A 72,089-nucleotide genomic window follows, 5' to 3' on the forward strand; every position below is an offset into this window, starting at 1 on the left:
GGAAATGTCACACAGGGAAAACAAGACCTAGCAGTGAGGTGATGTGTGTAAGAGTCTTTTATAGTCCTGGTAATGAGCTGCAGCTGGTTGTGGTGATTAGTGATTAGTGTGAAGTGTGTGCAGGTGAGTGGCAGAGAGGATGATGGGAGATGTAGTCCGGGAACTGACAGGAACAGACGGTGATCATGACATAACGCCCCCCTCCCGGAAGGCGCGTCCTCGCGGCGTAAAAGGAACAGCTAGGGAGGGAGGGTGGGTGCATTGGAGACCTGCATGCAGACAGGAACGGGGTCCCCAATGCAGGTCCAGGAGCCTCGGGCAGCCACGGCAGGTCAGGTGGCTCAGGCGGCCACGGCGGGTCAGGAGGCTCGGGCGGCCACGGCGGGTCAGGAGGCTCGGCGGCCACGGCGGGTCAGGTGGCTCGGGCGGCCACGGCGGGTCAGGTGGCTCGGGCGGCCACGGCGGGTCAGGAGCCAAGGGCGGCCACGGCGGGTCAGGAGCCAAGGGCGGCCACGGCGGGTCAGGAGCCAAAGATGTCCATGGTGGGTCAGAGTCCATTAGTGACCACAACAAGTTGCAAACCAAAGGTGGCCGGGCATGGTCCCCACCCACAAGCTCCCCACCCTTGGGTATACTGCCCCCCCCCAAAAAGTTCTTGGGGATTTCAGCAGGGTCCTTAGTAGGTTCGTGGACAGAAGGCCTGGGTGGCGCCAGCAGGGCAAAACGCTTGGGCGGCGGCAGCGGCAGGGCAGGCGGCGGCGGCAGGGCTGGCCAAGGGTGCTCAGTGGCCATATCAAGGAGAGCGGACAGCTCAGTGATGGCAGCAGGCTCAGGCTGGGGCTGCTCGGGCTGCTCTGAGATGACAGCGAGCTGCTCGGGCTGCTCTGGGACGACAGCGGGCTGCTCGGGCTGCTCTGGGACGACAGCGGGCTGCTCGGGCTGCTCTGGGACGACAGCGGGCTGCTCGGGCTGCTCTGGGACGACAGCGGGCTGCTCGGGCTGCTCTGGGACGACAGCGGGCTGCTCTGGGACGACAGCGGGCTGCTCTGGGACGACAGCGGGCTGCTCTGGGACGACAGCGGGCTGCTCGGGCTGGCAGACTGCTCCAAAGTCAATAGGGCTCGAGTTCCTCAATGCACGCATGACAGCCAAGGCATAAAAAGTGAGCACAGCCCTCTGGGTCAGGACAGGACAGACCAGGAGAGCAGGCTGCGCTGAAGCGGACTTACTGGCTGGATCGGGCTCTGGAGCGGGCTCACTGGCTAGAGCGGACTCACTGGCTGGAGCGGGTTCTGGAGCGGACTCAATGGCTGGGACGACCCCTTCTATTCCAGACACTGAAGGGGCGGCCATCTTGCCCGTGGGCACTGGCGAAACGGCCATCTCGTCCTTCGCATCCAGAGAGTTTGAGTGCGTAGCAACCGGTGGACTCGAACTTGAGTGCGTTGAAACAGACGAGCTTGAGTGCGTTGAAACAGACGAGCTTGAGTGCGTTGAAACAGACGAGCTTGAGTGGGCCGGCGGGCTCGAGAGCGACGCGGCCGGCTGACTTGAGAGCGAAGCGGCTGGTGTATGCTTGGGAATACCAGCCGCTCGTGCTGAAATCAGTGGAGGATCGTTCACACTGGACAACAATCCTCTCCGCTGTCGAACGGATCTAGAGACGTGACGGGACTCTGGGCGATCAGCGGAGACGTGACGTTGCTCTGGGCGATCAGTGGAGGCGTGACGTTGCTCTGGGCGATCAGCGAAGACGTGACTTGGCTCTGGGAGATCAGTGAAGACGTGATGTGAAGTCGTAGTGCCCGCCATTTTGTGAGTGTTCTCTGATGCTGATGCGGCGGCCATTACGTGGTTTACTACGGTGTCGCATTTCCCCGCGACACCCACAGTAAAACGTGAACCAACGGTAAGCAGGGCAAAGTCCAAGAATTCCATAAACGTCCCTCGGGGACCATTGGCGATTAAATAACCCTTAAGAGATTCATTTAGTCCATAAGCAAAAAAGTCAATGAGGGCACAGTCCGGTAAATCAGAAAAATGGGCAATGTCCAGGAATTTCTGGATATGAACCTCCAGGGTGCAGTTACCTTGACGAAGGCTGACCAGATGTGTTGCGGGATCCATGCTGGGACTAGGACGCCCAACAAAGCTGCTGGATCTTGATGTGGCTAGGTCTTCTGTAACGTAGGCGGGACTCAGAGTAAGATCCACATGCAAAGCTTTATTAAATGTTGAGCGTGGTCATACAGGCATGGTCAAACGGGGCGAACAGGAACATCAGAGACAGGCAGAATCATAGTCAGAGAACAGGCAGAGGTCAAAAGGCAGGCAGCTAACAATCACAGAACTGTAGAACCAGACAGGGATCAGCAACAGGAACCGGAACCGGAACCGGAACAGACAGGGAAACAGAATAACAACGCTTGGAAATGTCACACAGGGAAAACAAGACCTAGCAGTGAGGTGATGTGTGTAAGAGTCTTTTATAGTCCTGGTAATGAGCTGCAGCTGGTTGTGGTGATTAGTGATTAGTGTGAAGTGTGTGCAGGTGAGTGGCAGAGAGGATGATGGGAGATGTAGTCCGGGAACTGACAGGAACAGACGGTGATCATGACAATTCATTACACACAGACTGATATATTGATATATAGGCGAGATGCTTCTGTCTTCGTCTTTTGTTCAAGAGTGGCTTGACACAAGGAATGCGACAGCTGGAACCCATGTCTTGCATACGTCTGTGCGTAGTGGTTCTTGAAGCACTGACTCCAGCTGCAGTCCACTCTCTGTGAATCTCCCCCACATTTTTGAATGGGTTTTGTTTCACAATCCTCTCCAGGGTGCGGTTATCCCTATTGCTTGTACACTTTTTTCTACCACATCTTTTCCTTCCCTTCGCCTCTCTATTAATGTGCTTGGACACAGAGCTCTGTGAACAGCCAGGCTCTTTTGCAATGACCTTTTTTGTCTTGCCCTCCTTGTGCAAGGTGTCAATGGTCATCTTTTGGACAACTGTCAAGTCAGCAATCTTCCCCATGATTGTGTAGCCTACAGAACTAGACTGAGAGACCATTTAAAGGCCTTTGCAGGTGTTTTGAGTTAATTAGCTGATTAGAGTGTGGCACCAGGTGTCTTCAATATTGAACCTTTTCACAATATTCTTTTTTGGGATTTTCCTTAGTTGTCAGTTATAATCATCAAAATTAAAAGAAATAAACATTTGAAATATATCAGTCTGTGTGTAATGAATGAATATAATATACAAGTTTCACTTTTTGAATGGAATTAGTGAAATAAATGAATTTTTTGATGATATTCTAATTATATGACCAGCACCTGTATATTGGCCAGATCTAAAATACATTTTTACACGCAAAATCTACAATGGTTCATTACAAACCGGACATGACGAAAGCAATAAATTAATTTTCAGACTCTGAATCCTATTAATTCAGAGTTTGATTCACCAAATATTTGAGATTATATTATACCTGATAAATAATACAATGAAGTACTTACAGTTTAAAAACACAGCAGATTTACAGCAGTAGTTCGGTAGTCCCCTTTCAGTCGGTCACGTTCGACGTTCGTCAGTAGTGACCGACGAATTGGGATATCGCTAGAGAGCCCATATCAGCTTCGAGAGAACTAAAACAAGCCAATGAACATTGGCGTGCAATATTTGCATAATGCGCACCGCCCACATCTGGGGGACATAAATAGGAAACAGATGCAATCGCACTCTGTCTTTCGCTTCAGAGCCAACACTTTGGTGTCCTACGGCCTGACTGAACTTCAAACAAGTCTGAAGAACGAAAAGCAGCCTTACCGTGTTGGTGTTACGACTCTGCAGCGAGTCCGTGAGCTTCAGGAGCCAGGCAGAAACTACTGCTGTGAAACAGCGTTCCGCTGTAAATCCATAAAGTTAGTGTGCGATTTGGGCTGGTCTCCTGTGTGTGTGTGTACACACTCTCGTGACACTCCCTGTGTCTCGACACAGAAAGAGCTGTAATTTCCCCTTCTAAAATCAGACTTCACAGACAGACACTGCATCTTTTTCAAGACATCATTCAGTCTGTGCTTTTCTGGAGGCGGTCGTTTCCTATCCTCACTGATGGCCACAATCACTTTCTCTCATGTCTGCTTAGCGTGCTGAGACTGTGTGTAACAGAGTTCGTAGATTTTAGGAAGGAAGACGACAAGGATCGGCTATGACTGCTGGCTGCTTTATTTATAACTTCAACAAAAAGGTGTGCAAACAGGCACAAAACAATCTCCAACATAAACAGTGGAATTCACTCCGTTCGCTCCAGTCAGTCCTTGGGAGTGTGGCAGCCAGCAGTCCTTCTCTCTCTCACTCACTCCTGTTTCTCCTGCCGTTAAATCCTCTCTCCACGCCAATTACTGTAACAAGAGACAGGTGTTTGTTATTTGCGCTTAACCCGCTCATCCACCGCGCGTCTCCTGACGCTCTCCCCCGCTGCAGCGTTCGCTGAACCACGCCCCCCTTGCCACATACCCCCACCGCCCGACTCAGGCCGGGGAGCCATCGAACAGCCCGAACGGAAGTGTAACAAATTGGTGTAATCCAAACGGCGTTGTGAAAGCTGTTTTTTCTCAGGATAATGGAGACAAGGGGATCTGCCAATAACCCTTTGTCAAGTCCAGTGTCGAATAAAAACGAGCCGTACCAAGCCGGTCAAGCAATTCGTCAACCCGTGGCATTGTGTCACAGACACGTCAGGTTCCAACGTCACCCAATCACAGCGCGCACCTTCTCCAGAGTACTGATCACCGCCACCTGCACCTCATCACTCATCTCATCAACAGCACCATAAAACACACACGCACACAGCACTCCACGTCCGGTCTCGTTCGCATACCCTCAATGCTATGCTTACCTCAAGGACTCCTCTATACTCACCTGTCTCCAGCGTGTCCCTTCCTTCTGTGTGCCTCGTCTGCTGTGTGAGTGTGTCTCCGTCAGCTCCCAAGTTCTCCAGCGATCTCAAAGCTCCAGTGTGTATCTATCTGCAAAGAAAAGGACAGTAAATATACCTCACATTACCTGCTCAAGTCTATCTGCAACCAGTTCACTCACCAGTGTGATTCACCCCACTCTACTGTGGTCAAATAAACAAACTGTTACCCGTTACATCTGTGTCTGTCTCCAGTCTACTGTAACAGAAGACCGGACCAACACCGCAGACCCAGTATGAGCCAGCCCGACCCCTTTCAGGATTTGGTGGATGCGCTTCGGCGCACCTTATCCACCCATTCACCGCCATCATCTTCAGTTACTGTCCCCTCACCTGCACCAGCACCAGCGAACATCACCGCGGATGTCAACAGTATGTCAGGATGTCCTTCACTGCCGCCGTACGCCAGTCCCATGGCCAAACCGGCGCCCTACTCTGGATCGGCGGAGGATTGCAGCGGGTTTCTGCTGCAATGCACACTGGTCCTGGAGATGCAGCCGCACCTGTACCCGAGTGATACCTCAAAGATAGCATTCATCATCTCTCAGCTCAGCGGCAAAGCATTGAAGTGGGCCGATTCCATCTGGTCCCAGCGGGGCGCTGTAACCCAATCCTACTCGGCGTTTATTTCCCACTTCCGGGAAGTGTTCGGGAAACCGATCACGGATTCTTCAGCTGGTGAGAAACTTTACAATTTAAGACAAGGATCAATGTCCATTTATGATTATGCTTTGCAATTCAGAATGCTTGCAGCACTCAGCGGATGGAACGAACAAGCCCTGATAACCAACTATCGTCAAGGATTAGAACCTCGGGTGCGGCTGCAGCTCTCTGCATGCGAGGACTCCATCGGCCTAGAAAAGTTCATCCAGCTCTCCATCCGCTGCGCCACTCGCATGCAGGCGTGCCTCCAAGAGCACCAGGACCAGTCCCTCTCCAACGTGCCACTCTGCCGATCCGAACCCGTCAGCACTCCAGAACCAGCCCAGCAACCCATGGAAGTAGAAAACTCTCGTCTATCCCCTGAAGAACGCTGTCGCCGGCTGACCCTTCATCTCTGTCTCTACTGTGGTGAACCGGGGCATGCGATTGCTGCATGCCCCACACGACCGCCGCGACCCCTGGTGAGTGCCATTATTCCTGCTGCTCGCAAAATGAAACCACTCACTACTGTCGTCAATCTTACTGCCGCCAATGTCTCCCTTACAGTGGTCGCGCTCATCGACTCGGGGTCCGCCGGCAACTTCGTCTCAGGTGCCATCTGTCGCCAGCTACGTATCAAGACCACTCCGTCTCCGACCATCTACAAGATCTGCTCCATAACCGGCTGACCCCTGAGCCGTAAGCGTGTCCGCACCGTGGATGGACCTGTAACCCTCCAAGTTGGCCTGCTTCATCAAGAGGAAGCTCATCTGCTGGTTCTGGAGGACTCCACCGCTGACGTGGTTCTGGGGCGCCCCTGGTTGGAGCAGCACAACCCGACCATCTCCTGGAAGACGGGTGAAATCCTGAAGTGGGGCGACACTTGCTTCTCCAGCTGTCTGATGGACCTGCCAGTTCCACCATCTCCATCACCAGACCTCTCTCTCTGCGCCACGTCCATCGAAAGTCCTGTTGAACAACGCTCCGTCGAAATCCCTAAGTGTTACGCCCCCTTCAGCGATGTATTTTGCCCGCGACGGGCTTCCAAGCTGCCTCCACACCGGCCATGGGACTGTGCCATCAACCTGCTATATACCCTCATATAAAGATATACCCTCTTTCCATCCCGGAGGAGAAGGCCATGGAGGATTACATCAAGGAAGCCCTCGCCCAAGGTTACATCAGGCCATCTACTTCCCCTGCTGCTTCCAGTTTCTTCTTTGTGGCCAAAAAGGACGGAGGCTTGCGGCCCTGTATAGACTACCGTGCACTCAACAAGATCACAGTGAAATTCCGGTACCCCCTTCTTCTCGTCCCAGCGGCCCTGGAACATCTCCGTGGTGCCACTGTGTTCACGAAGCTGGACCTCCGCAGCGCATACAACCTCATCCGGATACGTGAGGGGGACGAGTGGAAGACCGCCTTCATTACTCCTACTGGCCACTACGAATACTTGGTCATGCCGTACGGACTAGTCAACGCCCCCTCCGTATTCCAGGACTTTATACATGAGGTGCTCCAGGAGTTTCTCCACCGCTTCTTCCTTGTCTACATCGATGACATACTCATATACTCCCGGAGCCAGGCCGAACATCGCCAGCACGTTGCGGAGGTCCTCACCCGTCTACGCCAATACCACCTGTTCCTCAAGGCCGAGAAATGTTCATTCCACCAACCATCCGTCTCATTCCTGGGTTACAACATCGACCACAGTGGCATCCGGATGGACGAGAGGAAGGTGGAATCTATCACCAACTGGCCAGAACCCACCTCCATAAAAGAGCTCCAGCGTTTCCTCGGTTTCTCCAATTTCTACAGACGATTCATCAAAGGTTACAGTTCCATCGCCCATCCACTCACCAGCCTGCTCCGCAATAAGCCCAAGTCTCTGTCCTGGACCCCGGCGGCCACCAACGCCTTCAACCAGCTCAAGGAAGCCTTCACCACCGCTCCCTTACTCGTACATCCAGACCCAGAAAAACAGTTCATCGTTGAAGTGGACGCGTCTACTACTGGAGCGGTGTTATCGCAGCAGCAGGGGACCCCAAGTAGACTCCATCCATGCGCCTTCTTCTCCCGCAAGCTCAGCCCGGCAGAAGTCAACTACTCCATCGGTGACAGGGAACTTCTTGCTATCAAGCTTGCCTTGGAAGGGTGGAGGCATTGGCTGGAGGGAGCTAAACACGCGTTCCTGGTACTGACGGATCACAAAAACCTGGAATACCTCCGTTCAGCAAAAAGATTAAATCCTCGACAAGCTTCAACTATACTATCTCCTTCTGCTCTGGTACAAAGAATGTAAAGGCAGACGCTCTTTCCCGCCTACACGCTCCGGAGGAAAAAACCGAGGAACCAGAACCCATCATACCCAGCTCACTCATCGTAAACCCCATCTCCTGGTCAGAAGAGACCATTCCCTCCTCCAATGCCTCCACGAACCCTCCGCCAGGCTGTCCACCTGGCTTGCTCTACCTTCCACGGACACGACGCACTCCCACCATTCACTCGGCTCACATGTCACTTGGCACTGGTCACCCGGGGGTCAATGAGACCCTCTTGTTGCTAAAAGAACGCTTCTGGTGGCCAGGGATGGCAGCAGATGTCAGAAGGTACGTGCAGGGCTGTAGGGAGTGTGCCATCTCCAAGTCTCCTCGTCATCTGCCAGCTGGGAAACTCCTTCCGCTGCCCGTTCCTGATCGCCCATGGTCACACCTAGGAGTGGACTTCATTACTGATCTCCCTGTCTCCGAAGGAAACACCACCATCCTAGTTGTTGTTGACCGCTTCTCAAAGTCATGCCGTTTAATTCCACTTCCTGGACTGCCCACTGCTATGGAGACCGCTGAACTACTCTTTAACCAAGTCTTCAGATACTTCGGAATTCCAGAGGATATTGTCTCCGACCGAGGGCCTCAGTTCATATCCAGAGTATGGAAGTCCTTCTACTCCCTCCTAGGTGTGGCCGTTAGCCTGACTTCCGGATACCACCCCCAGTCAAACGGGCAGACGGAGAGGAAGGTACAGGAGATTGGCCGCTTCCTCCGTACCTTCTGTCATGACCACCAGGACTCTTGGAACCAGTTCCTGGGTTGGGCCGAGTACGCCCAAAACTCTCTCCGCCAGTCTACTACAGGGCTCACACCGTTCCAGTGCGTACTCGGCTACCAACCCCCACTGTTCCCCTGGGATGGGGAACCCTCCAACGTTCCAGCAGTGGATTACTGGTTCCGAGAGAGCGAGAGGGTATGGGACTCAGCCCACCATCAGCTGCAACGAGCCCTGCGTAGACGCAGGATGGTAGCCGACCTCCGACGTTCTGACACCCCAGTCTTCCAGCCTGGTCAGATGGTCTGGCTATCCACTCGCGACATCAGACTGCGTCTGCCCTGCAGAAAGCTGAGTCCCAGGTTCATTGGCCCATTCCCCATCGTCAAGCAGGTCAACCCAGTCACCTACCAACTCCGTCTTCCACCTGGGTATCGTATACACCCCACTTTCCATGTGTCACTCCTCAAAGCTCACCATCCCTCTGTTCTTCCCACAGGACCTGACGTGGCTCCCGCCGAACCCCCCCTTCCACTCATCCTGGAGGACGGAGCTGCGTACGAGGTTCTGGAAATCTTGGACTCCCGACGTTTTGGTGGCCAACTTGAATATCTGGTGGATTGGGAAGGATACGGCCCCGTGGAACGCTCATGGGTCCCAAAGAACGACATCCTAGACCCCAGCTTACTCCAGAACTTCCACGACAGTCACCCTGAGAGACCGGCACCGCGGGGAAGAGGACAACCACCACGGCGTCGGGGTCCTCTGCCCTCTGGAGCGGGCCGTGGAGGGGGGGGTACTGTCACAGACACGTCAGGTTCCAACGTCACCCAATCACAGCGCGCACCTTCTCCAGAGTACTGATCACCGCCACCTGCACCTCATCACTCATCTCATCAACAGCACCATAAAACACACACGCACACAGCACTCCACGTCCGGTCTCGTTCGCATACCCTCAATGCTATGCTTACCTCAAGGACTCCTCTTCGTATACTCACCTGTCTCCAACGTGTCCCTTCCTTCTGTGTGCCTCGTCTGCTGTGTGAGTGTGTCTCCGTCAGCTCCCAAGTTCTCCAGCGATCTCAAAGCTGCAGCGTGTATCTACCTGCAAAGAAAAGGACAGTAAATATACCTCACATTACCTGCCCAAGTCTATCTGCAACCAGCTCACTCACCTGTGTGATTCTCCCTGCTCTACTGTGGTCAAATAAACAAACTGTTACCCGTTACATCTGTGTCTGTCTCCAGTCTACTGTAACAGTGGTCTGCTAGATTCAGTGGGTGTTGTTCTAGGTCATCTTCATCAGGACAGGGGGGATGCTTCTCTCCTCTTATTGTGGCAATGTTGTGAAGTTCCACACTATTTGGAGCAGAGCTCTGAACCGGTTCAAGGAACGAAAACGAAAACCAGAAACGAACGAAATTTTGACCGGAACGTAACCAGAAACGGAAACAAAATCAAATTTAATTGTTCTGAACAGAAACGCTAATTTGAAATGGCCATTAACCGGTTAATAACGTTATTTTTAATATATTTTGATTTGGTAGTCAACCAATCACGAGCCTATGCAAATGTGACGCTGACGCATCCAACGAGTGAAATGCCCGCGCTCACGCGCTCAGCTCAGCAGTCAAGTCATCATAGGTAAGTCACAATGGCAATGCACTGGCATTAGTTTTTCTGATGATATATGTCACTATTAGGCCTACATTTAAGTGAAAATGAATGTCAAGTAATATGCAGCTTGTTGTGCGTTTTGAAACCAGCGAAAATTGCAGGATAGTACAATTTTCAACGTCACATCATGCATCTGCAGCGCTTCTGTGAACGGAGAAAACTAGGCCTACCTACATAACACATATAATAAAAGTGAATATTTAGGCCTACAAGCTACGCGAAATATTTCACTTAAATAATTAGGTCTACAGATTAACAAAACGAAAGTGGTTATTTGTGGCGCACAAAGATCTAGAAAAGGAAACAGACATTCTGCTTGTTTTCGTTATTTGAGTGTCTTTTGTAAATGTATGAATGATGTCTTGCTTTTACCTGTATGACCATAAATTACGGAGACAGTTTACTGTCTTATAGAAGGAAAACAAATCCAGTGGTCGCGCCGGCGCCTCACGCACGCGCACACTAATTCTTGCATTGCTCACTTGATATCGCAGCCTGTTAAATATTAAAATAAAATACAATCAAACGTTACACTGCTCAGTTCAATTCTGTAATACAATGTGCTGTTTAGCACCCGTGACCACCGCCTCACTGTGCTGTTATATGTGAAGGATGTCGATAATGCGAGTGAAGTACAAACTCATAAAATAAATAATAGTTTAGCATACTTCGTCTCGAAAATGAAAACAGTAGGATTCGTGCCGCATGAGAAAGGTAGGCTACAGATTCACTTTAAATTAATTCGTTGTGCATCAATATAGTTTTATTTCCAATAAATAAATAAAAAAAACTGTTTCTCGCCTTGACTATAGCAATAGAAGCTGGAATGGTGTTAGAAAAGAGAGAATTTTTTTATTCGTTTTGTCTTGACGTTTATATAGTCTGAATAGTCCAACTGTTAACTTTAGAGGTTTTGTTGTGGAGTACATAAGTGGATAGGTAAAATAATATAGGTGTCACGGAGACGAACCCCGTGATCCCCTCCGCTGGCCAGCAGAGGGCTCCATCTCCAGAATACTGACATTCATGCATCCACTCACTCACTTACACTGACACGCACTACATTTCCCATCAGCCCCATACCTTGGACTCTGATCATCCGCCAGCTGCAGCTGGTTAGGACTACCATTTAAGCTGCTAGTTCACACAGACTGACGCGAAGTCTTGATCATTGCTCCGGCTGTCATTACTAAGCGTTATTTCCCAGTTTGCCTTCCTGTTGCCATTCTTGTCTGTTTACCGTTTACTGTCTCTCCGCTGCCTGCCTATTGACCCCCGCCTGTTTACCTGGACTGTGATACTTGCCTGTTGCCCTGACTTCCTGCCTGTCCCTGACCACGGTATTGTCTGTTCTCCGTTGCTCTTGTTCGCTGTTTCTGACCATCGCCTGTACGACCCTGTTTACTGCAATAAAGCTTGCAAATGGATCCTATGTCGCGTGATGACTCACAACAATAGGGCAGTTTTGTTCATAATTTATGTGTACATTATATGTATAACATTATAAACAAAGCTATGTAGGCTAGGCTACTTTTACATTTTACTTTATTTACCGATAACTTATTATCATTATTTCTGAATGTAATAAAATACAACGTATAGGCCTATGCGACTTAACTTTTTTCCTCTCAGGAATAGCGTCGGTATTTTTAACCATGCAGCAAACATTAAAATATCTTGAAAAAATACTTTAATTTATAAACCATTGTTTTTCCTTTCGTTTAATAGGTTTACATTTGGACAGAATCTTGTTATAAAAGATAGCCTAATTGTATGCCTTTTGACTAAGACAGCAAATAGGCTACACTCTCTTTGTTTTTTAATAAATAAAATGCTGTACGTATTATTATTATTATTAAGTAGGCAACATGCAAAAAATAAATAAATAAATAAAAATAACGTTATTAACCGTTATTTTTTCTAAAGAAACCGGTTTCGGAACGTTTATAATACCAAGGAACGCTGGAACAGAAACGTTAAAATACCGATTCTGCTCGGAGTGGAACGATTTAATTTTTTTTTCATTTTTAAGCCCTGATTTGGAGTGACCCTGAGCCCACGCAGACACAACATTAGTTGCCTCAACATTAGTGATGAGGTGGGTCGCATCACATATTACCTGTGGAGAACAATAAGTTTATTATTTGTAACACCAATATTAAGGAGCCAAAATATAGCTATTACCTGCACATTGATACTATACACAGACTTCCTATTAACATAGTCTCCCTCATTGATAGATGGAGCTTTAATAGGAATATGGGTGCCATCAATGCACCCAATCACGTTTGGGAACCCTGAAATTAAGATTAATTACAAGTTTAAGAAGTCTGCGTAGCTTTTAAGTGTGTGTGTGTGTGCAGTCAAAATAAACCTATTAAAGGTGCCATCGAATGTTTTTTTACAAGATGTAATATAAGTCGGTAGCACTTTATTTTACAGTACGTGTACTTTCCTGGTACATGTATAGTAATTATGTTGTACATACAGGTAAAAGAGTGGTAACACAAGGTACTTACCTGACATGTATGTACATGGAAACTAATAAGAAACACTGCTGTACTTTCCAATGGTACAAACATGGTAATTACTTTGTACCTATAGACAATTATTTGGTAATTACGAGCACTTACTTATAGTGTCCGTACATGATAACTAACAGACACACTACTGTACTTACCAATGGTATGCACATAGTAACTGTTTTGTACTTACGGACAAGTGTGGGTAATAACAGGCACTTATTTATGGTAACTAGTAAGACACTTTACTGTACTTACTAATGGTATTTACACAGTAAGTATTTAGTACTTACAGGCAAGTGTGGGTAATAACGGGCACTTATTTATGGTAACTAGTAAGACACATTACTGTACTTACTAGCGGTATTTACGTGGTAGCCTAACTATGTTGAACTCGCGGACAAGTGTGGACACAAATAACAGCCACTTACTTGCAGTGGGTATACATGTTACCTACTGTGAAACAAATGTGCTTACCAACTGCAGTAACTATACAGCACTTCATAGTGTTAATACTTATCAAGTTGTCCTTTTAAGCAAGGCTTTTGACACATGACCACTGAGTATACCAAGTACAGTTGTAGTGTTACTGATCTGGTTGTTTGTCATCAAAATACCCCTATTGGACCAATCGGTTAAGTGAATCATTGTCCTGTAAAGATTAGGCAAGTTGAACCGCAATAGTATATCACCCAGTACTCAAGAAGTATCTTGTACCATGCTTATACCCCCAACTAAATGGTATATTCACTAGTACGTTCATAGTAAGTCCATGGAAATAGGACTGTAAAATAAAGTGCACCCTTGTACATAAACATTACATAGGAATTACCAGCTCTTTAACCTTTTAAAAAATAAACTTAAGCATGTTAACTAGTAAGGGCTGTAAAATAAGATGCACTGTTGTGGAGAGCAATTTAGCATTAACAGTTCATAAAACACTAAAAGTGCATACATAGTGCAGCAAAACAATTACTTTATTTTTTGAGAACAGAGAAGAAAACACAGAATAAACTTAAGAGCTATTTAGAACTAAGTTATACATTGACTATAAAACATTAGTCATTATCTAGAAACATAACACAAGATGTGATGAATTTAAAGACAGTCCTAACCAGGGTTGGGAAGGTTACTTTTAGAATGTATTTCACTACAGATTACAAAATACATGCTTTAAAAAGTAATCTGTAACGTATTTCGTTACATTACTCAAGTTTAGTAACTTAATCTAAATACTTTGAAATACTTGACACAAAGAACCATATTAACTTGATGTTCAGTTTTAACACCCAACACCCGCCCAAGCGTCTTGCCCTGCCGGCGCCGCCCAAACTCCTTGCCCACGAACTCGCCACGGTCCCCGTTGAAATCCCTAAGAACTTTTTGGGGGGGTGCAGTATACCTGAGGGTGGGGAGCTTGTGGGTGGGGACCTTGCCCAGCCACTGCCGTCATCGGCCTTGGAACTGTTATGGCCGTTTATGGACTCTGACCCATCGTAGTCATTTACAGACTCTATCCTGCCATGGCTGCTCATGCCATCTAACCTGCCGTGGCTGCCCGAACCATCTGACCTGCCGTGGCTGCTCAAGCCACCTAACCTGCCGTGGTTGCCCGAACCATCTGACCTGCCGTGGCTGCTCAAGCCACCTAACCTGCCGTGGTTGCCCGAACCACCTGACCTGCCGTGGCTGCTCGAGCCACCTGACCTGCTGTGGTCACCCGAACCACCTGACCTGCCGTGGCTGCTCAAGCCACCTAACCTGCCGTGGTCGCCCAAACCACCTGACCTGCCGTGGCTGCCCGAGCCACCTGACCCGCCGTGGATTTATTTCACTCCTGACCTGCACTGGCTGCCCGTGGCACCTGATCCACCGTGGCTGCCCTGGAATCTGCATTGGAGACCATGTTCCCGCTGTAACTCCAATGCACCCACCCTCCCTCCCTATTCGTGCCATTTACGTCGCGAGGACGCGCCTTCCGGAAGGGGGGCATTATGTAACGATCACCGTCTGCTCCTGTCAGTTCCCGGACTACACTTCCCACAATCCTCCCTGCCAGTCACATGTTCACTCCACACCAATCACCTGTTGCCACATACAGCCTAACACACTACACTAATCACCACACCCAGCTCATTACCAGGACTATAAAGGACTTTCACACACACCACCTCACCGCGAAGTCTTGCTAACTACTGTTACAATTCTAAGCGTTATTATTCTGTCTGCCTGCCTGTTGCCGTTCCTGCTCCTGCCTGTTACCTGTTTTACGATTCTTTGCTGCCTACCTCTGACCTGTGCTTTGTATACCGTCTTGTGAGTGATATCTGCCTGTCCTGATCATTGCCTGTTCCTTGACCACGATTCTGCCTGTCCCTTGCTGTTCCTGTTTGCTCCTGATTGACCCTGCCTGTACGACCACTCTCACTTGAATAAAAGCTGCAAATGGATCCCTGCCTGAGTCCCGATTCGTTACATATTCAAAGCTGACTCACCTACGGTTTCTCAACAGTTTTTAGCATCTCTCCACCCCCACATTTAACAGGTTTGGAAAAAAATATGATCATTTTGTGTGAACTATCCCGAGTATAAATATGTTTATACTAATATTTAACCTTAGTGCACTGATAGCTGCATTAATATTAAAGTAGCTGTATGTAAGAAATCTATTTCAATTAATCATAAAATGGCCCTGATGTGTCACTAGACATTAAGAAATCATGTTCATTTCAAATACTTATATCATTGACAAAAGTAGTCCGGCCAGGATATTGTCATTTAAAAAGTGGACTTGCAGCCCTCAACTGATGTTGATGTTGTCATTTTGTGTTTTGGCCTGACGCGCCTCCCTCCACCTATCTACCAATCACGAAGTCAGTAGTGTTTCGGGATCCGTGTTGCCAGCTTTGCTGTAACCTACCCTAACTCCAGTCGGATAAAAATGTCTAATGTTACTAAATCAAAAAGACCTCGTTATAATTCAGAAATTCGTCGTGACAAAGTCCGAAATAAATCCAGAATTTGTATTGGAGATGCTTTTGAAAGATGGAGACGGCTGAAAACGAAGAAGAATTTGAACACAGACGCCAACGTTGCTAATTTTCTCCTGGACAGGTAAGATTCATCTATGCTTGGCTAACTTGTACTTGATGTCAATGGACATTTCATATATTCATGACAGTCGAACAAAGTTATGCATGTTTGTGCAAAGTAACATAACGTTAGCTCACATGGACGTATGCTCTGTCATTATGCTGAGACGCTGAGGAAAACAACATTAGCACGCCCATTATGGCAATTTGAAACATAATTGAGACAGTAGCCTAATGTTACCTCAGTAAAAATGATTCGTCATTTGTTCTTCACGTATATCGTGGACTAAGTTACACATGCTGCAAGTTGACCTGTATGACCATTGCTAATGTAATTTAGTTACTCTAACAATATTTTCTGATGGAACTGAAAACAACCCTGTGATAGCCATTGGTGATATTGAATTTGTCCCGCGTTATAATTGCTGTGGCAAATGTTTTTGTTATTTGTTAGCCTACTTATGAGAAAAACTTTAGTACTTGTAAATCGATTTTGTTTTTTTTCGTATTGAAAAATAAGGAATTTTTATTTTGTTGTTTATTTTTGTTTTGTTTTACTATTATCCTTTTTTTTCTCAGATTTTTTTTTAATTGTAATTGTATTTATATGTTCAAAAAAAAGAAATCAAATCAAAAACGCTTATCTCTTCAGCTATTATGGCCCCAGCACCTCAACACCCAGTAAGAGAGACTTGAAGAAGCACCACCTGACTGCACCATCACTTTCCAGTATTGTATGTGCATCATCTGAAACACTTTCAAATCGGTCAGTAGTCAGTACCACTTTTATTTCTTTTTTTATTTTCATTGCATATTTTGAAACAATTTGGGTCTAAAACAGCTACACCATTTACAGAGAGGACCTGTCGCCTATTAAGGAAAGACTGGAAGATGATGAGCGCACCATGGATGCCTCTGAGGTTCTGGAGGAAAGGTAGATAAAGCCTCTCAAGCTTCCTAATATGCCAAATGATAAGAAATGTTGTAGAAAATGTACTTTAAAAAAAAAACAATCCATTGTGACCGCTGTATTGTTTTTGTTTTTAGTCTATAGAACATGAGCATCCAGGATGCTGAAACCCAGGTCATGAATGAGCAGGAGATAAATGATCTAATGAACAGTGTGTAAGTTCCACTGGGTTTTACTGTACATTGAGTAAAAAGATGTTCTGCTTTGTATTAACAAATATAATTTTCTATCACATTTGCCAGAATTGATTGGGGGGACAGTGTGTTAGTAATGAGGAGATTGAAGCAGATGACAGTGAAGATGAGGACTATGTCCCTCGTATTTGTATTCGGTATGTTAACATTGGATCCTCTAAGATTATTCACAATACATCCTCGAACATTGATTCAATGAAATATGTAAACATAAAAATAAAAAATGTACGTTTTTTTTATATTTTCTGGTCCCTGTAGTATCTCAAAGATAACCCCGTCTCTGTATTTGCCATTTTTATTTTATTCATCTGATTGGATATCTATCTGTAATTGATATATACAGTATATATCTTTCATGTCTTTAGGTTGGGCGGAGCATTGCAGGCACCACCATGCATTGACAATCTGCCTGTGATAGATGCAAGTGAGACAGTACATGACATCCCAGATGTAGAGCCTCCATCAGTCACCTTACCTACACTTCAACAACCTGGCTTTCCTGATACACTGGAGGTCATGACTGAAGATGACCTAATCGGGAAACGGGCCTCCATCACTTATGAGGACTGTTTGAGGCAGCTTGCAACATTACTTGTGCTTCCGGTCCAAAAGTGCCCATACATATGTGACGTCAGCAAAGTGGAGTGTCAATGTCGCCCTCCATTTGAAGTTTCCATTACGCGCAGGGGTACTGCAAGCATCATGGAATGGGTAGGTGTTGTAATCATACTACATTGCAAATAAGTGTAGATTGGTGTTGGAGGCAATGTCAATACGTTGACAGTGGTTTTGTGAAACTCAATCAAGCTTCCTGAGTTGTAGTTCCACTTAGTGGAAGCAATTCTGTGTTTGTATTTGATAATGCTAAATAGCCTAAGTTGTGTCCCATTTATTGTCAGACCTGCCCTGTTGGCCACACTGTATGGAGATGGAGCTCACAGCCCACTTTGAGGTATGGGAAGCTAGCAGGGGACTTCATGTTGGCAAGCAACATACTACTCTCCGGAAGCAACTACGCCAAAGTCTCGCTTCTGTTCCAGTTTATGAACATGGGGATGGTGGACCGTAGTTCATTTTTCACAATTCAGGACACATACGGTGTAGACACTGTGAAGTACTTTTGGGAGGAGAGGAGGGCTGAGGCAATAAATCGCCTAAAAGACAGAGATGTGGTAATAGTAGGTAATGTACATTTTTTTTATTCATTTAGGCTACAGTATGTTAAAATGTCAATTTTATGTTCTGTGAAAATCATTGATTCTTGTTTACAAATTGAATAGCGGATGGAAGAATGGACAGTCCTGGACATTGCGCCCAGTACTGTACATACACTGCCATGGAGAACGAATCCAGGGAAATCATCTCTGTCATCACTGTGGACAAAAGGGAGACTGGGCGAAATTCTGTGATCATGGAGAGAGAGGCATTTGTGTGGACAGTCGACACTCTTTTGAATGAAGTGAAACTAGTAGAGGTCTGCACTGATGCCCATGTCCAGATCTCCGCACTAATGAGTAAGTTGCCACTGAAATTTTGCGTTACTTGTAGAATTACAACAACTTTTTTGGAGGGGTGGGGGGGCCATTACTGTACTAATTATACATATTATTTTTTCAAATAAGACAAAGGAAAGTACAAAGACCTTGGGCTGCAGCACAGCTTGGATATGTGGCATGGGGCCAAGAATTTGGCAAAAAGGATCCATGCTGTAAGTTCAGCTGTCATTACTATGGCTTCATTTTCTGCATGGCAATCTACACTAATTTGAGCGATGTAATCATGATAACTGTTATGTCTATCCCAGGCTTCACAGGTCAAGGGTCAGTCCAGTTTGAGCAGTTGGCTAAAAGACATTGTCAACCACTTTTGGTGGTGCTGCAAAACAGCAGATTCTTACCAAGAGTTCCTTGTAAGTTGATATGGTTTGAAAAATAGTTGTCATCTAAAAAGAATATTCTATGAAACTAACATGCAGACTTATTAGACATGCCTTGTTGGCAAAGAGAATAAGTTAGGATGGTTCGTTGATGTTGGATATTTGTTGATTCAGTAGCTAACCAGACATGTCATTGTGGTAAATCATGTGACCCACTTAGATTATAGTACTTACAAACAAAATCATCATTAATAATGAATTATGTACAATATGCATGCTTTTTTTTCTGTACATTATATTTCTATATTATTTCAAGGAGCTGTGGCTTGGTCTCCTACATCATGTGACAAATGAACACAGGTGGGTGCTGGGAAGCTGCCAGCATGCAGACTTAGAATCTGGTGGAACTCAACAGTGGCTTGAGCGAGGCTCCATGGCACATGAGGCCCTGAAGAGCATCGTTAGAAACAAGTGGTGGCTTAATGAGGTCCACAAATATCTCAATTTTGGGTAATTTTTTGAGTATATACACATACTGTAGATAGAAAGTTATTTTCAAAATCCCACTAAATGTCTCTTCTCACACACACCCCACAGGTCCACTGCTGATCTGGAGTCCTTCCAGAACCATATTTTAATGTACGCTAGCAAGCGCACAGCATTTAGCCCTCCTGTCTTTGAGGCCAGGATGCTCCTTGCAGCGATGGACTATAATTACCACAAGGACCGCCCAGAGTTGTGTAAATCTGATGGAAGCAAACAGTAAGTGACTTGCTCACATCTACATGCTATTGTTTTATACCAGATTACAACACCATGTAAGGGATACTCCACCGAAAAATGAAAATTCTGTCTTCATATACTCACTCACCCTCATGTTGTTTCAAACCTGTATGAATTTCTTTCTTCTGCTGAACAGAAAGGAAGGTATTTAGAAGAATGTCAGTGATGGTTACTGACATTCTTCTAAATATCTTCCTTTCTGTTTAGCAGAAGAAAGAAATTCATACATGTTTGAAACACCATGAGGGTCAGTGACTATATGAAGACAGAATTTTCTTTTTTCGGTTGAGTATCCCTTTAAACGCTACAAAAAATGTCCCTTGGAATGTAATTGTCTTCTTCCCTCCCCTTTCTGCTTTTAATTCAGGTACAGGAGGCTGTACAAGAAGAATGCTCGCAGGTATATGCTATACACTCAGAAGACATCCAAGACGTATGGCTACATCCCAGAACTGCAAGAACATGATCCTTCAAAAGAGATTAGCTGGTAAGGGGATGCCCAGACGGAGGACACTACGACCTGATGACCCCAGAAGGTACGGCCCACTTCCCCCTGTGCCGGCACCAACCATTGAGGAACTCCTGCACACCCAAGTCAGGAGAGGTCTTGGTAGGTTGAATGCCAATTTATTTATTTTGCACCTTGGGCTACATGCCACACACCAAGTCAGATGTCATGCATAACACTTCCAAGTTTGAAATAAACTAACTTCAGGTTTTATTTTGCTCTCCTCAGTGTCAACATTCCAGACTAAAGACCTGTGAAGCCCAGTTTCCAGAGCCTCACAACCCTGACCATGTTCATGGCCATGTAAACTTTTGTGTCACAAGCTGCTTATCAACAATTTCAGACTTAAAGTTTCAACAGTACAGAGCAGCTGAGTCTAGTTTTCTATTTGTACTGTGTAACCTTTATCATTATACCATTTTATATACTGTTTCTCTACATCGTAAAAAGCATAGTATTGTTATTATAAATAAACTTTTTTTTTATTGAAAAAATGAGGAAGGCTCTTTACAAACAAACAAACCAAAAAACAGAACGAATCAAAAAGCAACTTGTAAAACCATATATACAACAATAAATAACTTAAATTAAACTGTTCACGTTAGAATGGTATCAAATGGTGGGTACAAAGCCAGTGTACTGGCCTTGGGGGTCAGGGTATTTGTCCCTTATTTTCCATATACAGCAGCTGGGAATAACACGACGGTTACCCAGACCCAGTGACCCATGCTGCCAAAAGATGTATTGACGATAAGCAGCATACCTAAATTGTCTGTTATCATCTCCTGGCTCTATAACTTCAGCTACCACCAACATATCATTTCTGTAATCTCTGTGAATACGCAAATAACCATCTTCCAGACAATAAAGATCAAAATGTGCCAATTTGCTGATGCAGTAGTCAGGCCCCTGGCCACAGCATTTCCTTTCAGCGTCTGTGGCCATTTCCCTGCAGTTCCCACAGGTGCACCATGGAAGAGCAGTGTTAAGGTGGGGTTGTGCTGTCCAATGGAGGAAGTGCATCAAAAACTAATCCAGGATTCCAGGAGAAGACCTGGGTTGCTAGTGCTCGTAGCCTCACTTCACTCATGCCCTGAATGAGTGCCTAAGTAAACAAACCATAATAGAAAATGTGTTATTTACATTTGATTAAAAATAACAAAGATGCTAACATTGATTCAAATGGTGACTACTTATTACAAGCCATAATTTTACTAGAGTCTATCAAATGTGTAGCATATTCTGGAAACAAACCTCTGTCCGGACCCTTCGGTCAATTTGGATCATCTGAACTCTGTTCTCTTCCTCTGCATCTCTGCCTCCTCTCCCTCTCCTTCCTCTGCTGCCAACTCCAGTACTTGGACCTGCATTATCTCCTCTTCCACCGCTCTGACCTCTTCCACCTCTCTGGCCTCTGTCACCTGGTGCAGGGCCCACACTCTCTCCTTTTCCACCTGAAACATCTGCACTCTCTCTTCCAGCTCTCTGGCCTCTTCCACCTGGTCCATCTCCTCCCTCTAAATTCTCTCCTTCTCTCTGCTCTGTGTCTCCTGGACCAAGACCTGCACGCTCTACTCTTGTCCCTCTCCCTTTTGCTCTTCTTTTCCTTTGTCTGCGCCTCCTCTCGCCTTCCCAGCTCTCATCAGCCTCACTTAGGACAGCGGGCACCTCATAACTGAGGTCTGAATCAGGCTTGCAACAACTGAGAGCAGTACAAGTGCTAACTCAAAAAAAACATTCTCTACCTTTTAGGCTATGTACTACTGTATGTTAGTGATGGTTTGGAAGCACTACAGTAGGTGCAATTCCAAGGAAAAATAACTTTTTCTAATGTCCATAACACTAATGAAAAGCATAGTGTAGCCTATGATGTGAAAAATTTGGGCCATTTGGAACGTTTTGTAGCCTACTTGTTTTTCATGCAAGTTCTACAGCCAAAAATAATAGAATGTCATGTAATCTTTCACATCACATATTTTAGCGTTATGGACGTGTGCTGCAGGGTAAGTAAAAAAATACAGCTGGCCACTTTCACTTATAGTATCAGCTAAATGAATAGCTGTATCTTTGATATTGGTTACACATAGTGACATAGGCTTGTGCTTGTACTTACATTAATGACAGATAAATAACGTTACAAGTTTGACTAACAGTTACCATTCTGTCTGTCACATACGAGCATAAATCTTTACGAGTATACTGTCACATACGAGCATAAATCTTTACGATTATATTTAACTAATGACAATTAGTACATTTTTTTAAATACATAATTACTTATCAAAATATCTCTCATGAAGCATAAACAGAATTAACAGAAAAAAAACTTACTGTGTACGTCTGTTCGTCACTTGCCATTGGAAGCTCATTGAAGCAGCCTACGTTTCTGCTGAATCCTGCAGCTCATCTGGCAACCTCGAGTCAGGGGGTAGGGGGAGGGGATACACCGCTCTACAGTATTTTTATAGTGATTGCAGTACCATTTTAGGCCACAATCCTACATACAGCTCCTTTAACCATATAAACAACAAACAGCGAAAAAAAAAAAATTCGATTTTTTTTAAATAATCCTTTATTTAATTTTTTTTAATTATTATTAGAGATGCACCTATTTTGATTTTTCATGGCCAACAGAAGCAAATTGGCCTATTCTGATAGTGTTTGCAGATTTTCTTTAAAGCAAATTTATTTGTTTATTTGTTCAAAAAATATGTGTAGCTCTTTGATATTATAGGCAAACACTGCATTTTTATCACAGTCCGAACAAAGATGTTATGAACATGAGCACGAGCAGTTGTTTTTCATTTAAATTATTGTATAATTTTAAGATTAACAGAAAAAAGCATGTTCTGACTTTAGCTTTGTGAAATTATGCTACATAAGACACCTGCACAAAACAAAATCAGCAGACGGACTGAATGAAATGCAAATTCACTCTCTGACAGTAGGTGGCGCTTGTGGAACAGCAGTGATATAGCGTTTCCATGGTTACCACTATACACACAGCAGCATTGCACTGGAGATAAGAGGAATAACCATCAAAACTTGTCTGAAGACAGTTCCCTTCAGAGATACATTCATATCAACCCCAATTTAACAGTTATATTAATCTTCCTATATTTTGCGAGCAGTGAGCTTGTGCATGGTGCAGTATTTTCTCTGCTGGCGCGTCTGTTCTCCTCTTTGTGTCCGTATTCAGCGTCCTGTTGACAGGCTTAGTAAATTTTGGGAAAATATTACAAAGCAGTTTGTTTGCAAGCCCGGAATAAAGATAGACCAAAATAAAACTAAAAAACCTTTGGATTTACGACCGTGGACTACTACATATTTTTGATCATTAACTCCCATACGCTACCTAAACATTTTTAATGAATTATTAAGATTTAAAGTTTGTCTGTAAACTACACCAAGAAATTGGCTTTATAAAACATTTAATGCATGATTAAGTGGATGTTAATTCTATGAGGATTTTGTGTTATTTTTCAAAGACCTAATAAATTCTTATAAATATTAGGCTAATGATAACCATATAAAGCTCAACGTACGAGTAAATAGGAAAATAAGGAGTAAATAAGGAAAATAACATTTTTATAGACCAAGAACAGCTTAGGCCTACCTCAAGATGCTTTTTCAGATTAGATGTTGAATCCTTTGAAGCCGATAGAAGTTTACATAGCTTGCATTGCACTGTGATGTTACTGTACGTCCTTTTTCATGTTTATAAGTAGAAGTGTCTTTGAATTTCCACTAGAGAAATGCGTTATGCCATTTTCCCATTTTCCCGTCCATTTTGGCGTGCGATCTCATGTCTGCACTCTGCAGGTTGCTAATAGGCTAACTGAACAGGCTGCGAGCGTTTTTTGTTTTGTTTTGTTTTTGTTTTTAAACAGACAGAGTCGGAGAATCATCAACATTGGCTCGTTGGTTAAAAATCCTCAAACAGCTTACGTTAATAGCATATTAAATGAAATAAATGACATTAAAATTCAAAGTAATCACTTTGGTAATCTAAAATACTTTTTGAATGTAACTGTAATTTGATTACCATCTATTTAAAATGTAACTGTAACGAAATACAGTTACTCAAATTTTGTATTTTAAATAAGTAACGTCGTTACATGTATTTCGTTACTCCCCAACCCTGGTCCTAACATAAAGTGGGAGGAACATTCACACTTTATATCATTAAACAGCCTTAACGTGAAAACTAAGATTACTTTTCTACATGGTGAACACTGTAGAAATACTACTTGTGTACTGAATTCAACATCTTGTATTTCTGAGCCAGTTACTTTTCTTTTCTAAATTTGTACTTTAATTGGTAGGAGTTCACGATTATGTTTCATTTCAGTGATTTTACTCATGACTTCTGGTTTTGTATCTAGGTAGTCCTTGCACTTTTTTGCATATTTCTGCAGAGTTTCACCCTGGAATTCTGGGATGTGCAGTTCAGGAGTAGCAATGATCTGCAGCTCTGCAATGATGGCTGTAAGAGCTATGGTATTGCGATCAACACTGTGTTGTTTGCAGCTGTGAGAAACACTCCTAGTCCGCAGGAAGAGCTTCAGAATGGCCTTGTAGCAGTGCAAAACATCATCAGGTGTTTGAACTGAAAAAAGTATTAAATAGCTTAGAAAATCTGAAAGCATTGACGGAATCCAACAAACAAAATATTTACCTCATCTTGGTAATTTATTATAGTGAAATGTCTCATTAATACTTGAATATGGGTGTAATATTGTTAAAGATACAAGATAAAGATAATTGTTAAAGAAGTGTGTAATTTCAATGAATGGCTCATTGGTGTCTCAGCTCATTAAAAAGGGAAAGGTAAGGTCCTATTAGAGCCCGATCACACGAAAATGCGTATCAATAGTACAAGTTTGTAATCTCGTAGAATATATATGCCAAAATGAGTTTTGGCGTACTTATGGTACGCGTTTTTTTCGCGTGCATATGATACGCACTTTATGGCGTATTATACGTACGAAACCCCCACTCCCCCACCCCCATCCTACCCAAGAGCGTATCATATACACGCCATAAAGTGCGTATCATATGCGTATATATTTTGCCGTATATATTCTACGAGATTACAAACTCGTACTATTGATACGCATTCTCATGTGATTGTGTTGCCTATTATACACTTGCCTCTTCGAATGTAGGCATCTTTTCCCCCTCTGACTTTGTGCTTTCTCTTGTGTTTTCTTTTTGGAGGCTTGTCAGATGAATCTGATGTATCTGAGAATGTTGAGCTGTCTGCAGATTCCGACTCAGAAGAAGCCTCCTTTTGCATCATTCTATTTGTTCCTAAAACAATTGCATTCAAGTACAAACAGACATGAAAGAAAATCCAACATTACTGTAGCTAAGTGTCAAAGCATATTTATTACTGATGTAATTATTGGTAATTAATAGCGATGTGCAACGATTAATCATGATTAATCGTTTGCAAAATAAAAGTCTGTGTTTACGTAATATATGTGTGTGTTCTGTGTATAATAATTATGTGTATATATAAATACACACACATACATGTATAAATTTAAGAAAAATTTTAGATTTATATATAAAATATTTATATGTAATATAAAATATATATAAATATATATATTTATTTAAACATGCATATATTTCTTAAATTTATACATGTATGTGTGTGTATTTATATATACACATAATTATTATACACAGAACACATACATATATTATGTAAACACAGACTTTTATTTTGCAAACGATTAATCGTGATTAATCGTTGCACATCCCTAGTAATTAATTATATTTAAAAAGTATTATTAAAAACATAGAATGTTTTTAAGTTTTTATATATTTTCATTTAACTCATGGTATAACCAATCATATATTTGCTGTATTAATTTTCTTGCTTTCTCTGCCCCCAAATGTTTAATGTAGGTGGTAACTTTTTAACTTACAAAATTTACACAAGTTGTTCAGAATTAGATTTTTCCAGCATTGCTTTAATACATGAAATCTCCATTCATCAGGTTGTAAAAATTAAGTTGTTTGTGGTTTTGTTCAGACTTCAAAACAAAACATTTGTGCCAATTTTTGTGTGAACAAAGACTTACCTAGTTGTCTCTTATCGAGGGAAGATTTCAATTGCTCGCAAAGAAAGTCTCGTTCTTCTTTCAGTAGTCTGTTTTCTTCTTTTAGTTTTTCAATCGTAGCAACCGCGGTTGGTGCAACTTGTGGTGGCCCAGAGACAGGAGGTGGAACTGAGACAATAACACCTGCTGTAGATTTACAGTAATGAGAAAACATTTATCTGGTAATTCTATATATTTTAATGAAAATATTGAAAGGTGAACAAATGCATTATGCTTTTCTTGTAAAATTGCCAACATGGAAGGTACATTAATAAACAACTACTCTTTCCCCACTGTACTGTACAGTCAAGTACAAGTAAACTGTTATGAAGCTGAATTTGATGTTATAAATTAATTGCCATTAGAGGAGTGAATATGTTCAAAAATTAATTAAAAAGAGTTCTTGGTCAGAAAGAAAAAAAATTGAAATATTATCTTTACTGTAAGTTTATTTACACTGCGTTCCAAATTATTATGCAAGAGACAAATCAGTAAGATTTCTGTACAATAAATTCAGATTTTAGTTTTTCTAAGAAAATGTTTGTTTGTTTATTTATCCATGTCTTTTTAGATAACTGGTATCAATCTCAGACAAAATAATTTGCCAGATCTATGGAAACCCTACTTAGAGGTTGTTCCACATTATTAAGCAAGTCACAGTTCTCATGCAATATGGGGAGGAAGAAAGATCTTTCTGAAGATGAAAAGCATGAAATGGTGCAATGTTGTGCAAAAGGCATGAAAACAACTAATATTGTGTGAAACTGAAGGGAGATTATCGAATTATCATAAGATTTGTGAGTGATTTAGAGCACAGCAGAACTCGGTCAGATAAAGGCTTATTAATGAAAGTTCCTGTCAAAAAAATTAATTGTATTAAAAGGGCAGCTATAAAAAAGCCAGTGTTGAGCAGCAAACAGGTATTTGAAGCTGCTGGTGTCTCTGGAGTCTCAAGAAGCTCTCCATGCAGGCTGGCAGTTGTGCGTAAAGATGCATTTCAGCCACTCCAAACCAAACCTCACAAAGAGAAACATTTACAGTGGATTTAGAAATACATGAAGACTAATTTTTAAATAGTTTTATTCACTGACTAATGCCGTACTACAATGGATGGTCTAAATGGATGGATTTCTGGATGGTTGGTGAATGGCCACCACGTTCCAACAAGACTGTGACGTCAGCAAGGAGCTGGTGGTGATGATTTGGGCTGGAATACTGGGAAGTGAGATGGAGGGTATTAAAATGAATTTTGCAAGATATGTGGAGTTCATAACTGTCCATTTTCAGCTATGGTATAAAAAGGAGGATAGTGCATAGTACAATGCACTATTGTACAATGCACTATTCACTATCCCATGCTGCAAAAAAACACCACAGCAATAAAACTGTTTGAAAATGTATTTCTACACCCACTGTAAATGTTTCTCTTTGTTAGGTTTGGTTAGTGGTGTCTAAAATGCATCTTTACGCACAACTGCCAGCCTGCATGGTGATGTTCTCAAGACTCCAGAGGCACCAGCAGCTTCAAATACCTGTTTGCTGCTCAACACTGGCTTTTTTTTATAGCTGCCCTTTTAATACAATACATTTTTTTTGATAGGAACTTTCATTAATAAGCCTTTATCTGACCGAGTTCTGCTGTGCTCTAAATCACTCACAAATCTTATGATAATTTGATAATCTCCATTCAGTTTTCACACAATATTAGTTGTTTTCATGCCTTTTGCACAACATTGCACCATTTCATGCTTTTCATCTTCAGAAAGATCTTTCTTCCTCCTCATATTGCATGAGAACTGTGAATTGCTTAATAATGTGGAACAGCCTCTAAGTAGGGTTTCCATAGATCTGGCAAATTATTTTGTCTGAGATTGATTCCAGTTATCTAAAAAGACATGGATAAACAAACAAACAAACATTTTCTTAGAAAAACTAAAATCTGAATGTTTATTGTATAATAAAATTGCATAATAATTTGGAACGCAGTGTATTATTAATGTTGATGTTATTATTGATGAATTACTTGTAAAAATAATTATCATTAAACTTAATACTTAAAACTAATACTTTATATTTAAATTAAGCAAATAGACTGGAGGAAAATAAAAAACAAAACAAACCAAAACAGTTACCTTCGTTAAGGACATTTCTCCCCCGGTTTTGGGCGCCTTGTGTTCTGCATTCTATTAAAAACATTAAAACATATAGAAACAGCATATCCAACCTAAAATCATAATTATATTACTTCACTAACATCTGAATCCTTGAACGCACAAATGGGTCAAAACATTGCCTAACATTGGGGTTATTTTTTGTCATTTGACACTCCAGAAATTTACGATCATCTTGGGCGCACAATGCTTTTGGGAAACTTCATATGGTCATGCATGTTTGTGTAACAAACGTTAGATGTTAGAATAGTGATACATTTATTATTTAGTAAGAAGACAGGTGCTTGAAAAAAAAAAGAATTGACTTTATTTGTAAGGTTAGTTAAACATTCATCTGTTGTCGCCATATGATAATGGACCACGGTGAACTTTAAGTTCATAGCCCTAAACCTTCCAGAACAGTCATAAAATCCTTTAAAAATCTATTCATAATTAAAATTAAAACTTTGTTTCCTTAAAACACTATCAGTTTTATAAATTACGATAATTTACATTTATATCTTTGGTCTACGCCGGCGGTTAAAGAGGGTAGCGTTACCTATGGTAATCAATTTAGGTAATAGAGCTACATTAATGTATGTATATTGTATTTACTTAGTTAACGTACCTTAACACGGATAAACCAGCTGAGAAGATTGATCATCAACAAGATCGCTGAACAGTTTCAAATACAGGAAGGGCGGGTCACCCATTTAAAACTTGATTGGCTGCATATGCAAATACAACTAACCTATGGCGGTGTTCATAACTACACATGCCAATCAGTAGTCAGATTATTAGCCTACTTTTCGCGGATTTTTTTGCCGCAGCCGTTTGATTTAGAGACGGGTTGTTATCTAATATTGACTAGCTAAAATGAGCCTGGTCAGACGTTTATTACGGAGAATAAATGGAAAACAGAAATCACTCATTAAATGGCTCCAGAAACATAGAGTTTTGCTTAGAAAAAAAGAAGTGTCACTTATGCCAAAAGAGGATGAGTCTTCAAAAAAGTAACACAACAAAAGATGGATTTCGATGGTAAGAACCCCACCCCCCTTTTTTAATTTAGTTTTTTGCAAGACAGACACACAGACACGTTTTTTTGTAGCCTATATATATTTGCCAATTTACAACCTTCTGATTTCTAATATCAATGTTGCAGGATGTGTAGGAGAAATCGGCACGATGTCTCTCTCTCTGTACGCGATGGCTCTATTTTTAGCAGAAGTCATGTTTCCCTTCAGTACTATATGAAGTTCATTCACAGGTAAATAATCCTATTTCATATTTTAAGTAATGTAAACAACTCTTTTACAGTTATGTGAACCATGTTTTAAATAATTTAGTCAAAACCTATATCAATATATCAATATTTTGTAATAATATATAATATAATACATTAAAACACGTTAATAAATATGCCTAAAAATCCAAGATATGAATTGAATTATTCACTGACTCACATAAGACACTGACTTGCCGCCACCTACTGGCGGGTTTAATTTCTTACAAAGATCACCAAAAAACTCAAAACAGTATGTGTTAAATCAATACGAAAAATGCAAAGAGAAAGAAAGATGAGAATTGGTGAAGCAAGGGCCTTTGTAGTCCTGGATGAAAGCAAATTTTGCCACAAGCGAAAGGTATTTATATATTTTTGTTTCTTTAAAAAATAATAATAATAAATAAATGGAATGTGTGATAATGTGTTATATTACCATTAATTACAGTATGCACGTGGGCATTTTGGAAATGCCTGGCGGAGAAAGGCATGGGTGTTTGGCATGACTGAAGTCAAAAGAAGGCGAAGGCGACCTGTGCTCAAAGTGGTCAAACGAAGAACAGCTGGAAAATTGATTCCCATTTTTGAGAAGTATATGCGTCGGGGAAGCACTATACTTAGTGATGACTGGCGAGCATATAGAAGACTTACTCAGCATGGCTTTATTCATTATCAAGTCAATCACAGTCGTTTCTTTGTGCATCCACAAACGGGAGCTCATACGCAACGTATAGAACATGCATGGAGAAGCTACAAAAGTGAAGTATACGGTTACAGGGGTAACATGACTCTAAAAACATTGAAATATCAACTTGCCTTTATTGAGTGGCATTATTGGAAGGGGAAACTACATCCTGAAGGTGTCCTTGGCTGTCTGCTTCAAGACATTGCTGCTGTATATAGGATATAATAAAATTAACTCAATATTATTGTTTTTTGATGAGTAAACCTGCTGCTTAAGGATAAAACAACTCATATAACAACATATCAGTAAACATACAAACCTTAGCTAGGCTATTAAATATATATTTAGATGTAGTATGTATAGATGTATTTGACCTAATACCATGTTAGTCAGTAAAAAGGCATTGTTCTTATGCTGCGCCATAAATTTGGTCAGATTTGTGGACTTTAATGTCAAATGTACTAATAAAAAGATGGCTGTTTTCTCATTTGCCATGGTCTGTTAATGCTAAATTGCTCTCCACAACAGTGCATCTTATTTTACAGCCCTTACTAGTTAATATGCTTAAGTTTATTTTTTAAAAGGTTAAAGAGCTGGTAATTCCTATGTAATGTTTATGTACAAGGGTGCACTTTATTTTACAGTCCTATCTCCATGGACTTACTATGAACTTACTAGTGAATATACCATTTAGTTGGGGGTATAAGCATGGTACAAGATACTTCTTGAGTACTGGGTGATATACTATTGCGGTTCAACTTGCCTAATCTTTACTGGACAATGATTCACTTAACCGATTGGTCCAATAGGGGTATTTTGATGACATACAAACAGATCAGTAACACTACAACTGTACTTGGTATACTGGTCATGTGTCAAAAGCCTATGCTTAAAAGGACTACTTGATAAGTATTAACACTATGAAGTGCTGTATAGTTACTGCAGTTGGTAAGCACATTTGTTTCACAGTAGGTAACATGTATACCCACTGCAAGTAAGTGTCTGTTATTTGTGTCCACACTTGTCCGCGAGTACAACATAGTTAGGCTACCACGTAAATACCGCTAGTAAGTACAGTAATGTGTCTTACTAGTTACCATAAACAAGTGCCTGTTATTACCCGCACTTTTCTGTAAGTACTACATACTTACCGTGTAAATACCATTAGTAAGTACAGTAATGTGTCTTACTAGTTACCATAAATAAGTGCCCGTTATTACCCACACTTGTCCGGAAGTACAAAACAGTTACTATGTACATACCATTGATAAGTACAGTAATGTGTCTATTAGTTAACATGTACGGACACTATAAGTAAGTGCCCGTAATTACCAAATAATTGTCTATAGGTACAAAGTAGTTACCTTGTATGTACCATTGGAAAGTACATTGGTGTTTCTTATTAGTTTCCATGTACATACATGTCAGGTAAGTACCTTGTTTTACCACTCTTTTACCTGTATGTACAACATAATTACTATATATGTACCAGGAAAGTACACGTACTGTAAAATAAAGTGCTACCTATAAGTCTAAGGTGTCCCCTGAATGTGTCTGTGAAGTTTCAGCTCAAAATACCCCATAGATTTTTTTTTATTATTTTTTTTTTAAATCTAGTGTTAGTGTCAGTTCTGGCAGGTCACGTCAGTCAAGCTTGCATCAGCTGACTCCCAGGTGACTTGCGTCTACCTATAGGAATACGACGCCTATTACGGCATCTATATATAAGCTCCTCCGTATTATCAGCAGCTATTGCATTTCTCAGGAGCAAATTAAATGGCGAATTCGACAGGCAAACAGCATCATCTCACTAGGAATTGTGCAATCGGGAATTTAGCGAGAGGGATTTGTGGATTTCACCTCTCATTCACTGCATTGATCATAAGCCGACTGATAGGAAATGACTGAGTTAAGGTTAGCATTGCTTCTCGCATCGCTGCAATTAGACATGGACTGGCAGTTCAGATGATCTGCACTCCCTGCATGAAGAAGCGTTTCAAGACAAGATCAAACATCCACGTTACAGCCGGCTATTTCACTCTCCTTCATCTCTGAATGTTTCCACGAAGCTAAGCTAAGTTCCTTTTAATGCTCATTGTTTTAAAGCTAACTTATGATGTTGTTAAAGCTATCACTCTTGCTTAGGCTTCTAGTCCTTCTCAGTAAAAATGTTTTTGCAAAGCTTTTGCGATCGTATTTGGCGATGTGCGTTACTATCTGTTGTCATTGGCAACCGGCTCGATCGCCGCACACGCTGGTCGGGGCGCTTTCGTTTGTATAGCAACATACACGCTGGTCGGATCGCCGTGTTTAGCGCTATACATCGCAGATTCAAGCAGCTTTGCAGTAGAGACAGAAAAACAAAGATTCATGGTGCAAACGGCTTTTCTGTTGTGGTTTTTCTTAAAGCTATAGTGCCACTGGAAACGCTCGTTCTTAAAGGTCTAGTTGCTATTTAGAACAAGCTGATCTTAAGGCTATCTAAAAAATTGCTTGTTACCGAAGCTCTAATGTCATTGCTGCATACTATAAGCACTACTGTGGTAAGTTTATTCAGGTACATGTTATCTTAAGCTGTTGTCTTAGACTTACGCTCTTTATGATATCCGATCATATCGCAACATTCTGTGATAAGTGAACAAACGTCTGTGGCTTGAAAACTTATCAGAGTATTGTAACATGCTTTTTTTTTTTAAATACACAGAGGTTTCTTATTCAACCCTAACAATGTCGAACTTGATGGTCCTGTAAGGAGTGTGATATCATGGGAGTCGCCATCTTCTTTCGTAGCCAAAGGAATCGGCCCGACTGGAGCAGAAATCGTGCTCATGATGAGGAAGCACTGCATTTAATTTCTTAGCTGCACGCTGCATCTAACTCCGAGCTATTGCTGCGGGTGTATGCTTCCCCAACCTGACTACCACTAGTTTAATACTAGTCTGTGATTTACAACATGCTTGTTGTAACAGATTGCTGCCACTAGGGGTGTAAGCTTCCCCCAATAGGAGAGAGAAGAGAGAAAAAATTAAAATAAAATAATAATAATTTTATATTAGGCAATGGGTGTATGCTTCCCCGACTAGATTGCTGCTAATGGTGTAAGCATATATGATATATAAAAATCGGTAACTAAATGCGCTACAACATGCTTGTTGTATCAGATTTGCTGCTGCTACGGGTGTAAGCTTCCCCCATTTATTTATATAAAAAAAAAAAAAAAAAAAAAATCAGGTCATTCAGGTAACTGCATTTTGAGGAAAAATGGCATTCAGATTTTCGCCTTCAGTTTGTGTTGGGGGATATCAGCATATGGTTTGTTTTGGGGGTTTATTGCTGCTCTCCCTGCTCTTATCCATGCTAGGCTGCATGGATGCGCAGGGAGTTCTTGCCCAGAACAGAACCATACCGCCAATACAAACTCTATGCATTATCTATCATATTTGACGATAGTGGTCCTGACAGAAATCTAGCGTTAGTGTCAGTTCTGGCAGGTCACGTCAGTCAAGCTTGCATCAGCTGACTCCCAGGTGACTTGCGTCTACCTATAGGAATACGACGCCTATTACGGCATCTATATATAAGCTCCTCAGTATTATCAGCAGCTATTGCATTTCTCGGGAGCAAATTACCCTCCTCCATCCCCAGCTCCTCCTCTCTTCAGTCAGGATTGGCCTCATTATTTCCCCTGAATCAGACTAATTCTCGAAAAATGTGTATGTTAAATCATGACATTTAATGATATCTGCATGTTGGTCCTGTTCTGTTTACCCTGGGGGGTTTATTGCTGCTCTCCCTGCTCTTATCCATGCTAGGCTGCATGGATGCGCAGGGAGTTCTTGCCCAGAACAGAACCATACCGCCAATACAAACTCTATGCATTATCTATCATATTTGACGATAGTGGTCCTGACAGAACTGCCTATTTTGGGGCATCATTAAATATGAGCCGATTTATGGAGTTTTTAGAAAACGTTGACTTAGCCTGAAAATTTGAACAAGCACAACTCACAGGTCACTCCCCCTTGCTCTCGGCTGCGCTACAGCCCTCCCTCCACAGCTCCTCCCCCATCACAATGGAGCCTGCCGTGAACGCGCAGGCTAGTAAGCAAGCAGGGCCACCAATGACGGCGGATAAACAGTTATAGCACATTCACTGGTACAGACGAAACATCAACAATATGATTTACATTGACTATGGCCTGCCTATACTTTGACTACAAACTTGGTCCTCAAAACATTACGTATTTTGCAATACATCTAATGTAACTAAATGACGTATGCACTATTTCTATAAGTAATAAATAGCTAGTAAGATAATATAACGGTAACTAACATTACAGTATGCAAGTAATTATTCTATCGATATGTAATGCTAAATAAGGTTTGCTAGTACATTATTTCAGCAACATGACAAGCCAGTGAATTAGTAGGTTTCAATAGTTGCTTTGCACAGTGCGTGACATTGTATCTGTATGGTATGCAGCTAGAGTTTTGACACTAGGCGTTTCTCAAAACCAAGTTCACTAAGTTCGGACTCGCGTCCTTGGTAGTTAGGACTTGGCAAGTTCGACTCCGGAGAACGAACTGATTGATTATCTGCAATGTATGCTTATATTTATAACAAAACGAAATATTAAACAACCCTGCCTCTTTTCGTTTACATTTAAAAAATATTAAATGTAATACTATTTGTGCATATTATGATTATCTTCACTGTAATGAAATGAAATAGGCTTTAACATAAAACACAACCTTCTCTTTTTGTTAAATGTCAGTTTTAATGTTCAATAATAGCCATTATAAAAGGTATAAAAATATACAATAAGAAATAAAGCAAACAATTCAGTCAAGCGTACAAAATCAGCGCTTTAGTAGGATACAAAAGTTAAATAGCCATATATACATTTATGAAACGTCACGTTGCCCTCAGCCAAAACGGAGCCAGCGGCAAACGTCAGAAGAATTAGCCGATGTAAGGCTGCTCTCGGCTGGGTACATGAGCGCTGAGAGTCCGGTGATCACCTGGATCTCAAAACTCCGACAACGTCAGATCAAATTTTCAGAAAGGCGCTATCTTTATCAATAAACCACAAATTTGAGCTTTAAACCAGCACATTCTCGCCTGAAAAAATCTTAAAACTGCATATCATGACATAATAGAGCCCGATCACACGAAAATGCGTATCAATAGTACGAGTTTGTAATCTCGTAGAATATATACGCCAAAATGAGTTTTTCGCGTGCATATGATACGCACTTTATGGGGTATTATACGTACGAAACTGGATAGTTTGTCCGCCATAAGCAAAGCTGCAGCACACCAGTAATCTTGAATTTGAACGCCTGTACGCGCTGTGCACTATGGCTGTGCATGACAGGAGTGTGATCAGCGCGCACACGAGCTTGATTGACACTGCTAAGACACTCCTTCTGACTCTGATTGGTTGGTTCTTACCGGGAGCAGTGTATTTCTGCAAATGGCAATAGGACCACTGGGAGGAGCCAGAGGAGCTTGATTTTTTCAGATTATCTGTCTCATATTCTACTATCAGGACATAATGACAGGTTTAACAAATATGTAAAAAATACATTTTTACAAAAGTTACCTACTGCAGCTTTAATTCTCATGCTCCACACCCCAAGAGCTCGCGCTTGCCTTGAACAGTGCATAAACAAAGTTTACACAGCTAATATAACCCTCAAATGGATCTTTACAAAGTGTTCGCCATGCATGCGGTATGCATGCGTCGGATTATGTGAGTATTATATACTGTTATATTGTTTACATTTGATTCTGAATGAATTTGAGGCTGTGCTCCGTGGCTAACGGCTAATGCTGCACTGTTGGAGAGATTTATAAAGAATGAAATTGTGTTTATGAATTATACAGACTGCAAGTGTTTAAAAATGAAAGTAGTGACGGCTCTTGTCTCCGTGAATGCAGTAAGAAACAATGGTAACTTTAAACACATTTAAAAGTACAATAGCAACATGCTAACGAAACATTTAGAAAGACAGTTTACAAATATCACTAAAAATATCATGATATCATGGATCATGTCAGTTATTATTGCTCCATCTGCCATTTTTTGCTATTTTTATTGCTTGCTTACCTAGTCTGATGATTCAGCTGTGCTGCTCCAGACGTTAATACTGGCTGCCCTTGTCTAATGTCTTTCATAATGTTGGGAACGTGGGCTGGCATATGCAAATATTGGGGGCGTACACCCCGACTGTTACGTAACAGTCGGTGTTATGTTGAGATTCGCCTGTACTTCTGAGGTCTTTTAAACAAATGAGATTTATATAAGAAGGAGGAAACAATGGAGTTTGAGACTCACTGTATGTCATTTCCATGTACTGAACTCTTGTTATTCAACTATGCCAAGATAAATTCAATTTTTAATTCGAGGGCACCTTTAAGAAATGTCATTTAATTGAAGTAGATGACAATTTTTGAGAGCAAACCTACCACCCTGTGGAATTCTTCTTTAATAAAGCGCACAGGTTTATGGCCAGGGAACTGTACAAAAGTGTGTAGAAACTGTTTCAGTGCCATACATACTGTACGAACGGCTCTACACACTGTTGCCTTTCCCACATGCTCTGCATCAGCCACATTGCAGAGAAAACTCTCCGTAGCAAATAAGCGCAGAGCAATACAAAGAATTTGTTCGGCGCTAAGCGCTGACCCACGGTTTGTCACGTTTGAGATGTGTGGTTTTAGTAGGTTTGTTAAATAAATTAACGACTACCTAGAAAAACGATAGCGCTCCTGCACATATTCGTTAGGATAAGAAAAGACAACGATACGTGGTCTGATCACCCTCTCAAGGCAAAAAAACCCCCTGTATAATCTGTGCCTCTACGTCCACAGGATCCTCATCAAAAGGGCACGCCATGCTCGGAAACCTCTCTGAAACAAACTAACCCTGCAATATAACCTGCTCCGGAGCAGGTTATCCTCAGAGAGTCAGTTGCTATGGTTACTTACATAACCCAAAAGTTACCTCCGTTTTTGGAACCGAAAGCAGAGGTTATCCGCTTACTTACTCCTAAACTTACCCGGGTAAGTCACATAACCTGCTTTCTGGAATACACCCCTGGTCTGCGCTTGACTAGGCACACACGCACAAAGTCCTGCTCGGACTTTGGTGACTTTCAGTTTTTTTAAATGCGGAAGCAAATCTGTCGTAAAATAATCCTATGCAACTCGTGCCATATTTTCCAAGCATTCTGAAGGTATACTGTAGGGTTTGGTTAGAAACAAACTGAAATGGCAAGTTATGACATTTATGAAAATCATGCATTGCAGTCCTGTTGTAACAGTTCATCCCCTGTAAATAACACCACATACAAACGAGAACCGACAGAGACTGAGGGAGAACACAGGGAATGTATAAAGTCAAACAAAGGGGCAAACGAGACTAATTAACAAGACACACCTGAACTGAGGACACTAATCAAATGAGTAACTATGACAACAAACTAAAGGTGGAAAAACTAAACAAAGGAGGACATGTGACAAACAGAACAAAGTGCAAAACAGACAGACATGTGACATTACTCCCCCCTTCCGGAAGGTGCAGCCTCGCGCCAGAGAAAGTCCAACCAAGGAGGGGGGTGGGCACCCTGGAGGTCGTGAGCAGGTACAGACAGGTAGGATGGCTCCAGTGTGGCACCGGCAGTTCGGGGCACCATGGCGGGTCGGGAGTTTCAGGGTGCCATGGCAGTGCGGTCTCCATGGCCTCTGCCACTATGGCCACAAGTATATGCCCCCTGACTCGGGGACAGGAGCAGAGTCTGGAGCCGACTCGGGGACAGGAGCAGAGACTGGAGCCGACCCGGGGACAGGAGCGGAGTCTGGAGCCAACTCGCGGACAGGAACGGAGTCTGGAGCCGACTTGTGGACAGGAGCGGAGCCTATAGGCACAAGTCAAGTGGCCAACTTGACTGAGGGCTCATGCATGGCAGCGGCTATCTTGACTAAGGGTTCATGCATAGCGGCGGCCATCTTGACTGAGGGCTCAATAAAAAGGAGGTTCGCTATAGCAAATGGTATCCCTATCCAGTCCCATACAAAAACACAAGCGTTAGGCCAGTTCATCCGATGGGAGAGCTCAAAAAACTCCTCCACATACCTCTCCAAAAGCCTACCATTCTACCATAGGCCCCAAAGATCATCCTCAGCCAGGATCATGCTTTTGGTAAGGTCGGTTCTTCTGTAACAGTACATGGTGTAGGAACACTCACGACAAGGAGATTTGCAGAAATGTAGACTTTTAATAAAGGAATCAAGGAACCAAGAGAAACTTATAGAATAAGTAACACCACATACAAACGAGAACCGACAGAGACTGAGGGAGAACACAGGAAATATATACAAGTCAAACAAAGGGGCAAACGAGGCTAATTAACAAGACACACCTGAACTAAGGACACTAATCAAATGAGCAACTATGACAACAAACTAAAGGCAGGAAAACTAAACAAAGGAGGACATGTGACAAACAACAAAGTGAAAGACAGACATGTGACACCCGCGTGCGAGTGCGCAGCAGTTTACGGTGCATCCTTTGGAGATATCAATTATAATAGCCTACATTATAAAACTCAGATTTTTTTCATTTTTCAGGTTCTTCGTGACCGTTTTACAGGCGTATTATATTCCCAAACCCAAGTCAATGCATTATTATTTCCTTTTTGTATTAGTGTGTAAAAATATTTACATTACAACTAATTATATTGAATTTATATTTAGTTTCATTAGTCATTTCATTGGTCTGGTTGTTGATTGAGAAAAAGATTAAATGTATTTGCAATAAACGCGTTGAGAATCCGTACAACTGCAGCTGAGGAGGACTATTATTCTGCTGTGCAGAACTGAGGAAGAACTGATGACGGCATGATTTGATCTTCTGCTGACCAATCAGCAGAAAGGGGCGTTTAATTCCCGCCCACTTGTACAAATCGAATATTCAAGCTGTTTATTTGTTTTTGTACCTACGAACGAAAAACGAAAGTCAAACTGAATGAAAAGGAGCCATTTTCTCATTTTTTTACTTTCAATATTAAATCAAAAAATGACTGAATGAATGATACACGGAGTACATGGTGATAATTGTACAACACATTTGTTTTTATAGAGCACAATAAGGGCAATTTCATCTGAGAGGCTGCTTATTTCTTTTGTTTATCAGATTAAAAGTTCCAGCGAAACTGCCGTCTGCTGTCCCGTATCTGTTTCCAACAACCACAACACAGAAAATTTTCATAATTGGTGTCATTGGCTGCGCATCATGCTGGGCATTGCATGCCACCAGTTACAACAACAAGGAGCTGATATCATCTGATGTCACTTTATCTTGGCTTTCTTTGCCACAACAAATGTGTTTTACAAACACACAGTTACAGACTTCAAATGAAACATCAACATCTAAACCTCTGATAATTCTCAATAATAACTTCTGTAGACAGAAATAAAATCAATCTGGTTAGTAATAAATGAATTTGGTAATGCTGTTTGTGAAGATGTTAAATCCTCCTCTGAGATCTTCAGATATTAAATGTCCTTTACTTGCAGTTGATTTTACCAAATACTCAATCATCAGTTATTTGATTACTCAATCTCATTAGCACTGTTTCGTTAACATTTTTTTTTTTACATTGTAGAGATTGGACTCATATAAACACTGATCAGTGTTCACTGAGGATTTTGCTGTGTATGCTGTGCATTTCAGCATCTATCCAAACAGAGTTTTGTACCTGTAAATGTTTTTTTTTATTTTTTACATACAAACATGAAAAAAGGTCTGCAATAGTTTTTTTAATAGTTATGTCTATGTCTATGAGCAGCACACATGTCTCAGTGGGAAACACTGTCTCCTCACAAAAAGAAGGTCTCTGGTTCGAGTCCCAGCTGAGCCAGAAAGTCTTTCCTTCAGATCTGGTTTCCCTCACAATCCAAAGATGTGTGAATTATAGATGCTAAGTTGTCTAAACGTGTGTCCCGGCCACAGCGGCCGATGGGATCCCTTGTTCTCCAGTCTCCTGCGTCCAGACCACAGCGGCCGATGGGATCCCCTGTTCTCCAGTCTCCTGCGTCCAGACCACAGCGGCCGATGGGATCCCCTGTTCTCCAGTCTCCTGCGTCCTGGCCACAGCGGCCGATGGGATCCCCTGTTCTCCAGTCTCCTGCGTCCAGGCCACAGCGGCCGATGGGATCCCCTGTTCTCCAGTCTCCTGCGTCCAGGCCACAGTGGCCGATGGGATCCCCTGTTCTCCAGTCTCCTGCGTCCAGGCCACAGCGGCCGATGGGATCCCCTGTTCTCCAGTCTCCTGCGTCCAGACCACAGCGGCCGATGGGATCCCCTGTTCTCCAGTCTCCTGCGTCCTGGCCACAGCGGCCGATGGGATCCCCTGTTCTCCAGTCTCCTGCGTCCAGACCACAGCGGCCGATGGGATCCCCTGTTCTCCAGTCTCCTGCGTCCAGACCACAGCGGCCGATGGGATCCCCTGTTCTCCAGTCTCCTGCGTCCAGACCACAGCGGCCGATGGGATCCCCTGTTCTCCAGTCTCCTGCGTCCAGACCACAGCGGCCGATGGGATCCCCTGTTCTCCAGTCTCCTGCGTCCAGACCACAGCGGCCGATGGGATCCCCTGTTCTCCAGTCTCCTGCGTCCAGACCACAGCGGCCGATGGGATCCCCTGTTCTCCAGTCTCCTGCGTCCAGACCACAGCGGCCGATGGGATCCCCTGTTCTCCAGTCTCCTGCGTCCAGGCCATAGCGGCCGATGGGATCCCCTGTTCTCCAGTCTCCTGCGTCCAGACCACAGCGGCCGATGGGATCCCCTGTTCTCCAGTCTCCTGCGTCCTGGCCACAGCGGCCGATGGGATCCCTTGTTCTCCAGTCTCCTGCGATCTCTGAACGGTCGGCTCCGCCCTGGCATTAAAGGTCTTTGGTTTTCAGTAGGAAAGGTGTAATTTAAGCAGCTCCAAAGTTAATAAGTTATCCCTCCCACTTCTGCTAGTTTTAAGCCCTATTCGGACGGGATTAGTTTTACATGGGGAGGTGGGGGTAAAGTAATTTTACCTCAGGACGTCTGTAATATTAATGGCCAATTCAAACGAGATAAGACATCTGAGTAAAACTAGCAGAAGTGGGAGGGGTAACTCGCTTTACGCACCACAGTAACCTCCTTGTCGTCATGTGCGTATGACGTTGCTTCCTGTTATCACATGCGCAAACACACAAGATGGCACCAACAAGAAAACCACAAAACTGGAGCAGGGAGGAAATACTGTGTTTAATCTCGGTTTGGGGAGAACGTCGGTTTCAGAGGCAGTTTGAGACCATGGTGCATAATCATACTATTTGGGAACAGATTTATCTAGAAGTTGTAAGTAAATGTCCCAAAGTTGAGGAAGATTCTGGAGAGTGGGGAAAACTGAAGGATAGAATTGACTACCTGAAAAAAAGGTATAGAGAGTGCATTAAGCAGAACAGACGGACTGGCACTGATCCGAAGAAGTCCCCATATTTTGAAAAAATGGATGCAGTATTGGGTAAGAATAATTTGTTATCAGTTAATTTCTCTGGTAGCCATTAGCTTCTTACAACATTATCTGAGTAAATGTTTCTCTCCTTTAGGTATAATTGGCCAAGTTACCCATACAGCAAAACAATGTTTTGCAATTCATTGTATATATATGTGCTTCAAAATGTGTAAATATAATTTTGAAAATGTTTTTAAAAAACCTTGCAAAATATATTTTGTGCTACATATTTTAGTACAAGAAAATATTCTTGTAGTTAACATTTGTAGAAAATTTAGCAAAGAACATTCTGTAAGGCCCTGAAATATTATGAAATATATTTTGGTATATGAAGGTTGAAACTTCATTGCTTCACTGTTCACTATTTCACTGTTTACAGCATATACTTTGCAAAAAAATTTTTTTTTTTTTTTTTTTTGCATATGGGTAGGAAGCTGTTATTATAATGAAATAACATTAAAGTATAGTTAAATATAAATAAATGGTCATTGTTCTAATTAAGGTCTATAAAAAAGACGGTTGTAGTTGTCTGCTACTCTTGTTTAGAGATCAATAATTGCAAATATATTTTCTTGTCTTCACAGCACCTAGCACTCCTTCTGACTATCTCGAGCAAGATTCTACATTGAGCACAACAGAATCTTTACCTGACAATCAAGAGGATGTTGCAGGACCCAGTACAATTCCAGCAAGATGTCCACAACCATCACCAGGGCCAGATCCAACACCAAGCAACGGTAGCGCTTCATTTAAATAAATTTTCCTGTATATATTTTAAAATGTAAAAAACACACAGCTAGATCAATGAGCCGATTATAATGACCATCATTTGAAGTGTCACAAAATACATAAATTATCGTACATTATGGGATTTTTTTCATTATTGATCGTACATTGTACAGAGGTCAAAATTATCGTACAAATACGATAATTATCGTACGTCTGGCAACACTGCTTCCAAACAACCTGACTTCCTCTACACTCCTAACAGATTAAATACCTGGGGCTTTAATGCTCTAGTGCTCCCTAGTGGTGAGTATGATCAAAAATAGAAGGATAACAGGTAACACTGTTACAAAGTACATTTTTTTTTTATTAAGTATTTGCACAAAACTTTAAGAACAAGCTGTTTTATTTTAAAAAAAGTTGTAATGTTAATTTTTTTCTTGAAAGAATATGTAAGTTTTATTACAGCGGCCCAGTTAGATAACTTTGTTTTCAGAAGTTGACAATATAGGCTACTCATTTCTTTGTGTAGTATTAGTACAATTTGTACAAAAAAGTGACTTTAACAAAAGATACAACCTAAGCTATTTTTTTTTTCCTGAAATAACTTGATAGAACTGTATAAAGTCTTCACAACTTGTAGAATCTTGTTGAATGTTGAGGTATTCCTGAGTTGTTTTGGTCACTTTAGCATTGTGGCATTTTGTTGTGGATTTCTTGTCAGTGTTTTTATGACAACTCATTAATAAAAACCTCTAAAGCCTTGCAGATTTGTTCTCCCTCGTTGACTTCATGGAGTAATGTTTGAAGGGCATCATCATCCTGTGGCTGCTCAAGTATTTCACAACTCTCTGAGTGTGGTGGGGTGTCAATGAACTGCAGATTTAAGTTCTCACAGAAGTTGTGTAGCACAATACATGCTGTGACGATGTATTTTATGTTGCTTGTCCTCGAGTCATTCCTTTTCATCAGAGTCCGCCATCTTCCCTTAAGGCGTCCAAATGCGTGCTCCACATGGATGCGTGCTCGTTGAAGCTGCGCTGTGAAGCAGTTGCTGTGCCTTCAGGGAAAGGCTTCATAACGTTCTTGTTAAGACTGCATGCAGAGTTGGTCACAATCACTACAGGTATATCAACCCCGTTAATCTTTCTTGTTATTTTTGGAAAGAATGATCCATTCTCAACTTTTTGTGAGAGGTAAGAACATTCAAAAACGAAAGTATCGTGGCATTTCCCTGGCCAGCCAACATCAAAGTCAAGGAACTTGTAATTGCTGTCTACAAGGCCTTAAAGCAGTACACTGTACCAACCTTTACGGTTGTGGTAGTCAGTGTGGTATGCTGAAGGTGCAATGATGGGGATGTGTGTGCCATCTAGAGCACCCCCACACATCGGGAATCCACTCTTTCTTTCAAAGCCATCAATGATAGCTTGCATTTCTGCTTCATTTTTTGGCCTTGTGACATATTTCTTCCTAATTTGGCAAAGTGCCTTGCACACCTCCAAAATATGTCACATGCTGTGCTAATACCAATTCCAAATAAATTGGCGACATCATGGAACTCTATATTGCTCGCCAATTTATAGAGAGTGATGGCCATTCTTTTTTCCAGGGGTACAGGACTTTTCACTGCAGTTATTTGTGGGTGAATGAGAGGTGTAAGGTCATTGCAAAGTTGATGAAATGCTGTCTTTGGCATCCTAAAATTGAGGTAACAGCCATCATCATCAAAATGTTGTACATCTATATCCCAGAAATGGCTGTTTCTGAAGATTGTCTTTGGTGGAGCATGGCATAAAGCATCAGCTGAAGAGTAATATTAAGAACTATTAAGAACATAAACGATGAGAATATAAAATATTATCAGCAGGATCATTAGCCTACAATAACATGACCATTGTATGTATATTTTATATATATATATATATATATATATATATATATATATATATATATATATATATATATATATATATATATTTACACACATATATATATATATATATATATATATATATATATATATATATATATATATATACGTTATATAAAACAGTTAGGTCCAGTCTAACGATTCTGATTGGATTGTGTTGGAAATAGACCCTTACCTAGAGCTAAAATAAGTTTTGTGCCTCTAATAAGTGCTTTCAATCTTCTTTTTGCTTTAAATGGTATGCGGAAAACACTGGAGGTTTGCCACAGAGTTGTCCCACCACCTACAACACAACCAAATGCTTCTTCAAGTGCCTCCATGCTTGCAAATCACGCCAAAAACTACTTTTAAACAGGAAATGACAGAATTTTACCGTACATATTCACAGCGGGTCTATTCGAACGGGATTAGTATAACCCGAGGTCATTTTCCCGGACCTTTTTACAGAAGGTAAAAGTCACCGTAATCTTTACTGACGTTGTCGGATGGGCGGGACGGGACTAAAATCACAGAGAAGCTCCGGTAATAATTACTTTACCCCACCTCCCCATGTAAAACTAATCCCGTCCAAATAGAGCTTTACTGAGATGTCTTAATATTAATATAACGTAATATTACAGACGTCCTGAGGTAAAATTACTTTACTCCACCGTCCCACGTAAAACTAATCCTGTCCGAATAGGGCTAAAGCCTGGTTTGTCCCAAGATTTTTTTTTCTCCATTTTTAACACCTGTTTGCCACCTGATGTCACCTGTTGGAGTTTGGGTTCCTTGCCGCTGTCGCCTTTGGCTTGCTTAGTTGGGGACACTTGACATTTGACTTGACATTTGATATTCAACTGTGGTTTGATCTGCCTGCTCTGACACCATTGTATGCAAACTAAATTAATAACTAATGAATCAATACTGAATTTACTTAAGATGGATAATGACACCATTTTCTTTAAGAGCTGCTGTGCAGCCAGACTTATATACCAGTTATCACTGTAAAGCTGATTTGACACAATCTGCATTATAAAAAGCGGTATTTAAATAAAGGTGACACAGAGTGCATCTTAAATGTTGTGTTGTGCAGAAACATACTATTACTCACTGATGGTAACAAAGCTGAAAGAAGAACAATGATACTTAACAAATGATAAGTAAAAACAAAATGCAAATGCTGAGGTGTATTTTTCCTGTGAAGCCACTATGGAAATACAATATACATACAGACTCTCTAGCACATGCAAATTAACACACTTCCAAAGACATACAGCAATAAACAGAGAAAAGATTTGGACATATTTGTTTTTTTTTAAGAGTGAAATAAACAAATGATGTGATGTCCTGAATGAGAGCAGATATAATAATCACTTTGTTTAAAGACGGACAGAAACATCAGACTCAGGACAGAAACACACGACCTCTAAAGTAAGAACAACTTCATTCTTTAACCACAATTAGACTTTGAGATGTTAATATGGTCTTAATGATTGTGAATCGAGTTATGCTGCTAAATTAGTATATTTATTTCATACTTTTGTGTTTAACTTTTATTACATCTACACTCTATTCTCAGATTTCTTCTTCAGAAATGGAGCAAACTCTATATTTCATTCTTCTTCTCATTGGTGAGTGTGTTTGTTGTTTTATTTATGGTTTATAGTTTCATCAGGTTTGACTCTGTTATGAAAAGCATTAAATCAAAGCCTCTCTTTCACAGCTCTCTGCTCCGTATCTGAATGTGTTCAGCGTCAGTATCACTTTATAAACGTGAGGAAGAACTGGACTGAAGCTCAGAGATACTGCAGAGAGAATTACACAGATCTGGCCACCGCTGACAACATGAACGACATGAACGAGCTGAAGAAGACTGTGAATGTTAGTGTTCAATATGTCTGGATTGGGCTGCAGAAGACGGGTGTTGATAAATGGCAGTGGTCTTCAGGTGATCCTGCGCTCTATCTGAACTGGGCTCCTGGACAACCTGATGGCACAGAGTGTGCTATGATGAGAGATGGACAGTGGGATGATTATTCATGCAGTATCAGCCTGACTTTCATCTGCAATTCATCTAACAACAGTGAGTTCAGCTCCCTACAATGACAACAAACATGAATTTATAAAAAGATACACGTATACTGTACAAAATTTTAATCCAATATTAAATGTTGTACTTTTTAATCTGGTCATAAATATAGGGGAGACTGGATATTTGTCAATTTTTTATGGTTGGGGGTGTGGGTGTGTGTGGAGGCTGTGTCGTGAGGCTTCTTTTCCCAACCCAGAAAGCCTTATTAGTGGTTTTGACTTATACCTTGTTGATTGACTATTTTTTTTGTGTTTGTGTGTCATTGTGTTGACACTTTTTGTTGTACTTGGTGCTACCTGAAAACCCTTTTGTTTTGTAAGTTATCTCCTTTTGCATATACTTTTGTTATTGTTTCTTTACCTACTAAGTTTATCTTGTTAATTATTTGGGGAAGGGTTAGTAGAGAGGTGGGTGCCATTTTCTTTATATCTTGTTTTCTCTTGTTTAAGCTAGTTAGGGAGTTAGATTAGTATTGTATATTGGATTCTTTTCTTTTGTAGTTTCTTTTTAGTTAGTTTCTTCTTAATAGTTAGAGGGTTTATGTTTGTTATTTTGGCCTTGCCCCCTTTTGAAGCTTTGAAATCCTCCCACATTTGTACAATAAAAGAATTTGGTTTTTGATATTGAGTTGCCTTTGGTCTTTGTAAAAGCCCTGGGGTTGGGAATTGCAACTTGCTGCCTCCACAAATCACACCATATTTATTCTGTTTCCTGTTCCTTAAACCCTAGACTAGCTGGGGATGTAACAACAACCAAACCGTAAAGCTGTGTGAGATTAATGAACAAACTGATTCATGAATCTGTTTCCATTTGTTTTCTTAAAGCGAACACAGGACTCGTCTTTATCAATCAGAGGAAGAACTGGAGAGACGCTCAGAGTTACTGCAGACAGAATCACATTGATCTGGTCAGTGTGAGGAACCAGAATGAGAATCAACAGCTTCAGCAGTTCATCAATGATAGTCACGTATCTGGATCATGGATCTGGATCGGTCTGTTCAGTGTCAGAGACTCATGGCAGTGGTCAGATCAGAGTAACTCCTCATTCAGATACTGGAAGACTAATGAACCTAATAATAATTGGGGTAATGAAAACTGTTTAGCAATCGAACAGAACGCTCAGGGACAATGGCATGATTACCCTTGCAACTACCAGTTTCCTTTTGTGTGTCATGAAGGTGAGCAGATCCTCACAAACACACACAATCCATCCATCACCTCCAGATATCTTAAAGTTCACACTACATGTCTGACCTGACAAATTCCTCCACAGTGTTTGTTCTGCATGTTGTTTTTGATCAGTCTCTCTCTATGGTTTGTTTTGTGTCGAGATAAACTGATCCTGATCAAAGAGAATCTGACGTGGCCTGAAGCTCTGAGATACTGCAGACAGAATCGTGTGGATCTGGTCTCGGTTCATTCAGAAGAGATTCAGCGTCGTGTGATGAATGTGGTTAAACAGGCATCTACTGAGGCGGTGTGGTTGGGTTTACACAATTACTGCAGTATGAACATGTGGCTCTGGTTGAGCGGAGAGATCGTGTGCTATCAGAACTGGGCTCCAGGGAACGGAGTAGAACCGGAAGACTGTCGCCTCGAGAAGAGAAAAGGAGCAGTTCAGTCTGGAGGAGATCAGCGCTGGATCAGCCTTCCTGAAACTCGCAAACTCAACTTCATCTGCAGAAATGATGAGTGAATGTTTGTGTGTTTACTTACATTCACTGTTTTAATTCTTCATTTTTTCTCTTATTTACTTGTATTTGTTTTAGTAAGTTCTGAGTGAATATGCGGTAACACTTTACAATAAGGTTGTATTAGTTAACATTAGTTAATGCATTAGTTAACATTAACTAACCATGAACAACACCTCTGTTCAGCATTAGTTAAACTTTATTAATGCATGAATTCACGTTGACAGTGCAAGTCGTTAACATTAGTTAATGCATTTGTAACCCCTCCCAAAGTGCAGTGAATAACTCACAAGGGTGGTTGCACATTTAAAGTGAATTTATTCTGTAAAACAGAGATGAAAGGTTTTAGTTGCGGCGCAAACAATAACACACCATCACTCACGGGGTAATCTCGCTTTCAAACTAATGCGAGATTCACGCGAGAGCACAGTATACACATGCCAAACATTGCTTTTTTTAAAACATGCAAATATCCTTATTTCAGCGCGAAATAATTGTAACAATATCTCTGTTCTAGTTTTTCTAAATAGCATTCGTGTTATCATGAACATTTAAATACAATGCAAATCCAAACCAACACATAACACGGTCAATAGAACACATACACGCTTCACACTCTATGCAAACACTTCGGGAACATACACAGTAACGTAATAAGCATTCATACACAGGTCTCACACATTTAACACCAGCCTACCTGTAAAACAGAGATGAAAGGTTTTAGTTGCGGCGCAAACAATAACACACCATCACTCACGGGGTAATCTCGCTTTCAAACTAACGCGAGATTCACGCGAGAGCACAGTGTCATAACCACTCCATGCAACACTGCCGCCACCCGCTGGCGTTCTGTGAGAATAACATTTAAACATTATCTCCAATAATACAAATCTATATAAATCTGTGGCTCACATTACTGGAGTGCAATATTCAATCATTGCGCTACACATTAGTTAACATTAACAACACCTCTGTTCAGCATTAGTTAAACTTTATTAACATTAACTCACGCATATCTGTTCCTGTGAACAGCGCAATTAGTTAACATTAGTTAATGCATTAGTTAATCATTGTTAACGTTAAATCACGCATATATTAATGAATCTATTCATATTAACAGCACAAGTAGTTAACATTAGTTAATGCATTAGATAACATGAACTAATAATGAACAATGCCTCTTATTTAGCCTTAATGTTTTAAGGTTAACTTACTGTACTTACATTAGTTTATGTAGCAGTTGACACATTTCTAACTCTCCACTCAATTACACTAAATTAAGGTAAAAAATACCATTGTGTACCTTATTAGCATTATTTATTAACAAGGCATTGATTTGGGCTGTAAATATAATTACAAAGTGCAAACCATCTGAACATTAACAGATATGTTGTTCATGTTTATATGCATTTTACTATCATTACTTACCATTAACAAAGCATTTATTAATGGATTTGTGAACCTTATTGTAAAGTGTACACTATTTCATCATTAACTGATGTGTTACTAACATTTGTAGATCCTTTATTAACATGACTTACCATTAACAAAGCATTTATTAATGGATTTGTGAACCTTATTGTAAAGTGTACACTATTTCATCATTAACTGATGTGTTACTAACATTTGTAGATCCTTTATTAACATGACTTACCATTAACAAAGCATTTAAATAATGATAAAAAAAAAAAAAAAGTCTGTAATTGTTTACCCATTTTGTAATATTTAGTTTGTTTGCTGTGAGGCGTTTTCTCCTATGCACTCAAACCAATCAAATTGGATAATACAGCACACAGGTTCGGTTCCCTCAAAATTAGGCCAGAGACGTACGTACGTAAATAAATAAAGTTTAATACAAAAGTTAATTAAAATACAATTGTACAATTGTATTGTAATTGTATTATTATAATAATAATAATAATATGATATTAAAGTTAATATGATAGTTTCTTCCTTACATCTGCTATAATACAATATGTCTCGAGAGTATGTATATCAGTTAATAAATACGTGGATCCGCTGTAAAAAAAAAATAGATTGTCCTGATGGACTGGAGGCAACATTTTCGTTTAGCATGCAAGAGATTCTGGGTTCGAATCCAACCATGTATGATTTTTTTTTTCTCTCATTAAAACCAAAGATGTTCGTCAGTGATTGTATATCAAAAGCAGGGACACGTTTATTTGTATTTTGTTTTGTGATTCAACGTAACGAATAGAGAGTCTCTGCAACAGTTAATCGATAGATTGAAGCGCTCGTCCGTGTGAACACTGCGCAGCGTGCACGAGCGCCAAGAGAACACTGTTGCGCCTCTGATAACAGCGACAACTAGCACTCAACATGATTTCAAAAACAACACATCCCAGCGCCAGATCGCCTATTATTAACACAAATTGATAATCAACTAGGTGTTTCTTTTGTATTAGATATCCGCGAGTTGTTTCAAAAAGTGGTGGGGACAATATCGACCCTTTCAAAAAGTGGTGGGGACATGTCCCACCCGTCCCACCCGCAAATTACGCCTATGTACTGTAGTAATTAAATATTTGTTTAGTTCTCACCAAAGCTCACACTATATTGCGGTAGATCACTAAACTGTTACGCTGCCTCAGAAGTCCATCTGAAATCCGTTTCATGAGGTGCCTTCATGCACAAACGCTGCCTTACAAGTCATTGCTTGATAAGGCAGTGAGGCAGCAAGTCAGCTACCTAGGTTTTCGGACACAGCCCTAATCTAAAGTCGTTTTTGCTTATTGGTGTGATTGAATTAGATCAGCAGGTCTCATGATGAAGGTCAGCAGATCAGCAGCAAAGACATTGGTTAATAAAGTGAGATTAAATACATAAAGTATATTGTGTAATTTAATATAGTTAATTATTACAGGTTTGCATAAAATTCTGAGATTGCATTTCACTGTTTTTATTCATTTTGAGGAATGTTTCAATGTTTAAATGTTTTCATACAAGTGAGATGAGTAAATGCATGTTCACATTTAGTCTAGAACTACAATAACCATCAGGTTTACACAGCGCACACAACACCTGTGTGCTTTATTTCTCTCAACATGGGCACAGGAGAGTTGTCAGTCAATAAATGTGAAAGAGTAACTTGCATTACTTCATTATATTCTAGCATTATATACTGATGATATTTGTCAAATTGCTCCGCAATATCGACTAGGCAGAACAATTCTCCCGACAACTATAGATAAATTCACAAATAACCTGCCTGATCTGTCTCAGCTGCTCATCGTACCTAAACACACAAATGATCTCGAGAAAATGACTAGCAGCATGTGCACCATTTTCACTAGTACATTAGAAACTGTTGCACCGATGAAATTAAAAAAGGTTAGAGAGAAAAATACTGTACCTTGGTACAACAGTATTACTCGCGCTATCAAAAAAGAAACTCGCAATCTAGAACGCAAATGGAGACAAACTCGTTTAGAGGTCTTCAGAATCGCGTGGAAAGAAAGTTCGTCTCGTTATAAAAAGACTCTAAAAACAGCCAGGGCCGAGCATCTCCGCAAACTCATAGAAAATAACCAAAACAATCCACGGTTCTTGTTTAGTACAGTAGCTAGATTAACAAATAAACAGACATCACCAGAACAAAACATTTCACTACAATTTAGTAGTGATGACTTTATGAATTTCTTTACTGAGAAAATCGAAAGCATCAGAAATACAATTGTAAATGTACAACCTTTAACAGATTTTTATGATTTAGCCTCAATTATCGCCCCTCAAGAACAGTTGCAGTGCTTTACAACTATAGGACAGGAAGAGCTAAATAAACTTATCATTGCGTCTAAACCAACAACATGTTTATTAGATCCAATACCCACTAAACTACTGAAAGAACTGTTACCTGTAGCAGAAGAGCCTCTTCTCAATATTATCAACTCGTCTTTATCTCTAGGTCACGTCCCACGACCGTTCATGCTAGCAGTTATTAAGCCTCTCATTAAGAAACCACAATTAGATCCAAATGTATTATCAAATTACAGACCCATTTCAAGTCTTCCATTTATGTCTAAAATACTAGAAAAAGTGGTGTCGGTCCAATTATGCTCCTTCTTGCAAAAAAACGCTATCTATGAAAAATAAGTGAAGGCCGAAGCTGCCGTACCCTGTTACACTACGGAGGAGAGAACTCCTGAGTTGAGATGTGCAAAAAGCGGAATACTTAAGGGCCGCGAATTTACACTGAAAGGACTCGAGCATGTAAGGTCGGAACGTCCAACTGGTAGAATCTGACAAAAGTGGACGGCGAGGACCAGCCGGCCACCTCACAAATGTCTTTGATAGAGACTCCACTGGACCAGGCCCATGATGAAGCCATGCCTCTAGTGGAATGGGCCCTAACTCTGATGGGGCAAGTAGCGCCTGCAGAGGAGTAAGAAAGAGCTATGGCGTCAACGATCCATCGTGATAGACGCTGTTTTGAGACCGGAGACCCTTTGGTGCGGCCACCAAAACAAACGAATAGCTGATCAGATTGCCGGAAAGGCTGTGATCACTCGATGTAGACGCGTAAAGCCCTAACTGGGCATAGTGATTCTAGCCCTGGCTCGTCCGATGAACGGGGGAGCGCAGAGAGTGAGATCACTTGTGCTCTGAACGGCGTAGAGAGCACCTTGGGAACGTAGCCAAACCTTGGTTTAAGAACGACCGTAGAGTCGTTGGGCCCGAATTCGAGGCATGCAGAGCTCACGGAGAGTGCCTGCAGATCATCAACGTGTTTAACCGACGCCAATGCAAGTAGCAGGGCGGTTTTAAACGTTAAGGGCTTGAGGCCTGCTAGACGTAATGGCTCAAAAGGAGGACCTTTAAGAGCCCTGAGGACCAAGGAGAGGTCCCAGGGGGGAACGGTGAGGGGACGAGGAGGATGCAATCGCCTGGAACCCCTCAGAAACTTAATAAAGTCGTTCCGCCCTACTGAATGTCCAGCAATGGGTGAGTGTAGATCCTCATGTAGAGCCCAAAGCTCTGGCTGTGGGTGCCAGATTGTTCTGTTCGCCTGAGAGAGGAGGTCCCTTCTCAGGGGGATTGGCCATGGGGCTTTCGTGGAAAGCCGAAACAGCTCTGAGGTCCAAATCTGGCTCCTCCAAAGTGGGGCCACCAACAGAACTTTGTGTCCATCCTCTCTGATTCGTCTGATGACCTGAGGGATCAGGGCGATCGGAGGAAAGGCATATAGAAGGGTATTGGGCCAGATGTGGGCCAATGCGTCGTCCTTCTTCGAAAAATAAATTGGGCAATGAGAGTTGTCTCCTGAGGCAAAGAGGTCCACCTCCGCTTTCCCGAAGAACTCCCATATGGTTTGAACAGTCTGGGGGTGGAGCATCCACCCGTCCGAGGGATGTTGTTCCGAGACAGCGTGTCTGCTCCCAGATTGCTCTTCCCAGGTATATGAGTCGCCTTGAGCGAACGAACCCTTGGGGAAGCCCATTCCAGAAGAGCGCATAAGCGGCTGGACGAAAGACCCCCCTGGCGATTTATATATGAGACCACTGTCATACTGTCCGATTGGACTAAGACGTGGCGACCCATGCATTTAGAAGGATGTACTGTTACTCCATCCTCGACAGTTAAAGACCTGGGTGTTATATTAGACAGCAACTTGTCCTTTGAAAATCATATTTCATATGTTACAAAAACAGCCTTCTTCCACCTCAGAAACATTGCTAAGATACGGAATATGTTATATATTTCTGATGCAGAAAAGTTAGTTCATGCTTTCATGACGTCTCGACTAGATTACTGTAATGCATTATTAGCTGGCAGTCCTGCTTCCTCAATAAACAAGCTACAATTAGTACAAAATGCAGCTGCTAGAGTTCTTACCAGGTCAAGAAAATATGATCATATAACACCAATTTTATCATCTCTACACTGGTTACCTATTAAGTTCCGTATCGATTATAAAGTATTGCTAATGACCTATAAGGCTCTAAATGGTTTAGCTCCTGTGTACTTAACTGATCTTCTATCGCCCTACAATCCTTCACGCTCTTTAAGATCACAAAACTCTGGACTTCTGGTTGTACCTAGGATAGCTAAGTCCACTAAAGGAGGGAGAGCGTTTGCACATTTGGCTCCGAAACTCTGGAATAGCCTTCCTGATAATGTTCGGGGCTCAGACTCGCTCACCCAGTTTAAATCTAGATTAAAGACGCATCTCTTTAGCCAAGCATTCACATAATGCATCGCATGTCAGATCAATTGCATGTGACTATCTTTGCTTAATGTTATGAACAGCAGCTACGCTAATTATTCTCCATTTGCTTTTCTGTTTTACCTCGGGACTAGAGAGTTCATCAGCTTCAGTTTGGATCCAGCCTCTTAAGAAGACCTCAGATGACCAACACCTATGAAGAGACGGTGCCAACTCCTGTGAGGACTTCAGAAGACGCAATCATCTGGATCAACATGCACATTACACAATTTCTGTATCCTAATTATTGTTAATGTAATTCATTTTTCAGGAACTCATTGCTTCTACGTTCAGTTAAACTGCTAACAGTGATTGTAAATTAATTGCCTAAATTATTACATTATTTGCTAACTGCATTCTCTAAATTGTAATGTTGACATGCATTCTCTGTAAAGCTGCTTTGAAATGATATGTATCGTGAAAAGCGCTATACAAATAAATGTGAATTGAATATTTAAACTAAACTAAACAATATCATTCTAATGCAATATAGCACCAATCACATTTGATTTGTACATTTTTTTGAACACCTTTATTAATGTAGAATGTTTTAATGTGTCGTCCAGGCTATTCCATAGATTTACTCCTCTAACTGAGAAACACCTCCCTTTGGTATCGGTCCTGGCCTTATTTTTTTGATAAAACCCAGTTCCTCTCAAATTATATCGAGTCTCTCTGGGCATGAACCTCTCCTGAATACAGACTGGGAGCTTGAGAACGTGAACCTTATACATCATTGCATCTGTGCTAAGATCAACTAAATCCTGTAATTTCAATGCATTTAATTTAATAAACAATGGGTTAGTTGGGGCGTAATAATCAACTCTGTTAACAATTCTAATAGCTTTTTTCTGCAATATGAAGATAGGTTTGATAATAGATTTATAATTATTCCCCCATATTTCCACACAATAATTTAGGTACGGAAGAATGAGCGAATTGTATAATAAATGTAGTGAATTTTGATTTATACATGATTTAATTTTACACATTATACCAATAATTTTAGATATTTTTGTCTTTACATAGTTTATATGTAATTTCCAGTTGAGTTTGTCGTCAATATAGATACCCAAAAATTTTGTTACACACTTTCTCAATTTCTATATAATTAATTTTAACCCTCTACTGCACACGTTGATGGCACATGAAAAAAAAAAAATTCCACATAATTGTTTGGTTCATTTGGGAACATTTTATTGATTAAAAAAAAATAATAAATTCCCCCCACCCCCAATCCCAAAATATTTTTTCGTTGCCTCAGGGCAACGTTGTGCGACAATGGTACAGAGTCATAGAGAAAATTATCATCAAAATCAATTTAAAAAAAAAAAAAAAATTCAAGAAATCATTAAGTAAAAAGGGAAAAACACTTGAAAGACATTGATATATTGAATTTGATACATGCATAGGTCTGTATCATGTAGTGTGCTATGCAATATAATGTACTTCATGTAATAAGATTTCACTCCGTACGAAACTTCAAAAAGCAGTTCTTCTCTGCTGTGACATAGTGGTGTATGTTACAATTTTTGCACATCACTTTGGGTGTTCCTGCATACCCAGGAACCTTGCATCTTCCCTTCTTATAATACATTGTTGCCAATGAGAGGTACTCTCTAAAACCTCCTCGAAAAGTTCCCCTTATCGCACAACGTTGCCCTGAGGCAACGAAATGAAAAACTGAATTTCTGAACATGCAAAATAAAAAAAAACTTCATAAAACCTGACAAAAGGCTTCTCTACACCTTCATACACACACACACACACACACATATTTTTTTATGTACAGTTCATGTCATTTTAAATAAGATTACTAAAGCAAATAATATTGCCTTCTTCTCACACCATGTGCTCCTGTGACCATGTGTCAGAACAGGACGTCCCACCTTTAAATGGTGCTTGATATTGACTCCAACACCTTACTGAACTGTTCTTTGGTACTTTCTCGAACTTTCTAATTGGTTGTTATCATTTAAAGAAAAATGTACTAAACATAGGGCTTAAGAAAACTTTCCGTTGCCTGAGGGCAACGCTGTGCTGTAGAGGGTTAATTTTGATTGGTTCCTCAATTTTTCTATTACCAAAAATGATATATTTAGTTTTATTCAAATTCATTGATAATTTGTTATGGTCAAACCAAGTTTTTAATTTGGAAAGCTCTTTTTCCACTGTCTCCAAGAGGAACTCTAAATTTTGTCCAGAGCAATAGAGACTAGTATCATCGGCAAACAAGATACAATTTAAGTTTGTCAGGACCTTTGGAATGTCATTTATGTACATTATAAACAGCTTTTGCCCCAGTATAGAGCCCTGTGGAACTCCATGCGTTATGTTTGTTCTTTCAGAGTCAAAATTGTTAATATGTACGTACTGATCTCTGCCACTAAGATAGTCTCTTTATCAATCATGGGCAATGCCTCTGATACCATATCGTTCTAGTTTAGCCAACAGCTGATTGTGATCAATGGTATCAAATGCCTTGCTCAAAACACCGACAGTGTACTCTCCATTATCAATCGCTGTGGATATTTCCTCAACCAGTTCAATTCCTTTACATCTGATGGTTGAGGGATGTCATTGGCTAGAGTGGGTCCAACATTTGCAAAAAAATTGCTGAACGCCATTGATATTTCCTTATTATCGTTTAAGATTTGGCCGTCTTTCACAAAGTAATTTGGATAATCATTTTTGTTGGTTCGCTTCTTGATAATACTATTTAGTACTTTCCAAGTACTGTGGATGTTGTTTTTGTGCTGTTCCAAAATATTATGATAATAGAATTGTCTATTAGATCTTATTATGTTAATTAACTTATTTTTGTACGATTTATATTTGTCCTCTGCTTCTTTGGTTCTATGTTTTATGAATAATTTGTGGAGGTATTTTTTCTTTTTGCAAGCGTTGGCTATGCCCTTTGTTATCCATGGTTTCTATAGGTTGGTTCTGTCTTTAGTAGAGTATTCCTTTAGTGGGCAGTGTTTATCATAAAGACTTAATAGTGTAGTCAAAAAAGTGTCATAGGCCTTATCAGGGTCAGAGGTGACATAGACCTTGTCCCATGTCTGGTTAAACAAATCAGTTTTTAAGGCAGTCATGGTTTCAGGGGTTCTATGTGTCACAGAGGCGAACTCCATGACTCCCTCCTCTGGCCATCAGAGGGAGCCCTCACCTGAGTACTAACATTTACACACTACAATTCCCATAATCCTCTACCTTGGACTAATTACCCGCCAGCTGCAACTCATCTACTGGACTATAAAGGACTCACTGTCACGCCACTCAAACGTGAAGTCTTGTATTGCCGTGGTGTACAATTCTGAGCGTTCTCTATCCATCTGCCTTATTCCTGTTGTTGATCCTGCTGTTTACCGTTTACGAACCTTTGCTGCCCATCTCTGACCTGTGCCTTGTCTCGTTTTGTGAGTGTTATCTGCCAGCCCTGACCTTTGCCTGTAACTGTTTACGATTCTGCCTGTCCCGTGTTATACCTGCCTGCTCCTGATCTACCCTGCCTGTACGACCACGCCATTGTCTAATAAAGCACGCAAATGGATCCCTGCCTGAATGACGATTCATTACACGATTCAAAACAGTAGCCTTATGAGGGAGTTTGTGAAATATACTGAACACAGGAAGATGATCAGTAATATCGTTTATGAACAATCCAGCAGTTATTTGGGTTTCAAGTCTGTTTGTAAATATATTATCTATTAATGTAGCTGTATCGGCTGTAATTCTTGCGGGTTTAGTGATAAGTGGAAATAGATTATTACTATACATGGTTGTGATGAAATCATTTGTTTTCATATTATTATGGGGGTTTAAGAGATTTATATTAAAATCACCACACACAATATGCATCTTATTAAGGTTACCAAAACAAATTGTCAACATTTTTATTAAATAAATCTAAAATGATCCTGGTGTTCTGTAGAGACAGCTAACAGTAATATTTTTAGATTTTAGGACTGTGATTTCGACAGATAAACACTCTAGAACTGGTGGATGACAGACTATCAACAATTTTACAGCTCAGGTCATTATCCACATATAATGCGATGCCCCCACCTTTTTTATTAATCATATTGTTAGTAAAGAGCTCATATCCCTCCAATTCCACTTCACAAGCCTTGTCCCCATCCAACCAAGTCTCCGAAACTGCAATGACACTGAATTTGTTAATTTTACTAAGGTATTCTTTGATATCTTCAAAGTTTTTGTACAGGCTTCTGCTATTGAAATGAATCAAGCTAAAAGCTCCTTCCATATTAATGTTGTTGCTTTGCTCTTCAGTATAATATTCACATTCATTTATTATATTATTATAGAAATGAATATCTGGATCTATATTTTCCCCAAAATCATTTGTTTTATAGTTTAAGAAAGCATGCACAATTAAATTACTATGTTCAATCAGTTCACTTCTATAGGGACTATCAATATTTTCTAATTCATGTTCATCTTTGTCTCTGTTAACTACTGACAAATCATAATCACACTCAGTCATATTGTTTTAGAATTGTTCATATATAGCTCTTTAGGTGTTACCTTGTGTACATAAACGCACACACCAATGCACACAAACACACACACACACCAAAACACACACGCACTCGCACACACACACATACAGTCGCCTCACAAGATACTCCTAGAACCCCTGTACTGTGCAGTCCACATTTTGTATAACGTTTTAAGCCAAATATTTAGTCTTTTCCCAATTGTCAAATTCTAAGTGATTCCCATGTCCAACATAAGGCGGGTCTCCATCCACAGTAATGATAATTTTATAACAGTCTTCCTCCATCCAACGTAAAGTGGACCCATCATCCAATTTATCCACGCATAATCATCGTAAAGTAGGCCTATAATAATCCATTCTCCAGCTCGCTGAAAGTTTGTCTGCGTGTTTTCATAGTCCGCATAGCTCCAACAAAAGGCAAAGAGATTCATCTGAAACCAGTCTAAATGAAACGAACATAATATTCTCATCCATAGCGTAAAGTAATAATCATCAAACATGCGTAAAGAATGTCTTTTTTTTTTTTTTCATTATGTTCAGTCAACATTATCTAAACTGATCAAGGTCTTTGAGTTGTCTTACCAGTATTACCCTGGCTTGTTCCGGAGTAGATCCCTTTAGCTGAATGAAGATCTTGCAGTTCCTCTTCCATGCTGCTTTTATCTTGTCATTTCTTCTCAGCATGAGGGCTTCTCGGGCGATCTCAGCGTATCTTTTTTGTGAGATGCTCGTTTAAATAGACATTAGTTCCTTTCAACTTCCTTCCTTGACGCAGTAGATCAGTTTTGTGTTTCCGATTTGCAAAACGCAGAATAATTGCTGGCTGTTTTGTGTCTTTTCTTGGCAGAGTGTGACACACAGCGATGTTGTTCGCATCTAGATGTATGTCTTTTCCCATCAGAAATGTGACAACTTGTCTCTCCAGTGACTGTAAATCCTCGGTGTCAGCATCTGCACTTACATTTCTCCCCACTGCTGCTTTGGCATATGAGCGGGGTTTGGCGCTCAAACCTGTGATGATAACGTCTTCCATCCGTGTGTACTGTTCAAGCTCATTGATAGTTTGATCTTTTTCTTTTATCAAGTCTCTCAATTGTTTCACCTCGTCGAAAAGTCCCATCAGCTTCGTCAGCTGGTGAGTCACTTTGAACTACTCCTCAGTCAAGTGATTGAGTGACTTACGAATATCCTGCATCTCGTTCTCCATCTCTGCTTAACTGGTTATTTTCTTCAGTGGCATAGCCACGTTTTCCTGTGTTGTTTTGGTTTTCTTGCGTATGCGTTGTGCAAGTAAAGTTAGTTTTTGTCGAGTAGAGATACAGCACTTTCACAGGGCACCACCATGCAGTCTGTGAATTTCATGACTGTTTTGCTACAGCTACAGGGGCCATTCGTGACCTCTCTTCCCTACCTGTCACTGCCATAGAAACCTTAAATGAGCTTTTCATATGCTCTGTTAATCCTGTCATTACTAAGGAGACCATTAGTGAACAGTCTGTCTGTCCATGTCCAGTCAGTGATCTTAAACCTGAGCCAGATTTTGATCTGACTGTCTGTCCAGGTTCAGTCATTGAGCATGTCTGTCTGACTGTCCAGTTACATTTAATGTACCCACTTACGAACTATCTATCTTGCCAGTGTCGGTCCATGAGGTTAATTACGAACTGTCTGCTCCTCCAGTTCTCCCTAAAGTCTCTGATTTTGATCTGTATGTCCGCTCAGTTATCTTTAAGGAGATCAAACCCTTTGTGTTGCCTGCTTCCGTCCTTGGGGCCATGAATCCTTTGTCTGTCTCTGCTCTTCCTAGGTCTCAGTCTTGGCTATGGTCTTTTGATTGGTTTGCTCTGTTTTGGTGGTCTTCTGCTCCGTCTGCTTCACCCGGGTTCACTTCCTGCTTCACCAATTTCATATGCTGCTCTGATCTAGTCTCCGGTCCCTCCACTGCCACATGGACATGGCCCTCCATCCCTTCCTCTGTTCTGCCTCTGCTCCACTGCCCTTCTGAATTTTAAGTTAGGAGCTTCTGGAAGCGCCTCCTTGCGGGGGACTATGTCACGAATCCGGTCTATGAACTTCTGTTCACTCACCACCAGAGGTCACCTGCTTACCACATGGACCCTTGCACTACACTAACTTTTGTACTTCACCCCGGACTACAGTTCCCATGATCCATTGCGCTGATGACACACAGCTATGTGCACTGATTGCGCAAATGATTCCCATCAGACATGCTACATAACCATGGACTTCCTCTTTCTTACTGCAGAGTATTGTCTGCGCATATCGCTATGTTAGTGATAGCAGCGTTTGAGGAGGTGACTGTGGAGATAAGTGCAGAAAGGTAGTGATTGGAAACCGAGGCTTTCTGAAGCATTTGAGGCTTTTATCAAATTGTGCCGAAAAACGGTTGATTACTCAAAGCTTTTAACACAGTGCGCATTAGCGACATCTGGTGGTCAGACTTGTTTTCTTCACCATATCTAAATCATCGCGGAGCAGATACGGTTTGAAAAAGCATGTGACCAAAGCTTCGGAAGTCCGTGACAGAATCACTCTTGTCTTGAATCAGTTCTATCCAATCTGATGTAATCTCATCAAAATTAATTTGTGACAATGAGACCACCACTCGTGTCATGTGTAACCTGGTCAACGGATTCACATATTGATCAATAATATAAAATATACAATTATGTGATCATAATTGATGTGAGCAGTTGAAAAAAAATATTTTGGGTGAGCTGTTTAACCCTTATGTTCTGTTCGGAGTCTCTGAGACCACAGCAATAAAACATAAATGCATTTTCCTTTTATGCATCAGCTGAAGCGCCAATTTTTTCAAACCAGCTGTCTCGACTTTCCGATACTACATGAAGTTCGAAGCTTCAAACATCATCAATCACGTGGTATTGTCATTTCGATACAAGCATCGGTACAGTGTGTGATACAATAGTGCTTTGAAAACTGTGTCGGAGCATCGGAGCCCTGGTATCAACTGTCCCATCACTACAGAAAGGTACCTTGAACAATTTTGTTTTTAATTTATTATTTCTTAATTGTAGAAAGAGCAATGTATCACATGACAAAAAAAGGCAAATCTTCATATCTGCTGTTTATCTTTTGTCACAGCCTCCAAAATGCTTCCTCTCCGCAGGGTCTGCAGCGGGTAACAGCCCACCACCAACGGACAGTGGATAAAGTACAGGAGCTGTTCATCCATGGACAGAGTACAACACTGTGCTTTCTGAAACCACTGCACTGGACCCACGGTTTAAAAAGTTAGTGACAAAGAGCTGTGGATGAGGCACTTCAAAGAATCACTGCAGCAGCAGCAAGATGCCTGTCAGCTCCTCCATCAGAGGGTCAAGAGGAAGAAGTTAGTCAAGTCAAGTCAAATTTATTTATATAGCGCTTTTTACAATTGGTAATTGTTTCAAAGCAGCTTTACATATTAGAAGCACAGAAAAAAGAGAAGTGGTTAAAAATAAGCTGTACAAGCAAGCATGGTAATATGTAACATATACAAGATGGTGCTACATTAAGCCAATGTCGGCTGATTCCCAGGGGTGGAAAAAACCCCCTAGGAGAAAAACCCAGCATGCTAACACTGGGAAAAAAGTCCTAGGAGGGAAAAAACCCCTTGGAAGATATATATATGTAAATGGATATGGAGATCAAAATCTGAATTATACATTTTTATTATAGAGATTAAAAATAGATTATATATAGATATATGTAAGCGGATACAGAGATTAAAAATCTGAATTATAGATATTATATATATATATGTATATATTATATATATATACAATTATAGAATTATAGAATTATCCAGCCAGAACTGGATCTGTAGGCCCATTGTCTCCTGGGCTACGTTGTAGTCAGGTCCAGACACAGGTTCTCCATCTGATCTGGATACGGCCTGGATCCAGCACCCGGCAAACCTCAGGATAAGCAGAGAGACAGATATTAGCGTAGATGCCATTCTTATTCTGATGTACAGGTATATCTAGTGTTATAGGAAATGTTCTCGGTTCCGGCCGACCTAATTATTGCAGCGTAACAATCCTTTAACGGATTTGAAAAATGTTAATGTATTGATAATGTGTTATGTGTATGCAAGAGCAAAGAGATGTGTTTTTAGTCTAGATTTAAACTGACAGAGTGTGTCTGCTTCCCGAACAATGCTAGGAAGATTGTTCCAGAGTTTAGGTGCTAAATAGGAAAAGGATCTGCCGCCTTCAGTTGATTTTGATATTCTGGGTATTATCAACTGGCCTGAATTCTGAGATCGCAATAGACGTGAAGGACTATAATGCACCAAGAGCTCGCTTAGATACTGGGGAGCTAAACCATTTAGAGCTTTATAAGTAAGTAGCAAGATTTTAAAATCTATACGATGTTTAATAGGGAGCCAATGTAATGTTGACAGAACTGGGCTAATATGGTCATACTTTCTGGTTCTAGTAAGAACTCTAGCTGCCGCATTTTGGACCAACTGTAGTCTGTTTAAAAGCCGAGCAGAACAACCACCCAGTAGAGCGTTACAATAATCTAGTCTTGAGGTCATGAATGCATGAACCAACTGTTCCGCATTTGTCATTGAGAGCATATGTCGTAATTTAGATATATTTTTTAGATGGAAGAAGGCGGTTTTACAGATACTAGAAACATGACTTTCAAATGAAAGATTGGTATCAAAGAGCACACCCAGGTTCCTAACTGAGGACGAAGGTTTAATGGAGCACCCGTCAAGTGTTAGAGAGTATTCAAGGTTTTTTCGTGAGGAAGTTTTTGGTCCAAAGATTAGGATATCATTTTTTTCTGAGTTTAATAATAAGAAATTTCTTGTCATCCAGTTTTTAATGTCAGCTATGCATTCTGTTAGTTTTGTGAATTTGTAGGTTTCGTCAGGGTGCGAGGAAATATAGAGCTGAGTATCGTTAGCGTAGCAGTGAAAACTAACACCATGCTTCCTAATTATCTCTCCTAAGGGCAGCATGTACAGAGTGAAAAGCAACGGTCCTAGTACTGAGCCTTGTGGTACTCCATATTGAACTTGTGATCGATACGACATCTCTTCATTAACTACTACAGACTGATAACGGTCAGATAAGTACGATTTGAACCATGCCAAAGCAATTCCACTAATGCCAATATAGTTTTCAAGTCTTTTTAAAAGAATGTTGTGATCAATAGTGTCAAAAGCAGCACTGAGATCTAATAACACTAATAGAGAAATACAGCCACGATCGGATGATAAGAGTAGATCGTTTGTAACTCTAACGAGAGCAGTCTCAGTACTATGGTATGGTCTAAATCCTGACTGGAAATCCTCACAGATTCCATTTCTTTCTAAAAAGGAGCACAGTTGTTAGAGCAGGGGCGGGTTCACAGGAACCACAAGCTTCTGTGTGGAGGCTCTTTGATGAAAGAGCAACAGGAGACACTGCAAGGAGAAATCCCACAGCTGATGCTGTACTAGAGGTGAGGTCCTATCTTGAGGAGCCCCTCATCCAAAGAGCTGAAGACCCACTGAACTGGTGGAAGGGCAAGATTTCAGTCCACCCACACCTGGTTAATGTAATGGAGGAAGACTCTGCATTGCTGCAACATCAGAGAGTCTTCTCAAAAACAGGACAAATGATCACAGAGAGGAGAAATCGCATCAGCCCATCCAAACTGAGGCATCTGAAATTTCTGAATGCCAACCTGCACTAAAGACTAAAGTGTCTTAATGTAAAGACTTTTGCCTTTAGTTATTTGATTTGTTTGCTGTGGTTCTGTTCAACATTTAAATTCAGCAAGAACTTACAGGCTCCACCATCAGTGACATGATCACGTGAGCGTCGTTGATCAACAACAGGACTCCCAAACATTATATTTTTTAAAAAATATTAAACTTTTTTTTTGTGTGCAATGTTGTTTTTAATTTGGACACTTAGAGAAAACTAACTAATGTTAAAACGGAAATCTAAAAATCTCAGATGCGTCTCATGTGAACAACAAACAGGGCATTCAATTGAAAATTAAAGTTAAAAACTTTGACAATACAAAACATTATAGTAGCAATCAACATTACTTATGTGAAAAATGATGACTAAAAATAAAGTTATAGCTCTTACCTTCTCCTCTGAGAACTCCCGATTGACTGACGGGTTACAGATCAAAATGACGCGCATGCGCAATACTCCAAACGTCCGTTTCCCATTCAAATTACATCACAGTTATTAACATCGTACATTTAGCTTTTTTAGTCACATATTAAAATATGGGGAAATCTGTGTGTTTTTGCTGTAAGTGTTTAAAATTCTTCTAACATTTAATGTAATGTAGTTTCACAAGGATTTCTTTCACCCACATTTGCATTGTCGACTGTAAGATTGGAAATGTATTTTCTTGGACCCTGAAATACATTTTTAAATATATTTTAAGTGTATGAAATTTTGAAACAATATATTTTCAGTTTCAAAAATATATTTAATTGAACTTAGCTGTTTACAACATGTATTTACTTTAATAATATAATAATATATTTTGGCTAGATCTAAAATAAATTTTTCCCATATAGCTACTCAAAATGTCTTTGTTAGATGGTATTTCTGAAATAATGCATTTCTTCAGTTGCTCATATTGTGTTACACCTTGTGTCTACTAGGTTTCATCCATTCATTGCATAAAATATCGCTCAAAACAATTAATAACCTTCACAAATCTCCTCCGTTTCTTTCCCGACTGTGAACGGCTCCTTGTGGACACTGATTATGTGCAAAATAATTAAACGCAATCAGGCTTATTTAAACCAAGATAAGCACTGTTATCTTATTATATAAACACAGGTTCCCCATAAAAACACAATGGGTCTCATTCATGAAACATTCGTAAATATACGAGTAAATATGTGAGTGATTTGCGCGTAAAGAGACCTTCCCGAAAACTCTTCACCTGATTCACAAATACTTCGTAAACGTCAGAAGTGATAGTGAAATGTGTGTGTGTGTTAATGAATTCCAATCAGTCGTAAATGGGATGCGCGTGCACGCTCATTCTCAATTACCATAAATCCCGCCCATTAAATCCTACTGACAACTATATATGGGCATCATATTATGACACCAAACGAAGGATTTTGGCCATTTTTTAGAAAACAATTTCCATAACAATTAAGGGGCCATTAGTTTGCCCAGCCCTATTGAAATCAATTAATTATTTGATTAAAGTGCTCCGTTTGCAGATGGCTCTCACAATAAAAGTAAAAAGAAAAAACTTATGTAATTACTATATATAATATTTTTTCAAAATGCTGTGTAATGTACCTTATTAAGGTGAATTAAAATGCAGCCTTATTAATGAGCAAAACGTTAGGATGTTAAACGCACTATTTACGCGTGGCTGGGAGCAGGTGTAGATTTCTTTCGTACCAACTAACATTTGGAAAATACGAACATTTTAATGAATCTGAAAATTTACGCCAGAACCACTTTACACACGATTTACACAAAACTTCGTTCTGCTCGTGTTTCATGAATGAGACCCAATGATTTAGTCATCTTTTAATGCAGCACATATAAACTCTGTAACAGTGAAACACTGCCCTCTAGTGTGACTTTGCTGTAATCGCATCAATAAACACAGATGTAATTACTTCAATGGCCTATATTATAGTATAAAAGTTGATCTGACGTTTTACCAAAGTACCTGCGTGATTAATAATAGAGTATGTTGCTGTCATTAAGTTAAAAGGAATAAAGTTGAAATGAAGTGAAATAAGGTGTGCTGTAGCGCTGCTGCCATCTCGTGGTTGAAAGTGGCACCTACATCAGATTCACTTTGAACAGATCTCTCACATAGAGCCTAAATTGTTTTATGTAAATTAATATTTTTCGAGCATTTTAGATTATATATAGGCTATTTCTAAAGATCCTTTTAGATTAATACATGTCCATTATGTCTTAATAAACTTTCCTGTAGTTTCCATGTTCACCACACGATGGCGCATCACACACAGTTTCAGTGTCACGTCCACAATGGAAAGATGTCAAAATATAGCCTATTTATATATATAAGAAATATTTTTATACAAATTTATTTTCCTCATAATGTTTTGAACATACATAGCTCAGTTACCTAATGGATCTTTTTAAAAACAAAATTAAATTCATTCAGACAGTGATTTGAATGTCTTCTTCTGTGATGAACTTGTTTTCCTTTGATGATTCACCAAAGTTATTAAAAATACATCATGTTTCTGTGATTCAATTAAAGTGAAAATAACAGCAACTAGGCTATACATTTAGATTAAACCTCTATGAGACTAATTATGAAATCACAGCTAGAAAAAATAAATGATATTTTATATATTTAAGTCTAAAATAATTTTCTAAATCAGAGAGAGGTTGGCAGGTATTTACCAGGGCATTTCCTCTGAGGAGAAAGGGAAGACGGAGGTTGAAATCACAGGTAATTATAAATCATGTTTCACCAAAAATACAGTTTTGTACTAATTTTATATTATTTCACAACAGTAAAATGTTATTTCTGTTTTCTTGAATATCACTCTATACAATCACACTCTCATCATTTTAACCACTTTATAATCATCAGTATGTCACACATTAAAGTTCCTTCAGTCAGACATTTATCGTTTTCTCTGTGAACACTTTTATATAACCATTGAAAATTAAACAATAAACTCATTTGTCATCGTCACACGTTATCTTGGTATCATTTAAACTGTTTTACTTGACACAAATTGTCAGTCATGAAACATATAGATTACTCTGAACAAATTTGTACAATTTCTGAGACTTTAGTTATCACAAACTGAAGTAAATGTATTTTTTACATGTGAATCGATGACCGCGACCGGGATCACAGCACAGATCACCCGTCATTTTACCCTGTTACTTTCATCTGGAAACTCTACTGAATTAACCACCATGAATTAAAAACACACAGGAAATGTGAACTTGCATGTTTTCACATTAATAATGACACATTTTCACTTTTTATGAACATAATACCTGAATGATCAGGAAAAACATGAGGACAAGCAAACTTTAGTGGTTTTCTCTGATGTACCACTCACCAGTAAATCAATGTTCACTCAAATCCTGCTCCGATATGAGATTTCTATGTAGTAAATATAAACCTCTTTCAACTGTTACTCAGTTACTAAAGTAACTTAATGTATTAATCTGGATCAGTGTTGTTAGGTTCGGCTAAGGAGATAAAGGCCAAAACGACATCTAAATTACTGTGACTTTTTTGTCTGGCTCTGTTTGGTGTTTTATATTGTTTTATATTGAGAAGTGACTCCTAATCCCAAACAATTTCTCAATATAAAACAATATAAAACACCTAACAGAGCCAGATGAAAAAGTCACAATAATTTAGATGTTGTTTTGGCCTTTATTCATATAAAACAGAGTAAAAAGCAAAATGGCAGGATTGAGACCACAAGCGGGAACTCGATCATGTTAGAGCGCTAAACAAGAGGCTATAAGGTTTAGAAATGTAACGTTTAGGTTAAAATATAAGTGTAATAATAATAATAATAATAATAATAATAATAATAATAGTAATTTAACGAATGAAAAATTAATCAGTGTCATTTAGGCAGGCTCTTGAAGCGAGTCATTCTGTTGACGCCAGAGGAAAAGGCACTAGAGGGCGCTTTAGTGTCTGTGTGAATGACGCAAAACACTGGAATGGCATTTTCCATATTTCATTTCTGGTTTAAAAAAGAAAAAAAAACTAATGGACGCAAAACTACATGGACCTCTTCTGCTGACCAATCAGCAGAAAGGGGCGTTTAATTCCTGGCCACATGTACAAATCGAATATTCAAGCTGTTTACTTGTTTATGTACCTATGAACGAAAAACGAAAATCAAACTGAATGAAAAGGAGCCATTTTCTCATTTTTGTACTTTCAATATTAAATCAAAAAATGACTGAACGAATGATACACGGATTACATGGTGATACATGTACAACACATTTGTTTTATAGAGCAAAATAAGGGCAATTTCATCTGAGAGGCTGCTTATTTGTTTTGTTTATCAGATTAAAAGTTCCAGCGAAACTGCCGCCTGCTGTCCCGTATCTGTTTCCAACAACCACAACGCAGACAAAGTTTTTCATAACTGGCGTCACTGGCCGTGCATCATGCTGGACATCGCGTCACCAGTTACAACAACAAGGAGCTGATATCATCTGATGTCACATTATCTTGGCTTTCTTTGCCACAACAAATGTGTTTTACAAACACACAGTTACAGTGGGCAAAGAAAAGCTAACATAAGAAGTACGAGGACCAAGAGCCCAACTAAAGCAAACACTGATCATCATAACGGTGACTTCAAATGAAACATCATCATCTAAACCTCTGATAATTCTCAATAACTTCTGACAGAAATAAAGTCAGTCTGGTTAGTAATAAGTGAAGCTGGTAATGCTGTTTGTGGAGATGTTAAATCTTCTTCTGCTGAGATCTTGAGAGATTTAATGTCTTTTACTTGCAGTTGATTTTACCAAATACTCAATCACCAGTTATTTGATCACTTTATTATCTCATTAACACTGTTTCAGTGTTTCTTTTAACATTGTGGAGATTGACCTCATATAAACACTGATGAGTGTTCACAGAGGATTTTGCTGTGTATGTTGTACAATTCAGCATCTCTCCAAACAGAGTTTTGTACCTGTACATGTTTTTATTTTATTTTTTCATACAAACATGAAAAAAGGTCTGCAATAGGTTTTTTAATAGTTATTCTACAAGTATGAGTATTTTATATCTGTGTCTAAGGGCAGCACAAGTGGCTCAGTGGAAAACACTGTCTCCTCACAACAAGAAAGTCTCTGTCCCAGCTGAGGAAGAAAGTCTTCCTTCAGATCTGGTTTCCCTCACAATCCAAAGATGTGTGAATTACAGATGCTAAGTTGTCTAAACGTCTGTCCCGGCCACATTGGCCGATGGAATCTCCTGTTCTCCAGTCGCCGGTGTTATGAAAACATGGATCTCTGAACGGTCGGCTCCGCCCTGGTCGCCTGAGCTTCTAGCGGCACCCTGGAGGCTTCATACCTGCCGGCACTGCCACTCACCCTCCTGTCAAGGCTCCAGGACGCCTGACGCGCCTACCGGGAGGGGGGAGTACTGTCAGGATCACCAGTCACTACATTTCCCAAAATCCTCCCTGATAAACACCAGCACACACTTTCCAATCACACACCTGTCTGCCATCATCCTCATCAACTCTCCATAAAAGCCAGTACCACACACTGATCTGGTCTTGTCCTTACTAACTTAGACTATGTATATTGCTGCTCGCTTCTCACCTGGATCTACTTACCTGTATTCTCTCCCTGTGCTCCATTCATCTGTTCCTGCTTTCCTAGATTCCCATCTCCTCCATTATTGTCTGCTCAACTCCTACAAAGATAAGAGTCATTATTATTGTAAGGAACCCCGCATCGGCCCAAAAACGGACTCCGACACGCCCGGGCGAAGATTAACGTGTGTATGCCTTTTCAGCGTCTCTGTGAAGTTCACTTAATTTCACTCGTTTAATCTGACTCCAATTTCAAATGATTCTTATTCTAAGGGTTGTGTCTCCAATTAGAAATTAATCATTTGTTATGTATTAATTTAGATATTTGATTATTCTGGGTATCTCTTATTTTCAATTATTCTTTCATTACGGACCCATTATCGCTTAGAGAATTTCGCATCGGCCGACTGCGTTCTCACGGACATAAATTCGCCAGTTTATGATTCTTAGTCAGAGGGTGCAGAGTTTACTTATGCATTTGAGTCGAACCGCCACATGCTTGTTCATACAAAAATACAGTTTTCTTAGTCACGATACTGCAACTTGCTAAGTCAATAACAGACAAACTCAAAAAGTCCCATGATGTGCAACATGCTCCTTTCATGAGGCTCTCTATTTTGACCTGCCCTGACGCAGATTTACGGAAATAACGGACTCCAATAATGTACCGGTCATTACAATTATACAATTAGAAGCCAATTCAGAAATGATAAATGCATAACATCGATTACTCAAAGAAATGCATATACACACAGTGATGTGTGAATGTCTTCAGACATTCACCCATCTCTGTGTGGGGGTTCTGGTTACAGAAGGTCACCCATGACTGCTTTGCTCTTTACCTTTTATACCAGGACCAGAACAAAAGGATCGTAAATGTTTATTAGACCAACACCTGTTTTGGGGGAGAGGAGAAGAGACACCACCCAAAAAGAGGACAGAATTTTCCTTAGTTTTCCATCTTCTTCATAATTCTAGTGACTGCTGTGAAATTGAGACCATTTTAAAAATTGCACCGACAAAAATCGAGACATTTTAAATGATACCAAACATGAAAAGGGAAAAACAATAGATACACAAGTTACATTATACGTTTTGAATAACTTTCAGTCAGGGGGAAGTAGAGTTTGTGTGTGTGTGTGTGTGGTGGGGGAGGCGTTGTCCTTTTGGAGTTAGGGCAAGGCGTTGCCCCTTGCTATTTCTCTGAGATCTTCTTCTCTTGGTGAGTTTTATTGCTTTATTGCAGGATGCTTGATCTCAGTTTTCGTTTAGCAGGAAAATCAAGCCTTACATCATCATCAGCAATCATCAAGGTGTGTGTGGTGCCCTTTCCAATTATTCCAGTTCGCCATAAAACTTTATAAAAAAGACCAAGTGTCTGCGCACATACACATTCAAATACACAAACCTATAGATTAAACACATAAATGAATGGCAAGAATGCATTAAAGGTCTTCAGTTTTCAGTAGGAAAGGTGTCATTTAAGCAGTTCCTACGTTAATAA

The 72,089-nt window shown here is 40.6% G+C and overlaps 3 protein-coding genes across 3 annotated transcripts; 2 read left to right on the forward strand and 1 right to left on the reverse strand.

The window, feature by feature from the left end:
* The first annotated feature begins 15,521 nt into the window (after window positions 1-15,521).
* LOC125269647 lies at window positions 15,522-20,741 on the forward strand. Its single transcript, XM_048192580.1, has 14 exons — window positions 15,522-15,983; window positions 16,614-16,727; window positions 16,818-16,895; window positions 17,009-17,086; window positions 17,174-17,262; window positions 17,491-17,836; window positions 18,025-18,307; window positions 18,406-18,639; window positions 18,748-18,833; window positions 18,930-19,034; window positions 19,318-19,511; window positions 19,599-19,763; window positions 20,152-20,394; window positions 20,521-20,741. Exons 6-13 carry the CDS (start codon window positions 17,642-17,644, stop codon window positions 20,273-20,275), a joined length of 1,386 nt encoding a protein of 461 aa, XP_048048537.1. The 5' UTR covers window positions 15,522-15,983; window positions 16,614-16,727; window positions 16,818-16,895; window positions 17,009-17,086; window positions 17,174-17,262; window positions 17,491-17,641; the 3' UTR covers window positions 20,276-20,394; window positions 20,521-20,741.
* Window positions 20,742-24,187: 3,446 nt separating this feature from the next.
* On the reverse strand, window positions 24,188-26,690 carry LOC125269510 (coiled-coil domain-containing protein 106-like). Its single transcript, XM_048192403.1, has 3 exons — window positions 26,388-26,690; window positions 25,432-25,605; window positions 24,188-24,901 (listed from the first exon to the last, which is right to left on the reverse strand). Exons 1-3 carry the CDS (start codon window positions 26,578-26,580, stop codon window positions 24,594-24,596), a joined length of 675 nt encoding a protein of 224 aa, XP_048048360.1. The 5' UTR covers window positions 26,581-26,690; the 3' UTR covers window positions 24,188-24,593.
* Window positions 26,691-45,814: 19,124 nt separating this feature from the next.
* Window positions 45,815-48,536, forward strand: LOC125269652 (C-type mannose receptor 2-like). The gene is made up of 5 exons (XM_048192586.1): window positions 45,815-46,153; window positions 46,315-46,353; window positions 46,446-46,805; window positions 47,648-47,996; window positions 48,117-48,536. Exons 2-5 carry the CDS (start codon window positions 46,317-46,319, stop codon window positions 48,508-48,510), a joined length of 1,140 nt encoding a protein of 379 aa, XP_048048543.1. The 5' UTR covers window positions 45,815-46,153; window positions 46,315-46,316; the 3' UTR covers window positions 48,511-48,536.
* The last annotated feature ends 23,553 nt before the right edge of the window (window positions 48,537-72,089 follow it).

Source organism: Megalobrama amblycephala, linkage group LG6 (genome assembly GCF_018812025.1).
Source record: "Megalobrama amblycephala isolate DHTTF-2021 linkage group LG6, ASM1881202v1, whole genome shotgun sequence".
Classification (NCBI taxonomy): domain Eukaryota; kingdom Metazoa; phylum Chordata; class Actinopteri; order Cypriniformes; family Xenocyprididae; genus Megalobrama; species Megalobrama amblycephala.

What these genes read in the sequence shown, in the direction of transcription:
- LOC125269510 (XM_048192403.1), bottom strand. Translation starts at nt 26,580, where the DNA reads ATGTTTTCTCATTACTGTAAATCTACAGCAGGTGTTATTGTCTCAGTT. An exon ending in CCTCGATAAGAGACAACTAG is followed by an intron (nt 25,606 to 26,387) that starts GTAAGTCTTTGT and finishes CAATTGTTTTAG; the next exon opens with GAACAAATAGAATGATGCAA. An exon ending in AAGAGGCAAGTGTATAATAG is followed by an intron (nt 24,902 to 25,431) that starts GCAACACAATCA and finishes TACTTTTTTCAG; the next exon opens with TTCAAACACCTGATGATGTT.
- LOC125269652 (XM_048192586.1), top strand. Translation starts at nt 46,317, where the DNA reads ATGGAGCAAACTCTATATTTCATTCTTCTTCTCATTG. An exon ending in CTGCAATTCATCTAACAACA is followed by an intron (nt 46,806 to 47,647) that starts GTGAGTTCAGCT and finishes AAGCGAACACAG; the next exon opens with GACTCGTCTTTATCAATCAG. An exon ending in TTTGTGTGTCATGAAGGTGA is followed by an intron (nt 47,997 to 48,116) that starts GCAGATCCTCAC and finishes GTTTTTGATCAG; the next exon opens with TCTCTCTCTATGGTTTGTTT.
- LOC125269647 (XM_048192580.1), top strand. Translation starts at nt 17,642, where the DNA reads ATGACTGAAGATGACCTAATCGGGAAACGGGCCTCCATCACTTATGAG. An exon ending in CCAGATCTCCGCACTAATGA is followed by an intron (nt 18,640 to 18,747) that starts GTAAGTTGCCAC and finishes TTTTCAAATAAG; the next exon opens with ACAAAGGAAAGTACAAAGAC. An exon ending in AAATCTGATGGAAGCAAACA is followed by an intron (nt 19,764 to 20,151) that starts GTAAGTGACTTG and finishes CTTTTAATTCAG; the next exon opens with GTACAGGAGGCTGTACAAGA.